This window comes from Epinephelus lanceolatus, chromosome 14 (assembly GCF_041903045.1).
Source record: "Epinephelus lanceolatus isolate andai-2023 chromosome 14, ASM4190304v1, whole genome shotgun sequence".
NCBI lineage: Eukaryota > Metazoa > Chordata > Actinopteri > Perciformes > Serranidae > Epinephelus > Epinephelus lanceolatus.
Genome location: NC_135747.1, coordinates 31,800,421 through 31,872,509, shown reverse-complemented (window position 1 = coordinate 31,872,509; position 72,089 = coordinate 31,800,421). Strand labels below are relative to the sequence as shown.

Here is a 72,089-nt window from a genome sequence, read left to right as displayed (position 1 = left end):
TTTCATTTTTTTCTGCAGATTGGGTTGCAATAACAATTAAAAATACAATTACACTTATTTTAGATCACTCTATCTCATAAATTAAATGGCTCTTTGTTCCTCACATGTGAACTTGTATAGGTAAACTGTCTTGTATATGGTATCCTGTATTATATTCACATCAAAACAAGAATGATGAGACAAACTGCTTTAGCTCAAACTCAAATTCAGTCACAAATTTTAAAGCTGTCACTTCACTGCTTTTCTCTGTGCTTTGTAATCTCCACATCTGATCTGGGACAGGCTGTTTTCTGCCTAATTAGAACAAACATCTTATGTTTGTTTTTTTCATATAAGTTCCGTTTAAAAGCCTGTTTCATGCTTGAAATGTATTTCTCAGATTTCGACTTTGACACCGCGGCTCCTTTGTAAACGTGATGAATGCAGGAAGTCATTTTCAGGCCTTTACCTCATGTACCTCATCAACTGCAGTCAATTGCCACCCCACCGATCACCGAGCACCAAGTGAGAGGCTGTACTTTGTCTTTGAGCCAGAAAATCTCATTTTCACTAAACACCTAATCAGTCCCATTCATCTGGCTATGCTTCCCTAGTTTCCCAGTTCTACACCTGGCTTTGGCGTCTTTAATTACTGGGAGACAGGCTTTGTCTGATCTGGAGCCAAGATTGGAATATGAGTGGCAAATTCGGAAGGAAATCATACAGGCTCAAACCAATTCAATTACCCACCAATCAAAGTAGAAAGGCCTGTAATTGCAGTGAAAGGGTAACAATGAGAGCCTCCACTTCAGTCTGGGCACTGAGGGTATTATTAGCAAGGAATAATGCCTACCTGCAGGGGGTGCTATGCTCAAACTATTAAATTTACTGCGGCAAGCAATCTTACAGATCACTGGAAAAGCATTTTTAATGTGATTATAGCCCTTGGTGAGACATTACCTTATAATTTCATGTTTTTAACACTGCCATTATGTCAAATTGTGCATGAATATGGTGTTTGCGAGCAAGGGAGCAGAAAATGGATATGACATTATGGAGAAGCAAAGCGTTTGTGCTGTAATGTGCATTAGGAAATACAACTGTAATGTACTAACAATGACAGAAGAAGTAGCACTGTGTCGGCAAGTCGGCCCTAAAAGAAAAAAACACATTTTCTCCTGGTTACATCCCTCTCTGTCTTGTTCTGTATTTCTACTCCAATATCATGTCATGGGAGTTTTCTGTCTGACCATAGAAGTCTTCAAAGCAAACAAACAAACAGAAACCAGCATCACATGCTACCCTCAGGTCAAGCTGAAGAAGAATGGCTTTCAGACTCCGTCACTGTGTGCTGGGACATTTTGCACGCACACAAAAGAACAACGTGCTTCCTCCTCAGCTCAATAGACATCCATACGTAGTTTCTTATCCTACTGAGATCAAAGCCTGGCCTCTAATTTCAGTCACACCTGCCTGCATCTCCCTCCCCTTCCTCTGTAAATTGTGAATGATTTTAATATATGTATTTGTCATCTGCCCCCTCCTCCCTCTGTGTCCAACCTAGTCATTTCAAACCTCGGACGCAGAGAAGTATAAAAGCCCAGACAGAGAAATGGAGCGGCGGTGACAGAGGCAGAGAAATATAGAAGTCTGCTGCCGACTGACAGAAACCCCCACTGGCTGCAGAATGGGATAGTTTGGGACAACTCAGGTACAAACTGACAACTTCAATTTTGCCTTTCCTTTTGTTTTTTTTCCTCTTTTTATTCCACTTTGTTCGACTGCATTTGAAGATTGCCAATCACGCTATCAAAAGAGAACAGCGTTGTCATATAGTTTGTTTTCCAAATGTAACCTTTTCGCCGCTCGGCAGTCACACTCCATTGTTCAGATTCCAAAAGTTCCAACTCGTGCACGCCCGCACGTACACACAGACTCACACGTGCTCAAAAAGCAAACAAACAAAATCAAACGACATCAAACGGTATCAAAGTGAAGATCAGTGTCCTTCATGGATTGTGTGATGTTACTGATTATTTTCTGCTTGGCATGGCACCGTTCTGATTTTCTTTTCTTAAGACAGTGTAGATCTGATTTCAAAATAAGATTTTGATATTTGGCATGACAACTTCACAGCAATTAATTTCACACTGGGGACAGGACTTGCCAGGATTCACCTAAGTGTCTGGTCATAAGATTATTAACATGAATCTGTAGCCTCATTTTAATCATCCAGGGAAACCTAATTATCCCCCTTTGTCTAGATTAATAGCTGCAGTCATCTCAATGTTCAGCAGTTTAACTCCTAGTAAACAAACAGGGAGGAAACCAAACAAGCAAGTCAGTAAGCGTACCATCAAATGGTTTGTTGAGCTTGACCCGATCGTTGAGGATGAAGTTACAGTACAGTCTTCACCCTGCCAGAAAAGGGGCCTCTCCAGTCTCCACACAATTCATTATTACTGATGTGGCTCTACAGGGAGTCTGTCTCTACAGGCACACACACGTGCACACACAACTACAGACAATACCAGGATTGTAGCTTTACCAGAATGTTGTGTAAAGTTTGCTAAGTTCCTGTATATAAGGCAGTGGTAAGGAATAATGGAGGCCAAAGGGATCCAGACTCACTGGAGCGCAGACGCAGGCTTTTGTTGTACCAGTCTCTGGGTGAGAGGAGGGGAAACATCCTCAAGTTTAGGCTGGATTCATCTTTGTCCCTCTGAGTGCTTACAAATAAGTGCAGCGTCTTGCCCGAGCCTCCGTTTTCTTTTGCAAGTTTGATCTTGCAAAGAGTTTATAATGAGGAGCAGTGTACGGAGCAGACAGCTGCATATGATTAGTTTTTGTTTATGTACTCAGAATGGACAAAAGAATTATAGTGATGCCAATAAAATTAGCTCCACCTCTGGGATTTATTTGTGTTTTTACGGTTTTACAACTTTGCATCACTGAAGAATTATTAAGTAGGAACAAACTCTTTAATGTCAAGTTAAAAAAAAAACAACAACAAAAAAATTCAAATTAAATTCAAATTTAAAACACAAAATAACTGATTGCACAAGTAATAATCACTGCTGGGGCCTTATTTATATATTTATTTATTTATTTTTTTAGGAAACACTTTGATTCTAGGTCAAATACACCTTCAGGAAGCTCCAGCGGCTGGTTAGACACTTTTCCAGCATACATTATAAAGACGAATGGAAACTAAACTGTGCTTCCATCACGATTTAGTCCCTATGCACTGGTAGCTGGAGAGGTGCCATTTTGCCTCCTGGGCATTGCTGAGGTGCACTTGAGCAAGGCACCAAACCCCCAGCCACTTAGGGCGCCTGTCCATGGGCAGCCCCCTCGCCCTGACATCTCTGTATTTAATGCATGTACAGGTCCTGTTTGTGTGTGTGTGTGCGTACTTGGGGCCTGTGTGTGCATGACAACAGAGTGAAAAAATTGGATTTCCCTTCTGGGATTAATAAAGTTCACGGAATTAAATTAAAAATTGAATTGAATTCAATTTTTTACACTTTTTATCTCAGGCAGACCTTGAAAAAGTCATTCATGCTTTTATCTCATCACATCTGGACTACTGTAATTCCCTGTTTTCAGGGCTCAGCCTAAAGGCCATTTCCCGTCTCCATCTTGTTCAAAACTCGGCTGCCAGACTTTTAACTAATTCCAAGAGACAAGACCATATAACTCCCACCCTTGTGATGCTACACTGGCTACCTGTTAAATACAGAATTGATTTTTAAACTTTTATCACTGTTATTACTTTTAAAGCCATAGCTACATGGCCTTGCTCCAGATTTACTTAAGCCCTATTAGCCTAGCTGCTGCCTGTGCTCCTCAGGAAGGACTCCCCTAACTGTTGCTACGGCTCGCCTTGTAACTAAAGGAAACCGGGCATTTTCTGCTAGAGCCTAACTCCTTACTTGAGGAACTTCGGTGGGCAAAATCAGTGTCTTCCTTTAAAACACTCCTTAAAAACATACTTTAACAGGAAGGTTTTTTTTACAGTAAATCTGTTGTGTGTCTAGTTTATATCCTTCTTTTATCAATTTTATTATTTTTATATTTTTCGTACACACTTTGTTTATCTGGTCGTAGCCTATGTTCAATGTTTTAATTGCTGTTTTTTTTTCTTGATGGTGTATACTATTTTATTTGTCTCATAAAGCACTTTGTAACTGTTTTGAAAAGTGCTATACAAATTAAGTTTATTAATATCATTATTATAAATAGCGGACTCAGTGCCGGAGAGAAGTTTCCCCACAGCTGCCTTCTTTTCTGACCAGGCAGTAGAGAGCAAAGTCCCTCAGCTTCCAGTGGACCACCATATTTTAAAAAAAATATGCACGGTAGTTAAAGGCAAGAGACAAATCATTTTTTGATCCTGTTTGAGTTTGATGTGTGTCAGTTTTAAAGATAATTTTCCAAGTCCAGAGTCGCAGTTTGTTGTAGAACTGCTTTAGTGTAAGACTGTGGAAATATGTAATTACGAAGACTACACACACAAAAATGGCGCAAATGAAATCACAACTTTCTTTCCCACTGAACCTACAATGCGTGTGTCATAGCTGGATGTACTCACACAAGTAACGAGTCTTGCTCTCTGTTTTGCCTCCTGGCTCATAAAAAGACCAGGGGTCTCATTTATAAACATTGCGTACACACAAAATGATGCCTGAAAGAGGCGTACGCCACTTCCCACGCAAAAGTTGTGATCTATAAAAACAGAGTTGATGGAAGAAACTTTGACCCATGCTTACATACATTTTTGAGACGTAGAAATTGTTGAATATTTTTTGGCCTTTCCATTTTTAGTATGGATGCTACACATTATTTTATAAATGAGATCCTAGGAGTTGGTGGATAAAACAGGTACGATATTGTTACATTTGTGCCAAGGTAACATTGCCACATTGGTGTCGGTGTCGTTTAGTCTGGGAGACGAGAGATGTGGTTTGCTGAGAGGTTTCCTAGAAAACTAAATACTACTATGACAAACCTACTGTACGACAGAGTGCAACTTTCTTGACTTGAAAATTATCTTTTAAATTGACAAACATCATCTGTGAACAAAAGAGAAGGGACTCTGCTTCTCTGTGACACCTTCACATGACCAAAGAGAGGAGCAACATAAAGGATTGTCTGTTAAAGAGGTGCACAACTCTTGGCAGGTGTGACATACAGCAACAGTTTTACCTCATTCTCTCCATCTGCATATTTATTTATTTGTTTATTGCTGTGTTAAGTTAGGCTTATACATTGTTGGTCATCATCTAATTATGAGGCTAAAACAGGAAATAAAGAAAATCAAAAACGGCAAAAAGTGAAACAGGCAGGAAGCACTTGTTAATCAACACGGTCAGAGTGAGGGTAGGTAAATGACTGCTACTCTCCAGCTGCAGCGGGGTAATCAGCAGTAAACATAGTCCAGTGGTTGAAAAACAGCGTTATCATTCTGCAGAGTGAGTAAGATGGGATATGGGGTTTAAATCAGTGGTTGCAGGTATATCCTTCCATCGGATAGTGTTTATATGCGTGTTTGAAATGTGTAATAGAGGTTATTGCCCTAATGTAGTACGGGATCTCGTTCCAGATCTTAGTGTAAGTGTGCCAAAATGATCTCTGACCATAATTGTTTTTGTAACGTGGCACAGGAATAAGTGCATGTGAAACTGATCTAGTGACGTGTTGCTGTCTTGTGTTGTGACCTGGAAGTAGAGCACTAGTTGCACATTTCCAGCAGTATGCACCCATGACTTTGACGTCATTTTTTTGCAGTGCAGCTGTCAGGAAAAACGTGCCGGCATGGATTTAAAGAACTATTAAACTTGGAGGAATACAGTTCCCATGGATCAGACAATTTCGAACCGGACCTTGACTCCCATCCCTATCCAAGACCAAGACACAGCCAAGTAAAAATGCGAGACGAGACCTTCAAAATGTGGTCCTGAGAGCGGTGTCAAGATGGAGACTGATCTCAAGTCCTGTGTGAATTTCCCCAGTGTGGGATCAATAAAGTTTATCTCATCTCGTCTCATCCATCTCGTCTTAGCTATACCACTGTTAGGGAGTTTGAGGATAGTTGTGTAGTGGAGGCAAATCCCAGCATTGACTCTGTGAGGAGTCTAAGACACTGTGAAAATTGACATAGATGTAGCTAAAAAGCAATATGATGTTTAATGCAAGCAACTGTCTTAAAATGAAAAATAAACAGATGATAACAAAAGAACCACAGATGTTAAAGCTGGTATGACTGATAACAGCAAAAGCTTTTTTTCAGTTAATGGAATTTCAGTTTTTTCTCTTTTTAAAAAAGAGATTTAACCACAGAATTTATTTACAAGCATCATTTACAGATTAATAAAAATCTATATCTATATCACCATAAATCCACTGTATTTTTTTTTAATCAAACCACTGCAAAATGTCAGAAACGCACTGAATGCCATCATCAATATGCCAAAGACTGTTTCCAATGTGTCAAATTTAAATCTAGTAATATGAGTAATAATTAGTCTAATTAGTTTAAAAACATTGCACTATTTACAGACAAAATGACCTAAAGTTATATGAAAATATTTTCACATTTAAGCAGAATTACACCCTGTAAAAAAATAAACACATCTTTAGTGATCTCACTTAGCTCCTCGCTACACGAGCACACTCAGAGGTTGGAGTGGACGGTCATGTCATGTTTTTCGAAACACCAATTAGTGTGTGAATCAAACTGTGATGACTGTCAGATGAAGCGCTGTGCGGTTTTTTAATGTTAAACTCTTAATAAAATAGACCTAAGGGTGTTTTATTTTCTCATCTCTAACTTTGTTTGTTGCTTATTAAGTCATGAATAAATAATGTTATAATACACAAACTAAAATACTACAAAAGTTTTTTAGGAACTTTAACAGACTTCTTAGGTATACTTTTTGTTTTCTGTGGGAATTAAACATTAAAAAAAAGTCTGGGGGGAACGGCGTGGAGAATACTTTTTATAGGCACTGTATATGACTTCTGTTGTTCATGTTCATGTTCTGCTTTCATGCTCATTGTAATATCTCTGATGTATTCCCACTGCATCTCGTTGTTGTTGTTGTTGTTATCAATGACAACTTCAGATATAATTTTAGAATAAAGATGCACTTTAAAGCCCAACCTACATACCTAGAATCAAACAACAAGCTCAGAACACAAGCAAACATTCTTATATACTGTACGTTTAATCTAGGCCAAATTCACCATCATTATAACAACGGCTTTGTTACGTGAGGAGCCAAAATGCTGCGAAGACTTTTTCGTCTGTCCTTGTCTCTTGTCCTGCAACAACAGAAGGAGCCATACCTACACAGCATGACCTCGTTTGACTGTTTCAGAGAAGGGCACGACACCTGCAACATCTATCACTCTGCATGGACTAAAGTTACGACAATAACTAACTGTGCCCTGATTTTAAGCTCCTCATTTATCCAAAGTTTTTCTTTAAGTAACACTTTAGATTATAACCTGCAATGTAGAAGGCAATGCATGTATATTTATATAGCACATGTCATACACAGAGGCAGCTAACGGTGCTAATTAAGTTTTTAAAAAGACACAAGTATAAGAAATAAATGTGTATAAATATTATTTTTACATGAAAAAGTTTAAAAAGAAAAAAGACTTAGGTAGGGAGAAAAAAGGAGTACAGAATATACAAATAAAGCATTCAAAATGATAATAATAATATAATAATAATTAAAAATATTAATGTAATAATAATAATAATATTATTAATAATAATAATTACAATTTTAGTTACGAGTTCATCATGAATGTAAAAGTCTTTACCCTGCTTTTAAAAGTAGTTACAGTGCAAATATGAGTTCCTCTGTACAGTGTATTCCCCCCTTATTTACTCTGTAAACATTTAAAGGTGTAGGTTTTGTTTTGACACTTGGGGGGACATATAAAATAGGGTGTTTAGGGGTCCTCTGCCAGAAATTTTTGACCGTCAGACACTTAATTTCCTGCATTGTGGTGAATTTTTACGCACCAATTTGTGCCTTTGTGTCTTTAATCTTGTCAAAGTAAAGGTCCTCTGCTACTTTCATGTTTCTATTGAGAGGACAAATAACACATGTTCTAAATATTAAAGGGGGGGGGGGGACGTGTCCCCTGCATCTCCTCCGAAATCCTCACCCATGCTAACAGTGTACCAATATCATTAAGAGTGATACTGCATGTATAAGTGGACAAGAAGTATTTTTTGACCACCGAGTTATTCTGTTATGTAGGAATACAATATGACCTATTATAGCTGGATGTTTGGGAGGAAATGGGGTAATTTATTTTCTTGCATTTAATAAATCTGCTGTGATTTATTTTAAAATGACGAAATACGGATGATAACAAAAAAGAGAACAGGCCGACTACATACAGTAGTCCCTTTTTCTGTAATAAATACAGGGTAAGAAACAGAGGCAAAGGGTGGAGGGTCTTGTCAGGAGCATACTGAAGGCCTGTAGTCTATTTTATATGTCAGTGTATTTTGGCTCTCATGGATGGTAATGCTCACTTAGTTAGAAATACTCACTGCAGAAGTTCTCTTTAATTTCCTCCCTAATGCCAGCTGTGTTACTGTGCCCTGTGATCACTGAGTCCCTAGACTGTTACCCCCTTATTCCTTAAGTTCACATCTTGCAGTGCTTTTTTGTTTGTGTATGTATGTGTGTCCCCTTATGATCATTATTTGTCCCCTCTCTAAATTCAGAACTTTCTGCAGGTCCCTGAACGCAGCACAGGTAGAATTCTTCATAAGTTGTACTTCTTACTCAGCTGCAGTTTGTTGAGTTTGAGTCGTGAGATGGAGAATTGAGAAACAAACTGTTTGATCATCACGCTCAAGACTTCCTCCTGATCAGTTTGTGGTCGCATCAATTAGAGCTGATCAGATCAGATCAATGGATTAGTGGACCGGCTGCTGCAGGAGCGAGTGAAAGCAAACTTTCTTTGCTGTGTAGACCCAGGCTGGACTGTGGGGTGTGTGGTTTCCAGGGAGCGCAGCCGGTTTCTTCTTAAGTAGTTTGGAAAAATGATAGACAACACTAAAACTGTATAAATTAACAAGTCATCGAGTTTCACTTTCACTGGTGCTCTGCTGCTCTGTCTATGTCCAAAGTATGCTCTGGGAGAGAGACAGAGAGAGAAACACAGCTCAAAAAAAAATCTTAATGTGGTGGCAAATGCCAGCAAACAAATGTGTTGGAAACCCTGTCTTGTACTTACATGTATGTATCAGCGCGTACTGTACTGGTGCACTATTAGCACACAAATGCACACTGTATATTGGAATGAATACGCTGTACGCTGCCGGCCATAATCTCAACTGCAAACTTCCTTCATAAATCTGTGACCTAAGCAACCGCCTCCTCTTCAACTTGACGCCAGATCGCTCCGGCATCGCGAGCAGAGAGCTGTCACAGAAGACAGAATTACCACTTTTCAGCTCACGGTTTACTTTGACGCGTACGGCTACTGTAAATGCAACACTGTGTCAGAATGATGGAATGATTGACTTCACGCTGTGTAAAAGATGAAAATAAAATGCAGCTATAAGGGTGAAAAGACTCCGTCCATGCGATGTGGCAGTTACATATGATCTCTACATAGATTGCTCTCATGTACAGTAATAGGCGACTGCGGGCTGAAGAACTCACGACTGTACCCTGAACACTAATGACTCATAAAGCCTCACTGCCACAACTTGACAAATGGCAAATGTCAGCGGCATATTCTCCTGGTAGGCATAATTTTATTAAGTGCAAATATCACTGTGCTCCTTAGGAGACACTCAAAGGTTAGACCAACAGCTGTAGCAGTTTCATGTGTATTAGCTGGGATTTTGCAGCAAGTCAGGCTCCCCTGAGCTGATGGACACAGCCAGTGAAGCATGAGGAGGGACGCTCTAACTAAATGCAATAAGGAGAAGCTCAGGCTAAAATCATGTTTATTTAAAAGCCTGGCACAATAACCTAATGGAGGTTAGTAAGGTAAGGGGGGAGGACAGAGGGAGGAAAACAGTAAAGAGAAGAGAAAAAATAAAAGACTGGTGGCATATAGAGAGGCAGATCATTTTTTCCCATTTATTGGCTGCAGTAATTTGTTGACTCACTCATCCATGCAGAGTCTTTATGTTTAATGCAGGCCTCCAGAGGGGAAAGGAGGGAAGAGAGGGGGGGTTAGGAAATGGAAAGACAGGCAATAGGGGGTTAGGGGGTACCCTGAGAGATTAGCCTCCACCTCTCAGTGTGAGAGACGGAGGTGGATGAATATCAGCCCTTAAAGTGGGCCTCAGATGCTAATGGGGACTTCATATTGGCCTGCTCAATACACCTGCCAAATAATTGATGGGGGAAAATTAATGCCTGGTTTAGCTTACAGGTGGTGTGTATGAATGAAATAAAAAATACAAGCAGGAGTACGAAATGTAACATTCTGTAAAATATCAGACTCTAATAGTTTATGAAAATGCATTTCACTGATAAGAAAGAGGAACTCTGATTCTCCTTAACTCCCAGTTCAATGTCATCCAGCTGTCAGATGCTCGTCTGGGCTTTGACGTGTGCTGTGGTCTGACACCCATCATCCTCGCCCAGCTGTTACCGGCATGCCCGCCCTGACCTGGCCCTTGAAAGGGTCGCACCCATGTGGACAAACATTGGTGGCCCACTGCTGGCAATGGCTCCCTGTGAGTCCCATTTACAGAGAGGGTTACCACTGTCTCTTCTACTTAGAGACCTGAGAACATCAACCTGTCCTTAACAACTCCTGACGAAGACTGGAACATGTCATATTTTTGTGTATTTTGGCATAGGGTCACACTGAGAGGTTTCATCGTAAATAAGTGTTAGAATAAGTGAGTTTCCTAAAACTGTGTGGCAGATGTTCAGATCTACTTATAAAATCTGTCTGTTGAAAGTAAACAGAAGCGCAAGTAAGCAGGATATCGGCATGTGATGGCCTGGACAGCAGAGTTTGGGCCTGAGGGTTGAGTATCTTTCTGTGGCAAGTTACGTGGAGACGTCTTGAGTTGGCCGAGGCTTTCACGTTGCCCAAACAGTCCTAGAAACCAAATCAAGAACAAAAGTCCTATTAGGGCATTTGCATTTGTGTTTCCACCATGTCTGAAGAACCTAAAAGACTGGGTTGAAAAGCAACAACTCCGTTTGAGATGCAACTTCTGCACGTCAGAATCAACGTGATCCCTACTGGTTATATTTTGACGCTAGAGCCGAAGCATAAAAGGCCTTTTGCATTGTATTTTGACACAGAAGGGGTCAGCGGTGAGATTAAGGCAACAAAACTACCTGGTTATGGTGATAGTGATTGAAGTTAGTTACATGAGTGGGCTCACATGACCAAAGATTTACTAACAAGTCGTCTGTAAAACGAGGTCAGTAATGACTCTTTCTATTATGAATTTTTGATTCATGGAGATTTTACATTTGTAAAATTTTCCTCAAGTTGAGAAAAGTGACATCACCGTAGTTAAAAGTCTGTGAGCTGAGCGCAAACTCATGGGCAGGGCCAGCTGGAGAAACACTACTGCTCATATCCAGTGGGCTGCATAATGCAGAAGTAAACCCAGAAACTTTATTTGGCCCAAGCGCCAAGCAAGTAATTCCACTGGACTAAATAGGCCCAATCTTGGGGTCCAGTATCTAGTTATTATCATTCATCTATCAAAAGAACTCAGCATTAACTTTTAACTTCAGACGCAACACAGGTCTCCTGGGTCAAAGTTCTGTGATTGTTGGACCCATCCACTTCCACTCTCACCGGACCTAAACAGACTTTTCTTTGTGGCGTAACATCTGAAGCTCGTTTTGCTTACATTTTCCACCATTGCATCACTACTACAAATGCAGCTGTAGCCAGTATCTCACTATCACTATCCTCATTCATGTTTTGAGAAGCTACAAATTATATTCAGCCACAAAATAAGCCAATCAGAACAGAAGTACAGAGAGTTGTTGCACAGAGATGACACACCGTCTCATCATGTTGCATTGGTGTGAACCGGCAGGTTTATAGAACATTGCAGAACAGCGCCTTGTGAGGAGTTGCCTGTTTCAACTCATCTCATCGCAAATCTTTGGTCTGAACTGGGCTTAAAGTCATAGCAATGTTAAGCAATGCAACCTGAGTTCCTCGGCAGGAAAGTACAAACTCATGAGCAAAGACTTCTTGGGGTGCTGTGACCAAAGCCAATGCTGGGTTCTGTGGCACTTTCACAAAAACAGTGCAGGTGCACTGCTCAACCATGTGTGAGACTGTTTATGCAGAAGTGTTTTAAATATTACGATTTTAGCAAAATACCTTTGTATGGCAAGTACTGAGTATACATCTGCGTAAATGAGACTTGGATTAAACTGCATCAGTTCTGTAAGAGTTTGAAAGAGATGTCTTGATATGGTTTTGTTGTTCAGTGGGGACCCCTATGCCTTCAGTTCATCAGGAATGTTTGCCCTTTGTGGATTTTTTTGTTGTATGTGGAAAAAAAAAAGTTTTCTTCCAGAATTCAACAAAACATGGGGCGAGTAATTGATATACAAATGATCATTTGGGGGATGGAGTACTCCTCTAATGCCCATAATTTACGCTGCACCTGGAATAAGCCTTCAAAAGCAGTACAAACAGTAAGCAGTTGTTTTTGTGATATCCTCAGTTAAAGCAGAATGTTACTGAATAACCTGCTTTTTTTCTGAGCCTCACTCACATCATATAAACTTTAGAACAAAGATGAGATCAACATTTAACTCTCTTTGCTTGACTTTCATCTATTTATAGGCCCCTTTACTGATTTACAGCTCCTCTGTACGTATGCCAGACATGTTACATCGCTATAATGAAGCATCTCTTGGGTATAGAATGACATAAATAAAAGCCTGGAGCTACCAGCCATAGAGACTGATGTTCATCTCATAAAGGAATCAGCGGACTGTACCGTACACCCTGCTGCCTGAAATAGCATGTCTCTGCTGCACGATGTGCACGATGTGCAAAACATCTGCGCCCCTCTATGAGCCTTCCCCAGTGTTTGCCGAATTCTGCCTCTAGAGCACGAGTACGCACACACACACACATCTAGACACCATGGCTGAGATGTACTTCCAGTATCCAGTTAACATGTATTTGAGCTCCTCAGGGTGTGTTTGAGTCTACTGTATGTGTGTGTGTGCATGTGACCGTGTGTGTGTGTGTGTGTCTGTCTGTGTGCAGGTCCCCAGCCACTTCCCAGTATCACTCCTCAGCACTCTCTCTCCACCAGCGCTGTCATAAGATAATGTGACAGGGTGTCAATCATGCCGGGGCCTGGGGTGCCATGGCGACGAGAGGGTTTTTTGGCGGAACACTTTTGTGAGCAACACCAGGGAGAGGGCAACAGCAGGGACCACAGCACAGAACAAATCAAACTAACCACTGCCAGGTCTCACACATCTCTTGTTTTTTCTACAATCCCCCTCCGGCCACTTGATTCATCCGACCGGTCTTCTGGTCTGAGTCCTGACCCCTGTAAGAAAGAACCCTGTGGGTGTCACATGTGGACAAAATGTTCTGCCATCCTCTAAAACAATCATCCCAGGCATCTAGCAAACGATCTGAGGATCCATCCCATCTCTGTGCCCAGGGGCATACGCTGTACAGTAGGCTAGCTGGGTGCTGCCACTCTTCCCCTCTGAGCTGTGATGTGTTGTGATGGCTCCGTCACTCTGGGAGGCAGGGCCATAGACACCTGTGGAGGCACTGGGTAAAGTTGATGGAACTGGACAGGATGTAATCTCTGTCTGTGTCTAGAGAGGAGTGGTGACAACTGCAGGTGCTGAGGAATTGTGGCAGTTATTGAGGCAGTTACTGAATGTCTGGAGTTCAGTTTGCTGCAGTTTTATATTTTTCATAGTTATGATAAAAAATCTTTCTGATCATTGGTGTGTCAATGGTGTGATGGCATGGGGCTAGGTATGTTTGAAAGCTCTCTATATTGGTGCTAGTACCTAAGTTACAGTACTGATGCTGATTTACTACCTTATTTTGCCAAGTAAAATCTTTCTCCTTTGCTGCTTCTGCCCAAAGTCCGCTTTCACCTCCTTAGTTCAGCTGACATTCAGAAGTAGGTTGTTGTTCTGACACTAGCACCTCCAGTTCTCTACTTTTTTACAGGTAAGCCTTTTCACTGTTATTTGTAATCAGGCCCACCACAGCTGTGTTGTCAGCAAACATGATGATGGTGTTGAAGTTAGAAGTGGCCACACATCTGTATAGCTCCGTTTCCACCGGTACAGTTCAGTTCGGTACGCTTTTTGTCTGGCGGTCAATGAGTGGATCAAGCATCTATATATATTAATTTCGACCGGGTTATGCGAACAGCATGCATTCTAATCATCAAACGCATTGTGGAGCGTTGATCCTGTGGGCTCCGGCAACACTAAACCCTTGAGCTTGCCTTAGAAGGACTGAATGTACAAACCCACTATTTTTGAACATCCCATTGAGCGAGACTTTCACTGCAGCCCGTTTTATTTTGTTCTGAAAATGTTGGCATGCAACCTCGTTCTGTTGACGATAAACAAGATGCAGACTTCCCTCTGTGTCAGCGGTAATAAGGAAATACAGTGAATGCTGGACAGAGCGGTGAGCGACAACAACCCTGCCACATTTAAGGGTACTGTTTGCAGTGGAAACTCTAAGTGGACCTAGGGTCTAGGTACCATGAAGGGTTACCTTTGGTTCCAAAGGTACTATACCGAAAGTGTTTGGTGGAAACAGGTCTTAAGTGTGCAGAGAGTACAGCAGGGGACTTAGAAGACAACCCTGGGGTGCTCCTGTGTTAAGTATGAGAATGGAAGAGGTGTGTCCACCTACTTTCACCTGGGGTCTGCCTGTCAGGAAGTCAAGGACCCACGTGTATAGAAAGCTCCTTGAGCTATGCTGTCGATTATTGCCTCAACTACTGGATTAGTTGAAAAATGGTGAAAAGTGTCAGTGGTTCCCAAAGCCCAAGATGACATCCTACAGTATCTAGTTCCGTCCAAAACTCAAAGATATTCAGTTTACTGTCATGGTGGAGTAAAGAAACCAGAAAATATTTAAATCAAAGAAGCATAGAATCAAAGAAAAATACTGAAAAATACTTCGACCAATGAATTGATTATCAAATTAGTTGAAGATTAATTGAATAGCTGACAACAATCATTGCACCTTTAGTGGACTGAAATGATAGAATCATGTTTGTAATCGCATATCAATCCACCTCCATTTCATGTTTTTTTTTTTTTACTGTCGAGACTTTATAAAAATCAATCTGGATACAATCTGAGTATGCCAAAAATGGATTTGGGCTGACAGTCTGAACAAAGCCTATGTGTCTGAGTTCTTCTGTGATGTGGACACATAAATTAATGTAGATCCAACAAACATATTCACTAAATGTGTCTTGAGACAAAGAAATGTTTTAATGACATTCATAACCTCTTAGTTTCCCATGTAGTAGACATTTTCCACCATGTAAAATTAAACAAATGGTATTAAAGTAGTGTACAGGATTAACAAACCTGTAAGCCACAAACTGTATTATATTTCTGACTGTAGCTATGGGCGGTTCATTGCTGCCAAAAGTACAGCACTCGGTGGTAGAGCCCTTCAAGAAGACAAAAGAACAGCCATGCATGCTGAAGCTTCCACACAGGTTTCATTACTCCTGCATACACACCAACCACAGTTGTTTTAAGTCCAGCACATCTTTGTAGGTAGAGCCTGATGGAGACAGCATGTGTTGTCCCCAAACAATATGGAAGTGACATCTGTGGCATGTCGACTGAGATATAGAAACACACCACACAAGTAATCTGTGTAGGAGTGCAGTCAGCACAAATGTGTGACTGTGCCATCACAGCAAAATGTAAATATGATAAGAACAGATGCCTGCCTGCCTGCAGAGGTTCTCGATGGTGACTCTGTGACGGACGCCAGTCTCCTGGGTGCTCATCTTGATTTAAAAAAAGCCCTTATCATAAAGGATCACCATTCCCACCTGGTTGTCCCCCGGCCTCATGTAGAGAACAAAAGAGTCCTTCCCCAGCAGCCATCTACAAAGTGCACAGAACCACACGCTCACACACACACAGTGGTCGAATTCAGTGTGTAGAAAGCTGAATCTGTTTTAACACAGATGTAAGGAATGACAGAGATCATCATGAATATGGGAGCTGCATGAGATATGGCTTTTATGCATATTTAGAGAGCTTCAGGCTTATGTTAGCACAGAATAGAGTGTAATCCTATCTGCTCTTATACCTCAGACCAAAAGTACCTCACACCATCGGACCCAATCTAGAATTCTGTTTTTCACCCTTTTGCTTCAAGATCAACCTTTGACTTCATAAACAAACAAACACAAACAAATGCACACAATGACTTCTCAGTGGCACTGTAAGCAGAGTAAAGTAATTAAATAAGTCATCCACATACACTCTGTTGGCAATTTTCTAGTCTCGCTCACCAGACCTTTCACAAGAAAAGAAAGGTCTGGCTGGGCCGACTCTCACTTTAAGATTGGAGGAAAAAACACCCCGGCTGCTTGTATTTCTTTCAACCAATCACAATCGTTCTGGGCAGTGCCACAGCAACGGTGCGCTTGCAAAAAAATTGCCCGGGGGGGAAACAGGTTTTGGTGTAACACGCCCACAAAAATATCGCCTACAAGACGCAAACCATGGCAGAAAAATGGCTACATCCCCGCAAGATCAAACACCGCAAAAGTTAGTAAAGGACGTGTTGAAAACGGTTGAAAACTGCTACACAACCGGAGGTGGTAGGGCGGGACTTCAGCGGGTGGCTCGTTCCACCCAATGAGAGGCTGATCTATGCAGCGAACTTCCGCCCACTCAGACTAGCAATTTTCAAAACTTTGCATTTATAATCCAAATCATACATCTGATCAGAGCTTTGACTGGGCCCAAAAACTCAGGCCCGACCCTTCATGACCCCTGCATAGTTTTTGTCCAAGTCTGTATGGGGACTGCCCATTATTTCGATGACTTATAATTCCAAAGCCCCAATAAATTGAAAATTGTACCATAGGACTGAAAGCCAAATTGTCCAACAGCCCAGTATCCCCAAAACATGCATTGTTCCGAAACTCTCACAAGCAAGTGCTCATTGCCTTCGTTGGTTGGGTTGGTTAGGTTTAGACATGGGGAGTGAGATTAGTTAGGGTTAGGGTAAGAATATCAGCTTAAGCCAATCAGAGACAGAGCAGGACTTGTCACGCCTTTGAGCACAGTGAGTTTGTTTTCAGGATACTGGGTTGTCAGGCAAATACCCTTGCACACCAGTGGGACATTTTTTCAGACCATTTAGGCTTTAGAATTTTGAGCTGTCAGAACAATGGCTGGGTACTGTCTATATAGAACCCGAACCATGGTGGCAGTTTTGGACCTGAGCTCAATTTAAAAAAAGCTGTTTTTAAAAAAACCAAACAATTATTACAAGCTAATGTCAGCTAAAGTCTGTCAGTGCGATACCAGGCATTTGTGACACGGGTTTTTAAATAGCCACTCCGAGAATTTGGACCATTCAAAGACCAGGCCGTAAACCACTGGAATATTCCAATGGTCGATTAAGAGCAACACACTCTTACTGCGGCAGCACCAAGCAGAGTAAAAATAAAACTCAGCCGTTCATTGAAGGTCCAGTGTGTAGGATTTAGTGGCATCTAGCGATGAGGTTGCAGATTGCAACCATGTGAAACTTCTCCCACGTGTCAAGCATACAGAAGAACTACAGGGGACTGATGTGAAAGCTAGAATGGCCCATCTAGAGCCAGCGTTTGGTTTTCTGTTCTGGGCTACTGTAGAAACAACATGGCAGACTCCTTGGGAGAGGACCTGCTCCATATGTAGATATAAATGGGTCATTTTGAGGCATTGAAAAAAATCTTAGTTTCAGGTGATTATAAACTAATGAAAATATAGTTATGAATATTATATTATATACCATTTCTGTGAATAGATGCCCCTAAATCCTCTATACAGGAGAAATTATGGCTTGGCCCAAACCCAGTTGGCCCAGTTGAGTTTTGGCAAATCAAAGCTCTACATCTGGTCAAATCTGTGTCATCCTCAGCATACAGCACAATAAAATTAAACAGCCATGTTTTCACATTTCATACAAAGTAAATCTGACTGACATCGAAAAAACACACAGACACTACACTCATCTTCTCCTCTATCTGAAAGGAATCAGTTTAGAATAAAAGAAACCACCCTTACCAATTTCTCTCTCCAGTCTTTGAAAAGAATGAAGTTATCTGTGACACATGGCAGCCTAATGAAGCTGCAAACTTTTGGGCAGAAAATAAAACTTCACTTTCAGTTTGCCGCACATATTCTTTAAGAACAAATTTACTTTGATTTACTGTAAGATGCTTACTTTGCACTTATGCATCATTATTATAATGTGTCATCTCATCGCTTTTTTTTCTTTAGGCAATGGATATTAGCGGCCATCTTAGCTCTTTAAGTGATAGTTTCTTTGCTCCTGCCTGCTGTGTTTCCCCTCATTAATGCAAGCTATTCTCCATCACCGTCCTCTGTGAAGGGACTCTCCTCATGCAGGCCACAGAACTCGAGACAAGGATGAAATTACTGTTAGCTTTCACACCTAATTAAAGTGTAGATGGATCACCTTCAATGGACTCGACTGTATTGATGTCATTCTTTTACAAGACAAGGCTTTGACTGTAAGTAGCCGCACTTATGGTCGCCGGATGGATCCTGTAGTACACAGTGCTTTTGAGGATGTTTCTCGGGTTGTCCTCCAGCTGCATCTGTCAGACAGAGTCCAGCTGTTTTCCACTCAGCTGTAGAGTGCATACATAGCCTAATGACTGTTTGTCCACAGAGCTGGAATTACGGCACTAATATTACTGTGACTACTCTCTGTGAAGGTTGCAATCAGATTCTGTTACATTTATTACATTATATCATCAGATGCATTTAAGAAGAAAAGTTTTTAAGAATACATTTTTGATAGCAGCACTGTTTATTACCTAAGCATCATGTTTGCCTGATACAGACTGAAAGTTGAGCCTCATGCAGGAAGTGGTACACGAACAAATTTCCTCTTATTCTTATACATATCCATAATTAATTCTTATTTTGTTAGTACCCATTGATTCCTTATATTCACCAATGTTTTCTTATAGCTTTTCTAAAATTTCAGAATAGTTGAGAGTATTCTTACCAAGATAAGAGAATAACACCTCATAGTCACAGTCCACAAATTGTTTGTCCAGCACAAGGGAAAAAATGCAGGAACATCATTTCATTACATTTATATTACTATATGCTTTACAGTGATTATAATCATTGGATCATTAAATTTGTGGGCTAAAGAAATACTTTCGGTCCATTAATGGAAATTTTTCTTCTTCTGCCGTATGTCCTTAGATCTTCAGCTCCCTTGAGGCAAGCCAGTCGTCAGTGTTTCATCGTCCAGGTCAGTTAGACCACGATCACCATTTGGATGGCCGGTGTTTGGGACAAGCTAGTTATTGTGTGTTCCACAGTTTGTAGTAGATCCCCGCATTCGCAGTGGGCACTACCCACGAGACCCCATTTTTGCATTGCTGCCCCGAAGCATCCTATGTGTGTCCTTCAGGCAGTTGAGGGTTGTCCATTGCTTTCGGGGCAGGTGGCCAGGAACATCCACGTGGTCTTTAATGTAGTGGTGGAGCCTTGATGGTTCCACTGATTTCCACTGGTCCCTCCATCTTGCCTTGACCCAGGAAGCCTTGGAGGTATCAGATGGAGGAGCAGTTCTTGGGCGGGTGTGGCAAAGGGGCGCCGGGACTTGAGACGCAAGCACTGTGACGTTGCTGTGTTGGAAATGCCTACGAAACGTAATGCACCATAATTTGTATGTATCCCATGTAATCATGAGGCAGTAATTCATGTATAACCCACAAAATCAAGAGGGCTGCTATCACGTGACCAGTGTGCTGACGGAAGTAAAGAAGGAAGCAATTGCATAAGGAGATAGACTGCAGTGGTGGATGGGCCACTTTTTCTTTTCCTTCAACACCTAACGCATGTGGTTAGGTTTAGAAAAAAAGATCAGGGTTTGGCTTTATAATCTTACGGGACACGAATACCGTACTCCTGGGTGAAAGTCAGTGTTTGTTGGACCCATCCACCACTTTCACCGACTTTACTTTCATTCTCATCCTTTATTTGCACACGAAACAAGACCTGCTCTTATGCTACATTCATGTGCTCCTTGGACGGTCCCTTTTCTCTGAGTTGGGAAGTCGTTCTCGTGACTTTGGTGTGATTATTAGGCTTTAAGTCATAATGTGGAAATAACATGGTCACTACATAGTACATGTGTTGTATTGCTCAGAGCGATTCGTTCATTCATTTTCCGCTTGTCCTGTAAGGCAAGGTGGGTGTACTGGAGCCTATCCCAGCTGACACTGGGTGAGAGACAGGGTACACCCTGGACAGGTCACCAGACTATCACAGGGCTGACACACAGAGACAGACAACCATTCACACAAACATTCACACCTACGGGCAATTTAGAGTCACCAGTTAACCTGCATGTCTTTGGACTGTGGGAGGAAGCTGGAGCACCTGGAGGAAACCCACGCTGACATAGGGAGAATATGCAAACTCCACACAGAAGGGCTCCTCCACCGTGGGGTTCAAATCCGGAACCCTCTTGCTGTGAGGCGACAATGCTAACCACTGCATCCCCGTGCCACCCAAGTGTTTAAACAACACATTGATAATAGTTTGAAGCTTTATATTACGAAGTGATTTTGCCCCAGATTTGTTGCTACACCCCCCAAAAACTACTAAAATATTGCTTTATGCTTATAATCAAGTTACCAAACTAATCAGGGTCACACTACATAGACAGCAACTTCAATCAATCAATCAATCAATCAATCAATCAATTTTATTTATAAAGCCCAATATCACAAATCACAATTTGCCTCACAGGGCTTTACAGCATACGACATCCCTCTGTCCTTATGACCCTCACAGCGGATAAGGAAAAACTCCCCAAAAAAAAACCCTTTAACGGGGAAAAAAAACAGTAGAAACCTCAGGAAGAGCAACTGAGGAGGGATCCCTCTTCCAGGACGGACAGACGTGCAATAGATGTTGTACCGAACAGATCAGCATAATAAATTAACAGTAATCCGCATGACACAATGAGACAGAGAGAGAGACAGAGAGAGAGAGAGAGACACACACAACATTATTGAAAGTAATAATATTATAATAATATTATAGTTATAGTTCTGGCTACTGTGGTACAATATGTTGAAAGTATGTATTAATATCTGGCAGTATACATGTGTGACAATAGTCATATGTGTATAATAACAGTAGAAGTATGACTAATGACTAATGATGGCAGCAGCAGCAGGAGGCATCTGGCAGGACCACGGCAGCAGCACAACCACACACGTCACGCTGTCCAGGCACCGCTGCGATATGAGTTAATCTGAGAGACAGTGGAGCACAAAGGCTCCGGAGAAGAAGCCGAGTTAGTGACCGAGTTATGGCCGAGTTAGCAAGATGCAGTAATAGAATACGAGAGAGAGAGAGAGAAGGAGAGAAGGTGCTCGGTGTATTATAGGGGGGTCCTCCGGCAGACTAGGCCTAAGTCAAGGTTACAATTTAACACCATATTTAAAAGTATGTGTGAGCAAAAAATGACATGCAATATGTGAATCGTAAAAAGTTTATTACCATCAAGCGAAAATTACCGTCATCTGCCATGTTTCTGTATATGTGACTTTAACTGGGTCCATGTCATGGGTCCGACAGCCCATTGGTTCGACATCCCATTAGTCCGACTGTCCGCGGTGCTGAACGGCTCGCGGCAGGCATATGGTGCACCGCGACCGGCTCTGGGTCAGCTGGGAAAGGCTTGAGGCGAAGCAGGCTCACAGCTTATGTGTTTGTCACTTTCTTTTTCATTTTAACTCACACCATGATCTTTTCCTGACCCTAACCAAGTGGTTTTTGTGCCTAAACCTAACCAGACCTTAACCACAGGGCATCACGATGATTTCGGAACGGACTTCGGACCAATGGATTTAATACGGTCGGAAAAATGGGATGTCGAACCAATGGGCTGTCGGACCAATGGGCAGTTTCCCTTTAACTCATGTACCAAATTTACGCAAACTTTCTGAATTGTTGTTCGAACTTCAGGGGTTGTTCACCCAGTCAAGAACTCATGTTTCCAATTATTTCAACATCACGTGTACGCAGGGTTATATAGTGTTTAGGAGGCATTACGTGAGCTAATATTACTTGCCTGGATATGGCAAGGCAACGTTTGGTGCATCTGGAGTTGTCTTCTCTTATTTTTTCTGATATTAGAAAATCAAGAGAAAATTGAAAGGAATTTCAAGAGAATGTTTCAGCATGAGGCCCATTGTATTATTAAGCTTTAGGGAGCTTGTAGCATTCAGTGCACAGACTACCTCGGGTTTTTAAAAACACAGAATTCTCTCCAAATCCCAATATCCCAATGTATGCTTAACTACACTCTGCAAACTTTCATTCGTTTAGAAGTTGTTTTTTGAAATCCTTCAGTGGGCTTGTTATATAAATGAATTTTCACTGTCTGCCAGAACATGCTGTATTTTTCCAAGCTGCTGAACAGAAGGAAATGAGAGTGAGTTGAAGAGAGACTGAGCACCCTCAGCTGAGAGATGAACACTGAAGGATATAAGAGAGGAAGGCAAGTATAAATAGGTTTCTTGCTCAACGTCGGTTTTGTGCACGCGTCTGTGTCTATGTCTTGTCTTGACATGCTTATGTGTGTGTGGGTTTTGTGTGCTGCTGCATATGTAAGTGAGTGACAAAAGGTGAGCAAATTAGCAGTTCTTACATGCAGGTTGGCAGGGGGAGCTTTAGAGGAGCCTTGAACATCAGCAGCTCCTGATGAAGAGCTTGGAAGTGCTTGAAACAGCGTTTGATTTTCCACGTGAAGTCCCCGTGGCTCAGCTCAATCGTGTAGAGATTTGGATTCAGCACCTTTGAGGTGAACATTTCAAAAGGAGACGGTTCAGCTCCACCGCATCAGTAGTCGCTTACAAGAACTTTGGAGGAGATGAAACACGTATAACGATACAATACAGTCTTTAAGGATAAGTTTGGGGATTGTGATATTAAGAAACTTTTGATCAGAAAAGGTGAGGCTTACAGCTTTATCAAAATAATGAGTGAAGAGCGCCTTTTAAGGAAGTTCAGACAGGGCGCATGACAAGCGATGACTCAGTACCTGGTTTACAGTCAATTATATCTCACTCACCTTTGTTGTAGATGTCTGTTCCACCTCTGTCACCCAGACAAAAATAGGAATGTTTTTCTGAAAACACTTTGGAGTCCAGTGACTTTAATGAGAGGGATGTTGTAGATCGTCAGAAAATGAATGGTTCTTGCTTCTTGAAAAAAAAAAGGAGACATCTAAGGTTTTATCAAGCAGAATAAGGAATAGGTTCCTAACTGGGCTGTAACAGACACACTGCAAATATGCACCTCCATCACCACTTTCAAATAAAAGAAGGACCCACTTTGAGAAACACTGACTTTGGCTGCCTTTGTTCTCCGTGTTTAAGGTCTGGCTATGTAACGACTATGTTTGATTGACCTTGTGCTTTGCTATCACAGCAATTTCCATCGCAGCAGCAGCGGCAGAGCACCGTGTCCGGGCATTGGGAAGATTGCACAAGCCTAGTTTGCCAAAGAAAGTACTCGTGGCAGAGTTTGTGTGCTGCAGGGTACGAGTTCTCTGCTTGACTCTCACCATGGCCATGATCCAACACACCACACCTGGGAAACATCATAGAACAGCTTGGTGTACAAGAGACATCATGAACAACTTCCATTAAAGGTAAAAACATGAGACTTGCAGACTTTTTGATCAGTGTATTTCCTGCACCTATACGTGAAGGATCATTTTTATGCCAAATCATTTCTTGGGATTTGTTTTTTTTAGCAATTCTCATTTTAGCAGTTCGTACTGGTCTCTGTTCTTTTTACCTTCACTTTTATATACTTTATTATCATCTACTGTCTATTTACTTTGTAATTTTGTTGTCCTTTTTGATTTTTTTTAAATGGGGTTGTGGTGGTGCAGTGGTTAGCACTGTTGCCTAATAGCAAGAGGGTTTGTGGTTCAATCCCAGGAGGGAGCCCTTCTGTGCGGAGTTTGCATGTTCTCCCTGTGTCACCATGGGTTTTCTCCAGGTACTCCAGCTTCCTCCCACAGTCCAAAGACATGCAGGTTAATTGGTGACTCTAAATTGTCCGTAGGTGTGAATGTGAGTGTGAATGGTTGTCTGTCCCTATGTGTCAGCCCTGTGATAGTCTGGTGACCTGTCCAGGGTGTACCCTGCCTCTCACCCAGTGTCAGTTGGGATAGGCTCCAGTACACCCACAGCCCCCAAGAGGATAAGTGGGTAAGAAAATGGATGGATGGATGTCTCTCGTCATGCCCCCAATTTAGAGAAGCAACAGGAGTACCGACAGGGAAGCTAAGCAATGCACTGCTGTGGACAGGGGCAGCATCAAAATGTATTTTAGCCACATAAAAAAATGTAACCGTTGACGTGTACGCTATATTTAGAATATTTTCACCTCAGGCCATTCCAATGGGGAAGTCATGAACAGCTTCACTTCTCCATCGATGCTCTCTTCAAAGCCACCAGACTCCATTGACAAAAACAGTAATTTTGGCTCGCTTAACATGGGAGCTGCAGGTCGACTGCTGCCTTGATCAGTTAGTTAGTTACTGTTATTATGTGACTTTTTGGAATCCAGACTTACCCCTTTAAACAGTCACACAAACAAACTGATCGAGTCAGCAGTAGACCAGCAGCTCCCGTATTCAACAATGTTAAATCACTGTTTTTTTTTCATTGGAGTCTGGCTTTGAAGAGAGTGATTTAATGGCTTCAGTTTCACATTGGAAAATGCTGGGGTTTTTTGGACTTCTCTTGGCTAAAATACATTTTGCTGCTGCCCCTGTCCACAGCAGTTCATTGCTTAGCTTCCGTGTCCATGTCGGACTCCAGCCTGGCTCTCTGAACTGGCGCAATGCTAACAGACATCTACTATATATAATACTTTGACTATGGATAAGTGCCCCATACGACCCTTCTTCAAAAGATCTGAACTGTTCCTTTGTTTGCTGCATTTTTATTGTGAAGCACTTCGAGCTACATCTATTGTATGAAAAGTGCTCTATAAATAAAGTTTTTAAAATATTATTATTCTTTATTATTATTAATATTTATGCCCTCTACCTCATGTTTTTTTATTGTTTGGTACATTTGAACTAACTTTTTGAAAGTTCTTCATTTATTGCAAGGCCAAGCTCCTCTGCAGCTGTCTTAAAGTTAAATATGTTGGTATTAACTTGCCAACTTGAATATTAATGTGATAATATTTAAAATGGCTAGGCTATCATGTACAAAAAAACAGCATGTTTTGTGATAGAACTGATTGTCCTAACCTCATAAACCATCAGTATTATTGTTATCAGCCTTCTGAATATGTTCTTTCAGTCCACATGTTTAATGGGTTAGACAATGAATTTTTATAATTTTGTGTATTTTTCATATTAAAAAACAATCTTCAATACCTACAACCAGTTCAAGAAAGTGAGGTTTGCATGCACACAAATGCAAATCTAAAAGTTTCCTACTCTCTGAGTTTGACTCTACTTAATAACGAGGCAGAAGTCAAATTTTAAAACAATTCATTGGCTGAAACACATAAATATTTCATGTTGAGGTCTAAAGGGGAAAAACACGCATTAGCCCAAGAGATTATTTTTCGTCCCGGGTGCAAAAGTTGTTCTAGTACATCTATTTTTGCCAGATCTGTAATCTTTAAAACATGTGAAATATTTCCCCAACAAAGCATGTTTTACAAATATAAACTTTGCTCTTCATTAGTAAACATTTTCTTTAATAAACAAGGCTTTGGAGAATTTCTGTATATCTCCCGCTGAGATCAGAGAAACGAAAACTGTTCCAACTGTGATTAACAGCTAATGATGAAAAACACATGCAGGCTTGCGTCGTTCATTTCGGGACATTGCGTGATGCTTGGCCATTTCTTCACTTTCACGCCATTTGACCCTGACCTTTCCTTTCTGCTGCGATTCTATGTCAGACTGCACACAATCAATGTCTGTCACCTTCTGCGTGATCACAAGAACAGTGGACCCTCCCTGACAGGGTCTCCGCTGGCAGCCCTGTCTCCCTGCATTTGGGCCACTTGATCTTCTATTGGTGGTACTGGGACATCCTCCCTCATTATCTCCACCACCCCGCCCCGGCCAGCCCACTGGAAGTGATGCTAATAACTTGAATACCAACTGACCGACATGGGTGAAGAACCAGGAGATGAAATCCATACTTCATGCATTTTGCATGGGGTGGTAATTAGGCAGTTCCGGGGGTACTAAATGCTTCTCCCGAAGTATCCATGTTCCTGGTGAGACACTAAGAATCCTGCTGAAAGCTTGTAATATCAAGGCCAGATGCAAAACTGAGTAAATTAAGAATTATGTGAGCACTCCGAACCAATTTGAACATTTTAAGCAGAGAACTAGCGGCACCAATCTTCAAACCTTGAAGCTTCACCAAACTGGTAGCACCCATAACAATTTCATTTGACCGTGCACATAGCGAGGGTGATGTTTTGAACATGGCCCTAATTATGTGTGCTTTCTTGCTGAATAAGTGTCTACTTCTCTAACCAACCCTGAGACCCATTTTAAAGGTCTGAGAATGTGCCCTTGACAATATTCCCCCCCTCTCGTCGCCCTGGGCCTCCGGCTCTGGCCATTAGGGAGATTCCTTGTCTTTCCGAAGCAATGACAGGTGAAGTGGAGCACAAAATCCCAAAGCCTGCCACGGGCTTCTCCACAACCTCAGCACCTCTAATTCTTACAGACAATCATCTTTTTATGAACACTTCTTTCGACCAACATATCTTACGACAGACAACAGATTACCAGTGTTTGAGGAGACAGCCGCACAGTCCATGACACAGAAATACGCCATGCTGTTATTCCATGCGCTGACAAAGGCAAGTGCTCAGAAACACTTTCACTTTTAGTTCAGGGCGCACCAGTGCAAGATGAAAGATGGCAAATGCACATAAAGGTTTTACATCCTCCGACAGTACAAGAAAAGCTTGCTTTCATTATTATGTAATTGTGCTTTAAAGTTTCTGCTTTGCCGATGAAATACACATCAAATTATGATGTCTATCATTAGTAACATAAAACTCTGTGTTGAGATCTTATCAGTGGCTTTGTAATGTCCTATTCTATTAAAATGTAGATGCAAAATGAAAGTAACTTCAGATCCAAACATAACATGGGGGTTATGTGATGCTGAACTTCTTCTGGAAACTATGACCAAACAATCTACCTTAACATGCGTCACACTTTGTCTAACAGTTACATTTCATGCTAAATGAATGCTTCTCCGACTAATTTACACTGAACAAAAATATAAACGCAACACTTTTGTTTTTGCTCACATTTTTCATGAGCTGAACTCAAAGATCTAAAACATTTTCTATACACGCAAACGACCATTTCTCACAAATATTGTTCACAAATCTGTCTAAATCTGTATTAGTGAGCACTTCTCCTTTGCTGAGATAATCCATCCCACCTCACAGGTGTGGCATATCAGGATGCTGATTAGACAGCATGAATATTGCACAGGTGTACCTTAGGCTGGCCACAATGAAAGGCCACTCTGAAATGTTCAGTTTTATCACACATCACAATGCCACAGATGTCGCAAGTTTTGAGGGAGCGTGCAGTTGGCATGCTGACTGCAGGAATGCCCATCAGAGCTGTTGCCCGTGAATTGAATGTTCATTTCTCTACCATAAGCCGTCTCCAAAGGCGTTTCAGACAATTTGGCAGTACATCCAACCGGCCTCACAACCGCAGACCACGTGTAACCACACCAGCCCAGGACCTCCACATCCAGCATGTTTACCTCTAAGATCGTCTGAGACCAGCCACCCGGACAGCTGCTGCAACAATCGGTTTGCATAACCAAAGAATTTCTGCACAAACTGTCAGAAACCTTTTCAGGGGAGCTCATCTGCATGCTCGTCGTCCTCATCGGGGTCTCGACCTGACTGCAGTTCGTCATCGTAACCGACTTGAGTGGGCAAATGCTCACATTCGATGGCATCTGGCACGTTGGAGAGGTGTTCTCTTCATGGATGAATCCCGGTTTTCACTGTTCAGGGCAGATGGCAGACAGCGTGTGTGGTGTCGTGTGGGTGAGCAGTTTGCTGATGTCAACGTTGTTGATCGAGTGGCCCATGGTGGCGATGGGGTTATGGTATGGGCAGGCGTATGTTATGGACAACGAACACAGGTGCATTTTATTGATGGCATTTTGAATGCACAGAGATACCGTGACGAGATCCTGAGGCCCATTGTTGTGCCATTCATCCACAACCATCACCTCATGTTGCAGCATGATAATGCACGGCCCCATGTTGCAGGGATCTGTACACAATTCCTGGAAGCTGAAAACATCCCAGTTCTTGCATGGCCAGCATACTCACCCGACACGTCACCCATTGAGCATGTTTGGGATGCTCTGGATCGGCGTATACGACAGTGTGTTCCAGTTCCTGCCAATATCCTGCAACTTCGCACAGCCATTGAAGAGGAGTCGACCAACATTCCACAGGCCACAATCAACAACCTGATCAACTCTATGCCAAGGAGATGTGTTGCACTGCGTGAGGCAAATGGTGGTCACACCAGATACTGACTGGTTTTCTGACCCCCCCCCCCCAATAAAGCAAAACTGCACATTTCAGAGTGGCCTTTTATTGTGGCCAGCCTAAGGCACACCTGTGCAATAATCATGCTGTCTAATCAGCATCTTGATATGCCACACCTGTGAGGTGGGGTGGATTATCTCGGCAAAGGAGAAGTGCTCACTAACACAGATTTAGACAGATTTGTGAACAATATTTGAGGGAAATGGTCTTTTGTATATATAGAAAATGTTTTAGATCTTTGAGTTCAGCTCATGAAAAATGTGAGCAAAAACAAAAGTGTTGCGTTTATATTTTTGTTCAGTGTATTAACTACTGTAACAGTTTCATGGCCAAGTGATCCCATACCTCTCAATACCACAAACAAAATGCATAATTCACTATGACTCAACATTATCAACATTACATTTCATGTTAACGCCTTTCAAGGTGGTAAAGACCAATGAATTCTCACTCTGACCTCATCACATATTGACGTGCTTGGTCATGGACTTTCCACGTCCACATACGACGTGCGTTGGTTGTTGATGTTCTGGGACACCGTGTCAAGTTCTGCCTATTACATGCATTGCCTTCTTTTAAAATACACTTTTGTTCTCACAGGTAATGCAGTCTCTTTCAAAATAAACGCACTATGTCGGAACAACACCGTGAATTGGCGTTTTTTTTCCCTTCAACAAAAACAAGTGGTTAGGTTTAGCAAAAAAGAACAGTTTTTGGCTTTAGAATCTTACGGGACGCGAGCACCGCTCTCTAGAGTGAAAGTCAGGGTTTGTTGGACCCATCCACCACCCCTCTGGCCCATCCCACTTTGACTTTCGTCCTTGTCCCTCCGTGTTTCCCCCTGATGCCGCCGACCACCATTATACTATAAAAACAACCTGCTACGTATCATGCTGATGTCAAAGGACGCCTTTTTTGTTGGTTTCTGATGCCGCAAGTCACTGCCCAAGCACCAGATTTCGACGACGACTTCAGACCAGGCTCTATATTCATGCACGCAACCCTGTTCCATTTTACGCAGCCTTGATTCAGTGTACCATGCATCTCTACGTTTTATTACAAGTGCAAAGTCTGTCACTCATCACTGCATTCTTTATGATTTGGTGGGTTGGACGGCAATGACCACTTGCAGACAACAGCACTGGTATAACTGGTCATTACCAGCTACGCTCCTCCAAGTGGTTGCTTTTTAATGTACCCTTGCGTTTAACACATCTGGGGAAAACTGCGTTCTCCTACTCTGCACCAAGAACATGGAACAATCTTCTAAAAGATCCAAAACTAGAAACATTTATATCCATCGATAAATTTAAGGCCATCATAAAGAATGTGGTGACAGAGACATGTGCTTGTTTTTCTTGAGAGGCCACTATGTTTGAATACTTGTTGTTTTATTGTGGATTTTTGTGTTATATGTTGTATTTGTTGCATTTTAAATGTGTTCTGATTGGATGCTACCTCGGCCTCTCGATTAAAAGAGAATTTCAATCTCAAAGGGACTTCTTGGTTAAACAGAGGTTAAATAAAAGTAAAATAGAAACATGTATAGACAAAACAAAGCTCTCTCCATTTTAGACAAACACTGACCAAGTTGTTACAGTAACACATCTATATAACCTTGCAATCTGGTGTGTTTACTTCCTCATATTTAAGTTGGTTAACTTTATGATGAGAGAATGGAGAAAAAAGTTACTAGAGACAGATTGTAACTCACTCACTCAGCCACCCAATAAGTGTGTATGTGTGTGTGTGTGTTCACATACTGTAGGCCAGCCTGATTGACGGTATTCTGCACTGATCTCTGATCTGACGCATCAGCAGTTCAGCAAAAGGAAAACAGGGATGGACAATCAATGACAGGATGAGAACATTATGTCAGAGGCAGAGCCAGCAATTGTACAGTAGATAGACAGAGCAGGAGAGAGTCAAAGGGACTGGAGGAAGTGATCGATTTTAAAGCAAACTGTTGCATTGCAAAAACTACAAGATTCAACCTTTACATAAATTAGGAAAAAAAGAAATCACAGTAAGAGAAAGGTAAATATAATAATCCAAAATCATGAGCTGCATTAAAGCACTGGTTCCCAACTGGTCCAGCCACAGGGTCCAGATTTCTCCTTAGTCATTAGTCCAAGGTCCACACAGTTTAATATATTCAGCGTCATACTTGTGTGTGGCCATGTTGTTGAGCTAGTTGATGTCTCTGACAAGTAGCTGTCTGTTAGTCACTCACTCTACAGCAGGAAACAGCAATTCAAAATAAAAGCTCTTTGCTGGAAATTTACTTTACTTCAAAATAGTGTGTTTTAGACAAACTTGACATGTTTGAGTCACTTGAGGTCCATTCAGAATGGACCAGCGACCCACTTTTGGACCCTGACCCACCAGCTGGGAACCACTGCATTAAAACACAAGGTCTGTTTATATACTGTAAAGCAGGGGTGTCAACTCATTTTATTACATGGGCCACATACAGCCCAATTGATTTTGGATGGGCCGGAGCACTATGACCATCTCAGCATAACATGTAACTTCCATCATCGCCAATATTTTTAAGTGCAGTTTCAATAACATGTCTCAGTTTTTCCTCATTCAGTCTACTTCTCACTGTCAGTACATGTGCATTTATTCACACATTTCCTGATACAGATTCTTTTGAACTGAAGCTACTGATTGACAATATTTTGCACAATGCTCAATATCTTTAAACATGGTCACACTAAGTATTCATTGTTGTATCCGAGACCTGTATTCTAGTCAGGGTGGAAAAGCCTCTGAAGCAGAATTTTACATGAAGTAGGCAACAAAGTGTTTAACTTGCTCCTGAAACCTGGCACCTCTTAGTCTAGTCTAGCAGAATGAGATTGATAACCTCCAGATCTTTGGAAGAAGTGAAGGAAACCGAAGAACTGAATCAACTTTTTACCTCAGCTAAAAAACCGTCAGTTTGTATTTGTTTTCTTAAACTATAAGTACAATAAAGTTCTCTAAGAGACTAAAGTACATGTGTTGCGTTGTTTAACCTGTAAGACCTTTCACAGTATGCTGTATGTGTGTATGTGAAATTAATGAAACCATGCTGTGCCCCATTTGCCATTAACTCAACTTTACCAATCTCACTGAACACTAGAAGAAGAAGAAGAAGAAGAAGAACTTAAAGAAGAGGAAAAGAAAAAGAAGAAAAACTACAAGAAGAAGAAGAAAAACTACAAGAGCAAAAGGAAGAAGAAAAAGAAGAAGGAAAACTACAAGAAGAAGAAGAAAAACTTAAAGAAGAGGACAAGAAAAAGAAAAACTACAAGAGCAAAAGGAAGAAGAAGGAAAACTACAAGAAGAAGAAGAAGAAGAAAAACTACAAGAGCAAAAGGAAGAAGAAAAAGAAGAAGGAAAACTACAAGAAGAAGAAAAACTTAAAGAAGAGGAAAAGAAAAAGAAGAAAAACTACAAGAAGAAGAAAAACTACATGAGCAAAAGGAAGAAGAAAGAAAACTACAAGAAGAAGAAGTAGAAGAAAAACTTAGAGGAAAAGACAAAAGTACAAGAAGAAGAAGAAAAACTACAAGACGGAAAGGAAGAAGAAGAAGAAGGAAAAGTACAAGAAGAAGAAGACTGCAGCTTTTCAGCTATTGGCTGAAAACGAACACGTGACCCTTACGCTAGACCGGAAGTGTTGCAACTTGAGCGTGTATATTTGTTTACAGCCGCGAGTTGTCCCTCTGCATCTCGCCGGTGGTGTCTAATGTGACTGAAAATCTTGTCAGTTTTTGGCGAAACATTTTAAATAGGTAGCGCGCGATACCGGTACAGTTTCTACCGCGCGCCTGTCATGTTTGTGCCGTGTAAATGGGAATAGCAGCCGCTAACGAGACATGCTAAAGTCATGCTTTATTAGCCTGCTAACTTCCAAGGTAACGTTACCCTTCACCGTCATAAGCGGCATGATTTAACCTCTTTGTTTCAAACTGCAAAACTAATCACAACGTTTTTGTGCAGGTGCGAGTATTGGCTCCGTCGCCAGGTTTTACGTTTGCTAGCTAGCAAATGAGCTAACATGGGAGTTACACAAGCCACGGTGACCTCTCACTGTATGTCTCTTAGAAGATAAGGTATGATTTCACCTACTTTATTAAGGCCATGCTTCTTTATTAAGCTTGTTATTAGTGTTTACAACCTGTGATTGTAGCAGGTGACACAATGTGACTGCTCTCTGCCTGCACCCATCCTCTCCCCCTCAGGGACCAGAGGATGATACAGAATGACCAAAGACCCGGTGCATCATGGCATTGTGTGAAGTCTATTGGGATCACCAGATACCCCTTCCAAAGCTCGCTCCAGTCCGGGCCAAGGTCACTGTCGCCCTGGTGGCTCTCCTGTGCTTCATCAACAGCTATGATGGGGAGTTTGTGTTTGATGATTCTGAAGCAATTGTCAACAACAAGGTATTTGTCTCTCTTACTCACATGTGTTGTTGTACATTTTACGGCACTGCCTCTGCAGCATCAGTCTAACTGTGTGTTTCTGTTTCAGGACTTAAGACCAGCAACACCTCTGAACAACATCTGGAGCAATGACTTCTGGGGGAGCAACCTGAGTAGCAACTCTAGTCACAAATCCTACCGACCTCTCACTGTCCTTACATTTCGGTAAGGGCATATATATCTGTCGTGTGAGCTCAGACACTGATGTTATACCATGGTTACAAAAAATAATTGAATTTGATCAACATGCAGGTGCTTACATTGATTAACAGGCCACCTCGACATAGTTCCTGCTAACACTTTAACCGTTAGAGTACATGTTATATCAAAGGAAAATTCTGGTGTATTTATCATAAATGTGGCTATTGTGACTCTGTACTAGTGGCTACTGTAGCGATCCGGGTGAACAAGGACTCATGCAACTGTGTGAGCCTCTTACAGCTTTCCAAATAACCACAATTTTTACATGGATCATTTGCAACACTGAAAGCAAACACAGAAAGAAATGGACTGTAATTGCCATTGTGGCTACCTGCATCAGGATCTACATCTAAGTCAGCTTTCACATCAGTATGTCTGCATTTAGAAAAGAGGTGTGTAGAGCCCCAGGCAGATGGTTGGTTAGTCTGATCTTGGGCTTATTGGTTTGGCTCCCATTTACAGTAGTCTGTGCAGCTGCTCTGGCACTTGTGTATGGTCTGGCAGCCTGGTAATATGCTGAAGCTTCTCTTTATGTCTGCAAACAAAAGTACACTTGGATGTGTCCCTCCTCATCCTCTGTGCGTAGGTATGAGACAGACTAAGGCCTGCTTGGAGACATTACGGAAAATGTGCATCTGTTGCCAGTCACTGGGCTGGTCTGAGTCTAGTGCTGCACAGCACTGTGGCAGGGGGACACCTCGCAAGGTCGCAAGTCCTCCCTCCCATTCACTCCAGAACATAGAGAGTGAAAATATTGATTGTAACCACCGTGACGTCACCCATTGGTTAATGGACTCCTGTTTTGAAGCCTCAAGTTAAGCATTATGGTTGCCACCATCTTAGTTTTTTTGGAGCCAGAAGCGACTATATTTGGATGAGAGGCTGGCACTGTGGAGGACCGAAGGGGAGGATCTGACTGAGAAGCCAAGGACACTATCAGCAGACAGCCCTGGAGGCTGCAGCTTGCTCCAGGCTCTTCCTGCCGGAGCTCATGCAGTCTTAACGAGGTGCAGGCTTCAATTAAGCACGCTGCTGCCACCTCAAGCAACAAGGTCACTTATTAGCGCTTCCATCCTAGCAGTTACTGTCCTGGGTGATAGAGCCTGCAGATACAACACATGACTAATACTTTTTGTCCTCACACACACACGTCTGTACTTTCTTACATCTGTCATGCATTTAACATAAGGTATTTTCCCCTCTTGCTGTTGCAGGCTGAACTACCTCTTGGCGGGAGGCTTGCACCCCGTTGGCTTCCATGTGCTGAACATCATCCTCCATGCTGTCATATCTGCCCTTATGATTGACTTGTTTGCTATACTGATTGGTGGACTGGCCTATGATGACAAGGGTAGCATACTGAATCACGCTCCAAAGACTTCTCTGCTTGCTGCTCTCTTCTTTGCCGCACATCCTGTCCACACAGAAAGTGTGAGTACAGTTCAAGATTTCATTTCTGTGCAGAACATCAGAATTCTTACATGCTTGGCTCTCAGAGTAGCGCTAAAGAAAACAAGTAGTACAACCAGATGCAATATATTGTTATTATACAACAGTTAGTTCTGACTGAGTAATTTGATTGGACGAGAGGCATTCCATGAGTGCTGATATAGAGTACAACATCACTGGGACATGTAACAGTAAAATCACTCCACTCACAGGTGTTATAAATATAAATACAACCGTTTATTAACCAACTGTCACACTCGCTACACTGACGTTTCATCAGCCGAACTAGACAAAGTTACACAGCTGCAGATCAATGTAAATACAAAGTAACTTGTGAGTTCCTGGCGTGTGTGCTGCATTGCCTGGCAACAGACTGGGGGAACTGTTGTTTGTTTTTTTTTTTTTCTTTGGCAGAGCTACATAACATACTTAAATCATTTATTTCATCAGCGTTTGTTAACATGTCCTTACTCAGCATTGCTGTTTAAGCTGTTGTTGAACTGTTGTATAAAAGCAATATCACACTCGAGGTCGTGACGTTGTACTGTATATCGTCACGGCTGTAATTGTCCTGCGGCCTCGTGCCTATGACCGAATCACAGCCGTGACGATATATAGTACAACGTCACTCCCTCTCGTGTGATACTGCTTAAATACACAGAACAGTAGATACAGTGCTGACAGTATACATTGTCAGTATAGCATACATGCCCTATTCATCCCATGAACTCCAAAGTGCTCAGCAGTCTAATAGCAACACATAGAGAGGAAGGCTTTGATAGTTATTTGCGCAGAGCGCACTGATTCACATTCACAACAACAGTGCCAGATTTGAGGGTGTGTGACACGTACACACATCTAAACTGTGTTCAGGTTTGCTCAATAGCAAATGCAAACTATTGTGTTGTGTTATGAAAACTTTTCAGACAACCCACAAAATGACATAATGTTGTCTAAAAAGAAAATGCTGCTAGAAAACAATAACTGCCAAATACAGCACACAGAAAAACCTTCTTTTTTAACACATTGCATTAGATCATAGGTTCTCCAAAAAACTTTGCATAGAAACAGTCTCTGTGTGTGGTTGAAGATACAACTTAGACAGATTTGGTTAGGCTTGTAAGCTCTATTGAAACCCTGTCTCACCATGCAGTACAGTACAACGTCCATAAAAAACTGTTAAAAACTCAGATAAGCCATCTATGGACTCCCTTAAGGTGTTTTTTGATGATTTATGATATGAAAAGAACAGCTGTATTTGTTGTTGTTGAAGTGTTTCACTCATACAACATATTTGAAAGCTACACTCCTCACGGTTCCAGTACTGCTGCTCATTTCAAGACACAACCACCTCAGCAGGCTCAAACCGTTACTACTCACCTATGAAGTGTTATTATAATCTTTATTATGACAGAAACTCTGCTTACACAGCTATTGGTTCATTTCTCACAAACTCCCAGTCATCCAGATGACCTAAATCCAACAAACACATTATTGCATCCATAGATATCCACAAACTGCTGTTGCATCATTTCAAACATCATATTTCTTCACACATTATCCATAATTTATTGCCCTGCATCTGTCCTGACTGTGCATCTACATGTACTGAAATGGAGCAAGAACAGCATTCAGTTTACTTTGGGTATGTGTTGGTTAGGCGTTGTAGGTGAATTTAGGTGAGTTTTACAGGACCTGCAAGAGGTATGCTGCAACAACAGTACACAACTGTTGCCCCTCACTAGATTTTACCCCCATTTACTGACATTCCTCTGTGTCAGAGTTGCATTTTCTACTCTTGGTTTTTCCATTTTTCTGACACAGTAAGTCACCAACCTGAAGTGTTAACATGTAACTTCATACAGATTATGAAATCAAAAGTGTTGTACATTTTGCATATTCATGCACTGACTTTGACAACCATCTTTTGGCATGGCAAAGGCATTTTTTGAAATAGAATTAAAGGTATATTATGCAGGATTGTCAGTAATCATTCGTAAACACGCTCACCAGTGAAAGTGAAAGTAAAAGCCAACCTTTGATTCATTTTTGTTTGGCATTTCACTCTGCTATAATTGCCTTATTTTTGGCACTGTGTCTTCTGGTTGACGGCTACTTACTGTCTGGCACCGGGTCGCTACCTTTTTGTAAAGCCCCAAACTCATCTTAGTGCTGGGGGGGTACACGCCCATTAATGTCCCGAACACAGAAAATAAGAAACAGAAAATACACTGCTGCACACTTCCAGTGGGTCATAAGTGATGATTGAGAGAATTACTTTAGTATGAGTCTATACATTGTTTTTTAGAAAAATCCTGCCTAGTTTATGCTTAATATTTACAGTGTCATGATCAGTGTTGGGCAGTAGCGCGTTATTAGTAATGTGTTACAGTAACGCTGTTACTTTTGGCAGTAACTAATACTCTAACGCGTTAGTTTTTAAATTCAGTAACTCAGTTACCGTTACCAAACGGTGCGTTACTCCGTTATTTTTGGCCAGGTTTTAAAACGGCGCGCAGCATGCAGTATTCCTTCACAAACTGAAGTTCACTTTCACTAAAACATTTTAGCCCTAAACAATAAAAGATAGTCAAGTCAGATAGAGGTATATGAACAATTCTTACCAGAGCATCTTAATGAAACACGTCTCTCACCATCTCTGAAGTCACTGTTGACCTGCTGGCCTCACCACAGTGCTGTAACGTTACATTAAGCGGTAGCGCTTCTGTAGATTTTTAGTCCCAGTAACGTTATATCCAGTGACGTGATATCCATTGTTATCCCGAGGAAGCTTTTGTTGTGGACAGACAATGTCTGCGGTGGGCAACAGACTCGACACTGTCATGTAGCTCTTCAAATGTTCTCTTTAGCTCATTTTCCATATTTGTATCCAAGTACCGTAGTTGTAAAACGTTTAGCTGCCTGGCAGCGAGTGACTCCACTGTAGAAGACATGTTGCATGTTTAGTATACCGTTCAATTGTTTTGTCAAGTTGTAGTCTAACAGTCCCTTGGTTAAACTCCATCTGCTGTCACTTAGGCGATGTAGCTATGAGGCAATACAGTCAGGAAATGTTTTGGGCTGCAGGGCTGAGTTTCCCAAAACATGAACCTTCTTAGCAACGTTGTCTTCTTTGTGGCTTAGAAAAACTACGCTGCAAAAAAGAAAAGCACCTAGCGCCCTCTAGCGTCCCCACTCAGTCATCTACAGCCAGGATGTACTCAGAGTATAGATGACACACGTGTGCTGGCGTCACGGTCATGGCGTGATCGCGAGCCAAGACGAGATCAGCTTATTTTTGCTGTATAGTCGATGCACCAGTTCCCCAATCGAACTAGCTTGCTTTAACTTTAACTTGCTTTAAACTTTAGCTGAGTCACAAACAGTTGCCGTTGTTGACCTGTGCTGCCCTTTGAGACGTAACACTGGTTGTGATTTTTGGCCTGCGAACAAACTTTTCTTCACAAAATACAGCAGCACATCACGGTATCTCGATACTAGTCCAGAGGTTTCAATACTAAACATGCAGTGGTTCCATGCCAAGAACAAAAGCCCCGTCTCAGCTGGGAGCGCAGGGCCAAGGAGCATGTGGTAGCACGGCCTGATTATTAACTGTGTTGGGATGCTTATTGACCTGCCAGCATATGTGTGTTTGCTGTAAAGCCTGGCTGGAAGGCAGCAATGCCCCCTCTCCATTCTCTTTAATCATGCAGGTCAAGGACTGGGTGAGACCTGGGGGGTGGGAGGCAGGCAGACTGTTGGCTTAGGCCTGCTGTATGTATCAAAGCAGGCAACCCCAGGATGCCAGCCATACTGTACCCACACACTGTATACAACACACACACCAACAAGCCATGCTGGTAATGAGAGATTTCTCCCTATCTCTGTTAATAAACTGGATGCCCCATGCAAAACAGACTGTGATGTGTGCACAGAATGGAATATGAAATCCAAAATGCAGTAATTCATGATGGGATGTATATTATAATGCTGTTTCTAAATGTATACTTGGTAGTAGTATCACATTTTCACTCTCTTGCGCTTTCTTATCCCTTCTCCGTGTTAATAAGGTGGCTGGTATAGTGGGCCGAGCAGATCTTTTGTGCGCTCTGTTCTTCCAGCTGTCGTTCCTCACCTACTGCAAGGCTTTCAACAGAGGTGGGTATCTTAACACAATATGATTCTTCATGTCCACTGTAATACCGCACTGCACAGATGTATATAACGCCAGCATCAAACATTGTGCAGCTGCTTGTTTTTAAAATCCATCTATGTTTGAACACCTACATTTTGAGCCTGAACTGTCCATAACCGGCTTGGTCTCGGCTTTGTGTTCCCAGGGAGTGACAGAGATGACAGGTTTTCTGTCCAGTGGGTTGTGGTCAGCCTCTTGCTGTGTGCTGCAGCGATGCTCTGTAAAGAACAAGGCATCACAGTCTTGGTACAAAGTCTTTTTTTTTTTTTTTTTTTTGAAAGGCGATTTTGTTGTGAGTTGATGCTTTCATCACATTCAGTAAGAACAATGTTAAAAGAGAGACCTCATGAGCAATAATCCTCGCCCAGTTAATACTTTATGAAGACATACCAACTGATGTGATCTCTTTTTGTTCTTCTTGCTTACATGAAAAATAATTCTCATGTTTTTCATATGTATGATGGGAGCTAAAGATCCATTTTGTTGCTGACCTATATACATTTTAAATGCCATTTCTGCTTTTTTTCCTCTATGTATTTTCCTTCAGGGTGTGAATGCAGCCTTTGATGTCCTTCTGATCTGTAATGTTAATGTGTATGAACTTAGCCAGAGGCTACTCCTTAGGAAGAATCTACTCGATGTGAGTTACAGTTTATATTCCCGCCCCCTCCCCTCCCTTCTGTCATAAATTATGCACTCTCTCGTATGATTAATGTCACATCACATACACTTTCTATGTAAAGCAATATGAATTTAAGTTCATTGTAGTCGTGAAACAGCGCTTAGCTGCAAGTAGCTAACAAACATTGATTTTTCTGTGTCAGTGACCAGTGGTGATATTTTTTTGACAGGTAAGTGAGATATTTCGAACAGGATTGCTTACACGATTGGCTCTCATGGGTCTTGGAGGACTCTCAATGCTCTATGCACGCTGGAGGATCATGGGAACAGGACCGCCGGCATTCACTGAAGTAGACAACCCTGCCTCTTTTGCAGAAAATATATTTCTTAGAGTGAGTAAGATTTTTTTTGTGGAAGTTATTCATTGTGAAAAACAACATTTAATCACACCTTAAAGGGACAGTTCACCTCTAAATCAAAAATACATATTTCTCCTCTCACCTGTAGTGCTATTCATCGATCTAGTTTTGGTGTGAGTTGCTGAGTGTTGGAGATATCAGCCTTAGGATGTCTGCCTTCTCTCTAGTATAATGTAACTACGTGACACTGAGCTTGTGCCCTCAAGCTGAGTGCTAAAGAAAAAAGATTGAAAAATCAACAGCAATGTCTCCTTCCAGAAATCATGACCCGGTTACTCAAGATAATCCAGACCTCCTTGTGTGCAGTTACATGTAGGAACTATTTTATTTCTCTTGAACTACATCCGCCAACCGCATCACAATGCAAAAGAAACCTGCATCTACAAATTGACTAAAGGTTCGTGCCAATGCAATATGTTAACATTAACGGCTATCAGTACTTAATACCATAAAGGTATCGAACGGCATAACCCAATACCAAGTATTGAAACTTCTCCAGTCAAATGAATCCCACATTCGATCCTTTTTTAGATCTAGAAAAAAAAAAGACTATTTTTCATGGTTGTTCTCGCAGCCGATCACTGTAAGTGATCTTCGATTTATTGTGACGTTTGATTGGCCCACTACTGGACCTCTGTCAGGAGCTCTTAGGATCATCTCCTGGCATTTTTTATGATAAACAAGCTCTATTTAAAGCGTTTTAATGCAATCTGGCACTGTATTTATACTACATGTACAAAAAGAATCCCAGTGTTAATTAATTTATTTTCTTTGTGAATAAGAAAATAGTCAGGGGCCATGAGGCCCACTACTGCAGCAGCTACAGCCCAGCTACAACAGTTTGTGGTGCATTTGTTGGCAGTTCAGCATGTACAATTTCATACACTTATTTTATAAATATTTTGATAAATGTAACACCTACAAAATGTATCTGTGTAAAGATAATTTGGATGAAGAAGAGTGGTGGCATTTTACGCAACAAAATACCTCTGTAAACACAATGGTTATCGAATGTAGTCGAAAAATATTGCATTGGTATACCAGGAACCTTGTAATAGCCATTTTTTAGACAATACTCGGCCTTTTAATGGCGTCCCTTTCGGCTGAGCTGTAACACTAGCTCAGTGGTGCTAATGGAGCTAGCAGTAGATGCACGCTTCCTTCTGTACAGTGATATTGTTGGCAGGCGTAGTTCGGTAGAAAGAAAATAGTTCCTACATGAAACTGCTCACAACAAGGTCTGTGGATTATCTTGAGTAACTGGGTCATGATTTCTGGAAAGTGACGTTGCTGTTGAGTTTTTTAAATGTATTTCTTTGGTGGTTGGGCACCATCAACGTAGTACCATCTAGTTCTGTTATATTGGAGAGAAGGCAGACATCTCTACAGCTGATATCTCCAACACTTGGCAACTCACAACAAAACAATCTAGACTGATAAGTAGCACTACAGGTAAGAGAACAAATATGCTTTGTTGATTTTGGGGTGATCTGTACTTTAAATAGCTAGCATCTGGATCAGGGAAACTCAGCTTGCCTTGCCTGGGGGGTCACTTTTGCAAAATGACAGGAGGCCACGGGCCAACACAGCAGTCCTACAGAGGTCAGGTGTGTGCAGGGGTATGTCTAGGAATTGAGGACTTCTCTCTTCCCTCTGTCGGGGCTCTGGCGATCATCTCATGGCTTTTTTCTGATAATCAAACTCCATTCTGATGCTTTTATTATGTCTGCTCTGGCACTGTATTTATACTAAAAGTACAAAAAAATCCCAGTGTGAATCAGTGTATTTTCATTGTGAGTTAGAAAATAGTTGGGGGCCATCAGGCACCCTGTTGAGGGCCAGATTTGGCCCACGGGCTGTAAGTTGAGTATCACTGATCTCCATCATATATAGTAATATCATGTTGTTATCAGTTTAATTGGGTGAACTGTGTGTTTGAATGTATGTTAGGATCTATGCAGCAATGAACTGACTGTAAATGAAGCGTATTTCATTCGGTCATAGTTTAGGTCTAATCAAACGTCTAATATTAGGTTTGCCCCAAGTAATCTTCATCATGAAACGCAGTGATTGACTTTGATTCTGAATTTGAAATGCTTTTCCTCCCTCATCTTCCCCTACTCTCTCCCATTCTGCCCCCCTCCCGCTCCTCTTTGATTGGCAGATAGTGAACTATAATTACTACTACTCTCTGAATGCCTGGCTGCTGCTGTGTCCCTGGTGGCTGTGTTTTGATTGGTCCATGGGCTGTGTGCCTCTCATTAAGTCAGCCACTGATTGGAGGATGGTGTGGCTGCTGCTGCTCTGGTGCGTCCTGATAGGCTTGATAAGCCAAGCCTTATGCTCGCAGGACAGCCAGAGAAGGAGGTAAGCGAGCACTGCCATCTCGCACTCGCTGCAGATGAAACGAAGTACATGTTGGCCTCTCTAGACTTTACACTTCATTATGAAAATTGTACCATATCCAGCGCAGTGTGACCGGAGCACCAAGTCTGGATTGAGTTTTAAAATTCTCTGTTGGTTTAGAGACAGACTGAGTGTGTGCTTCACAGGGAAAGTTTCCTGTGTTTATTGAGCCTACATACAGTGTCAGACCGCCATTTTAAAGTGTCACACACATGTATATAACCGTCTGGCATTTAGTGACCTCTTTCTCTCCCTGCCAGGACACTGACCTTGGGTCTGGTGCTGCTGGTGGTCCCCTTCCTGCCGGCCTGTAACATTTTTTTCAGGGTGGGCTTCGTCATTGCTGAGAGAGTGCTCTACCTGTCTTCAGCTGGCTACTGCCTACTGCTGGCCTACTCTGTGGGACACTGCTGCTGCCGCTGGTCCAAATACAGGGTAGGGCTGAATCATAACATCTAAGTAAAGCATACCACATCCTGTCGAACCCTCACTTTCCAACAACCCAGTGACCTTTCTGTTTCTATGAGCCACCACCGTCCTGGTTTCCAACTCTTTTATTTCACCATCTGTTAACGCAGCTTTAACTATTCAGTAACTCAGTGATGCAGAGCAGGGGCAGGCATGAGAAATGACTAATGACTCACCTATAAAGGGATGATGACAGCAGGTGGCGTCCACGTGTTACACAGATACATTTGCAGGCTATTAACTCTGAGTCACAGATAATTGATTTTTAAGCTTAAGGGTTATAATGATTTACAGTACGTGTTTGTTGAATGTCTTCTTTTCCAGAAGCCGCTGTTTGTGTCGGTGCTCGCGCTGTTGTGTGTGTATGTAGCTCGCTGTGCTCTGCGCAGTCACCAGTGGCGGTCAGAGCAAAGCCTCTTCACCAGTGCGCTGTCTGTCTGTCCGCTCAATGCCAAGGTAAATACAGCATGTGTCAGTAAAACATTTGTCCACATGTGGAAACAGATTGCAGCCAAGTAATTAAAAACACTCTGATGCTTGCCTCATGTGTTGACGACTGCTTCCTCAGGTCCATTATAATGTCGGAAAGAACCTGGCTGACAGAGGCAACTCTACTGCTGCTATCGCGTATTACAGAGAGGCAGTCAGGTTTGTCTCCTCACAAGCAGTGGCAATCCAATCAGCTACTTGCTAGCTGAGAGGGCTGAGTCATGTTAACTGTATTCTCTCTGTGGCTTTTAGGCTGCATCCTACGTACGTCCACGCCATGAACAACCTGGGGAATATCCTGAAGGAGAGGAACGAGCTAATCGAGGCAGAGCAGCTGCTGTCTAAAGCCGTTTCTATTCAGTACGTCGCCCAACACATAGGAACACTCTGCTCACTACAGACAGACAACCAATTTATTTTACTCACTCCAGATATCTTGAAAAAGCTCCCTACTGAATGTATTTTTTTTAATCTGTGTAGGCCGGACTTTGCTGCAGCATGGATGAATCTGGGTATAGTTCAGAACAGTCTGCAGAAGTTTGAGGAAGCAGAGCAGAGCTACTGGAACGCCATCCGCTTCCGGAAAAAATACCCAGACTGCTACTATAACCTGGGACGCTTGGTGAGACACAAGGGTGTTAAAAAATACAGCAGCTTTAACAAACAAAAATAAAGGTTATAATCAGTTCTATTCGGTGCTCCTCTACAACTCAAATCCTAAAATTTAAACCAAATTAAAAATAATAAAACTTATATTTATTGGTTGGTTTTTTATCACACATCACACATAGAGAAACAGTGTATGTCTCTTGTCATGACAGTATGCCGACCTGAACAGACATGTGGATGCTCTGAACGCGTGGAGGAACGCAACTGTGCTAAAACCTGACCACAGTCTGGCTTGGAACAACATGGTCATACTGCTGGACAACACAGGTATTAACAAAACGCACACACACGCACAAAGATACCACACATCACAGACACTGAAACCAGCTATCACTCTGATTTAGAGATCTTCTAATATACAGATTAACACAAGACAACCTCTTCATTTACAATGCTGATTAATGTGTCTTTAATATCAGAAATACTATAATTGCTGTGATATACTGTTGTCAGAAATATCCATTAATCGACGCATATCGATTTAGAATATTTGAAAAGTATTCAGTACTCATTTTTTATGATAATATAATAATACTATTTTATTTGTACAGTACTAATCTAAACAAGGCCACAAAGTGCTTCACAGAGTGCGTAAAAATATGAGAACAAAACAATGCAAAGAAAATAAAACACAAAAGTTACAAATCACAAAAGTAAAGGGGAAAACAGGGAAAGCTTTACTATGAAAATATGTTTTAAGCAATGATTTAAAAACGGAAAGCTAGCAAGCTAGCCAGCCTTTGGGCCTTGATGGCAAAAGCCCAGTCACCTTTAGTTACCAACTTCAATCTGGGGACAACTAGTGAGGGCAGGTTTGAGGATCTCAGGTCACGACTTGGAGCACACGTAGTCAGAGGCTTAGCTATATAACTCGCTAAACCATGTTGAGCTTTTAAAGTTATTTAAGCATCTTAAAATCAATTGTAATATATTTTTGTAATCTGTTTTCTGCAATACTGATTAGGGATGCTCGCAATTAGCCATCGAAACGATTAAATGTCCGCCCCCTCGCTAGTCGGCACCAGAAATATTAGTCGGTTAAACCAATTAGTGTTTTATTCTTGTACAAGGCCACTTAACTGTCATGCAGCCGCTCGCCACTAGTGGGTGCTACAGAGCCATCAGACAGCAGTCGCCCTTGCTGCGGTAATGCTCGAGTAGACTGGAGTTTTCAAACAGCACGGTGGGAAATCGGAGAGATGTCCTCTCGCAAAACCAGCGTGGTTTGGCAGTACTTTGATCTAGAAAATTAATCCAGCAGCAATTTATCTTTTTTGAGATGTTATATTATTTGTTAACTTTAAGTGAGTTGTTGTCGGATAATGTGCAGGGTTTACATTCATACTGCACGGAGCATAATGCCTCTCATTTCAGCTGGAATTTGATTATAATTTAGTTGTTTTATTAACTTTAAAGTGAATTGCTATCATTTCTGTCAGATAATCTGCAAGGTTCAATGTGCCCCACATTTCAGAGGTGATTTATTTATTTTAGATGTTATTTTAGTTGCCGTCATGTTCACGTTCATGTTCATGTTTTCCCTTTTTGAGACTAATCGACTCCTCTTAATTGAAATTTTCGTTTAGTCGACAGGGAAATTAGTCGCCAGAAACATCCCTACTACTAACCACGAAAAGAAAGCTGATTGTTATTGTGTTATTGATTGTTATATTCAGGGTTGACAGTTAGCACCAGCCAACTGCAGGTAAATCATGCAAGTGGCTGCTAGATTTGTGCCACTCACCAGTCGAAAAAGCCCAACTGTAATCTACTGAGTGGTCAGTAGATTTTGTATCGACCAGTTACAGTGACAGGTGGATAAAAAAGTTAATTTTTACCCCTGGTTATATTTATAGTGTTGAAAATGGTGTTAAATATTGATATATTTTTTGTCAGGGAAGTTAGAAATTTCAGTATCCTGACAACACTAGTGTCATACTGTGTAAATAAAATATGTAATGACATGTAATAGTAATAAATATATTAAATTAGTATGATAATAATAAGCTTTACCCATTTGTTAGATTATATTTATCTAAGAAAAGTGAAGTGCATTGTGTAAAGTGACTACTTTGAAAGAACTCTGTGTTCTGGATGCAGCTTGTTCCAGCATTAACAGCCAAGAAACACAGCGTTGTTATTTTGGAAAGGCAGGAAATCTAAATGGCCAACAAGATTAGACCGGAAGAGCAGGAATCAGCAATGCTTGAAATTTATGTATTAAAGCTTTGTGTTGTGAGTTTTGAAGGCACTCTTCCCTGCCGTGTGGAGAATGCTCTGATTTCCAAACGCTCGAGCCGTTTTGTCAGAAGCCGCTCCCGTGGGGGCGGAGTCTCCCAGGAGGGCACTGGAACCATCCAATCAGGGCCCAGTATGTTCCTGATCAAACGTGGGCAAGCACAGCCAGAACAGCGCCCCCTCAGAGTCCCCCCACCGCATTTGTTCCCCAAATCTGACAGAAATAATTCTACCCCTCTCCCCAGCTCCCCCACCAAACAAAAAAAAAAAAGAAAGGAGAGAAAAGAAGAACAATAGGTGTCATTTTCAAATAGCAAGGAATTGGGAATATTCTTTTCTCTTTGGTGTTCAAACCCCCCCTCTTTTGTTTTGATCATTACACAAACAAAAGGCAGAATCAGTGTAGATTCAGGCAGAGGCGCTCAGACACAGTCACACATGTAGGCGCATGTTGGCAAGCTGTGTCTGAAGGGCACAGGCCATGACTCAGGACGTGACTGTCATTGTCTCTCTGTCTGTCTCTCCGACTGTCTGTCTCTCTCGCGCTTTCTCCATTTTCTGGCCAGACATCAGACGGGTCTGTGACAGAGATCAATAACCCAGTGGGCCTTGTGTTCAACCTTAATTAGGAGACTAAACCGCTCCTCCATGTGTGGAGAGGGAAAAACTCTGCTTTAGACACTGCTGACAAATAAAGCAAGCAGTCAGATTCTCTCTACACCAGCTGTTATTTACAAATGTATCTCTGGATTTGTTTTGTTAACTGCGTATGAATGTTTACACACCATTTTAACAGCATATATGTTGAGTAAATTACACTTAAATACATGTGAGCAGTGGTGTGTATCACAGAAAAATCACATTTTGACATTGTTTGTACTCGTCTGTCTTCGAGGTAACTTAGGTCAAGCAGAGCTGATCGGCCGAGAGGCTCTGAGGCTCCTCCCCAACGACCACACGATCATGTTTTCATTGGCTAATGTCCTGGGGAAATTACAGAAATATAAGGTCAGTCAGAGTCGTGTAAACATTTTGACTCTGAATATTATTTTTCATGCATGTTGATGATTTTATTCCTCACAGAGTCTTTTGCTTTCAGCCAGAAGTAGTACATTTCTTTGTGTTGTAAAGGGAAAAATAATTCTGTGTGTTTTGTTGTTGGGGTTTTTGTCCTCAGGAGTCAGAGGGCTTCTTCCTTCATGCTCTCCAGATCAACCCAAATGCTGCTAGTTGCCATGGCAATCTAGGTAAGCTACTGCAACTTTGCCTGTGTCACATATTTAAGAGATTCCAGGCGATCAAACGCTTAAAAAGATAATTGTGCATGCCAGCAGAAGAAATATTGTGCAGCCTATCTGACCTGTATTAAACGCACTAAATGAATAGAATTAGACTGGTCACTGCCTCTCAGCTTGAATTGCGTTTCTGTTTTTCCCCTCAGCTGTGCTGTATCATCGCTGGGGAAAGCTGGAGCTGGCAAAGAAACACTACGAGCTGTCTCTAAAGTTGGACCCCGAGGCTCCTGGGACCAGAGACAACTATAACATGCTGCGACGCAAACTGGACCAGCTTAAACGCCCCGCGCCCTGAGGGAGCCTCACTGGAACCCCTGCCTACCGTAAAACAAATTTTTCCATTGTTCCACTTTGTATTATTTTATCTCACTAATTCTGGCTTTGTACCATTTGGAAATAAAGACCATGATCTGTGTGTCGGGCTCTAGTTTTGTTCTTTCGGGGGAACAAGAACTCTTAAACGGGAAAAAGCAATATGTTGCACAGTTGCAAGTTTGCGAGACTGTTTGTGTACCAAGTGTCTAATTTGATTTCATGGGTGTGAAATGTGTCTGGGGCAGGTGTGCTGGATGCCTATACTGGTTACATGGTCGTCCGCGCTGTGCTGCTTTTGTTGCTCCATTTGAAGGCCATGTGGAACTGATCCACGGTGAACCCCATCCTCTTTTCATCTCTTGCCCTGTGTTGTGTCAGCTGGACCGAGCACCAGGCATGTGTGAGTCCAGAGAATTTGTTGTAAAAGTTATTTGATTTGGCCCTTTCTCAGGAGTTCCAAATGTCCCTGTGCTGAAGAGCTGCTACAGCTTTGACCACGAATCTGCGAATCACAAATGCAGTCTTAATTCAAGCAGGAAAAACAGTCTGTGAGAGGCATCAGCTGGCTAGCGCTGACCACCGGTGGGCTAATGTGGTTATCATGTTTGTTTTTTAATGCCCGTCTCTTTGTTCCTGAGTGATGTGGCACTCTGAGGTTCAAAACCCCCTTTAGCTCCCTGCCTCTGCTGAAGCCTCTGTAGTTAATGGGAGAAAGGTGTTTGTGCTGGGAAGTTTTTCTGAAGTGTCCACAAGGAGACGAGGGGTCAGCCGAGACAGGAAACCCATGGCCGGTGCTGTATGAAAACAGCTCTATAGCGCAGAGCCTTCAAAGGGAGAAGGGGATGATCTCCCCGGGGACTATGCATGCACGCACACACATACACACTCGCACACAAGGAATGACGGTCTTGGAAGAATGCCGCTGAGGGAAAAGGCGACCCCAGTGTGAAACATCAGTCAACAAGTGTGCACCCGGGGTCAAAGTTCAACGCACTTCTATTTTTTCACCTGCTTCCTACAGCTCGCAGGGAACTTTTGAAGCTCTGGCGGGCTGGTATGGCTTTGCTGAGTTTGTTTACACATACAGTACAATACACCAGTTGATGCTTTGATGCTCGGGAGATGTTACTGATACGCACGTCGGGGGGTGCCACAGCACACACGACCGTCGACGTCCCCCTAAATATGCAACTAATATCACATGATGAAATTTCCTTCTTACTCAACTCTGTTTTTATTTCCGCTGCTTTGATGTAAAGAGTTTGCGATAGATAAAGCCGAAAGCACAACAAATAGCCTGTACAGTACGGCACAGTCCCAAGTATTGTTTAGTTAAAGATGAAACCTGTTTCAACAAGACTCATGTAAAGGTCAGTATGGTGAAAGGACTTCATGCTATGGAGCGAATGCAGACAGAACAAGATCAAAAAGGTTTGGATAGTGACATTCGAGACTGAAAGCTCTTCCCTCGTATTATTTTTCGTCATGCAGTGTAACACGCAGTGCCGCCGATGCACGGCCGGCTCCAAAACCATCAGCTATTCGCTTTATGTTCATATGGATCCTTTCTTTACTTTCCGTGTGATCCTTTCATTGGGTGCCTGCAGCTGACTGTCTAGCTGCACAGCTGTGCTGGCACATCAGTGGGGGAGCCCACTTTTATCATAATCATTCTTTGAATACCTTTCATTATCATAAAATATGTGAGTATTAAAGGGATGGATTCACCGACCCCGCCAACATCTTCATTATCCATTCTGACTGACAAAAACCTGCTGTCCTAGGGAGTGACATTAATAAAAGATGGGATACTACAGCCTTATGAAGTCCTCTCCTTGTTCTCCGGGTTTCCACTGTACACCTTTTACCTGCTTGGATGCTCCGTCACAATGATATAATGAAATCAGCTCTCAGGAGGGGTGCTTTATTGTGTTCTATTAATCACACTGATGAGTTTTGATCATTGTAATCAATGGATTCGGGAGAGCCACGTCTTGATTGTTCACAGCCAAAATCTGTAATAGTAAATTCAACAAACTCGTTATAAAAAACACATTGTCATCCCTTTGTTGCCGCAGCACATTCAACAGAAGAACAAGAAGCAGGGGAGCACTAATTTGAATCCAGTGAGGGTGTTTTGGAACAGCAGGTGTGCTATTTTGCATCTGATAAGCACCAACAGCCACCACCCCCCAACAAAATAAAGAAACACAGGGCTTATCCAAACTGCTACAATAAAATGTCCATTAAATGAAGCAGCAGAGGGAACAGGCGTGATGGTCGCCCCGGGATTGCGAGAACGGTAACCTTTTTTGAATTCATGATTTTAGCCGCATTGTCGAGAAAACCTCGAGATTTAATTTGACGAAGCACAGGAAGCAGGCACGGCAGCTTGAAGCACAGTCACAAACATACTGTACATGTGTACGAGTGGCTTTGACAGAGTTCTCATCAATGTGACAGGATGTGATCAAGGGCAGTCCTGTGATGTGTCCGCTGGGCCTCTGCGCGGCCCCCACTGTCCCTCCCTCCTGCCCCCCCCCCCAACCACAACAATCCTAATGGGCTCTGATGGGCACCTCCATCTTGCCTGTCTAATTGATGTAAATACTGCGCATTTGAACCCGCAGTCCTTCCCACCATCCCAGCCTGCCCCTCCCTCTGTTTCTTATAACAGTAGGGGTCAGAGGTTAGGCTGACTGAGTGATCATTAGAATGGCAGCCCTTATTAGAGGAGCAGCTTGTCTGACACCCCATCCACATCCTGGAGAGGGACCCACCCTGTCCGCTTCATCTAGATCATATTACATGACACGACCTCAGAACAGATACTACCAGTGCACTACAACACTGTAGGCCACTAGGGCACGGTGGCATTTTCGGAGGGGTCCCCTCGCCTGTCACAGCGCTTCCCTGACACCACTCTGTCCGTCTGGCTTGGATGCACTCTGTCATTTTAAGGAGGGCTACTGTCAGTGGGTATTGGGACTGTCATGTCTACATGCCCTGGCATTTTCAGTGGCGTTCGCTGTAACGGAGCATCCAGCCACCCTCTTGAGAGTCTGTGATGTCGCGGCCAATGATTAATAGTTAGAGATGGGCTATAAAACGTCCAGTGTGGCCAGATGCTAGCCAGGGCTTTGCTGAACTGATATAACAGACATGGTCTGCCAATTTGGCTCCCTTACAAAGCCTGGAAGTTCCCCAAGATTGATTCTGTTTCTATGTAGCGGTGCCCTGGGGGCTGAATGTAGAGGATGCACTCTTGTGAAAAACGTTGTGGTGTATTATCTGCAGCTGAGAAACGCACTAAATGCTCATGGATACAACAAAAAGGCTGATATACTCTGACATTTGCATGCAACAGTGGAAATTTAAGCCGATTTATGATCATTTTTATCATTTCTTGAGTCAAGCTAAGGCTCTCTGGCTGCGGATGAAAAGGGGTGGTGGGGGGTGGGCTGGGATAATTTGCAGCAGGAGCCTTCTGAGGCTGTTTTGCAAAACAAAACGAAGCAGCTAGACCCTTATTGAAAAATATAGTGCAGTGAGACGGAAATTTATTAACTGGCACCAGTTAATGTGTGCATTATTCATTTCTGGTGAGCATGAAAAATGATCTAAAGAGGTTTGAAATTGCAGACGCGCAGGCTGACTGCACAGTGGCTGGGCTCGCTGGTTCGTTTCATCCTCTTGCAGGGGTGTTTGGGCGTAGAGGTGGAGGGACAGAGGGGATGGAGGGTGGAGGGGAGGAGTGCGAGGCCCTTTTCTGGACAGTAGGGCTTTCCAGTAACAGCTGTGCTTCTCTCACGAGGGGGCGGCAGCAGCACTGGGAGAGAGGCTGCTTGGGACAGATGGACCAGCCCAGCACCACCTCCCCTCTCACCTCCCACCACCGCTTCTCTTATTAAAAATACATCTCTACCACTATTAACTTGTGTAGCTGAGTGTATGTATACATGCATCCGTGTTGTATGCAAAGGCTCATGACGTGTATTTAAAGTTTTGCCCTTGTAGGTGCTGTTGAATTTCAAGCTGCTCTTTCAGGTGGTGAGTAGTAAGTCCAGTTTTTCTCTTGTTCATTTCCCTTCCTCTTGTCCTCTCATTCTGCTGTTCTCTCTGACTTTCTTCTTCTCCTTCTTCTCTCCACCACTGCTACAGTAGGAGGTGTTGGGCAGTAGTCGGTGCCAGTGGCATATGGCTTTCCACTGTGCTAAACATTCATACAAAAGACAGGCCCATCAGTCATGGCTGTGGCCGGATGAGGGGAGAGAGCAGGCCTCTGATGAATGGTGTTTAGGACTTACCTGCTGTTAAAACATTACCTCCCAAACACCGGCTCCCCGAAGCACACACAACATTAAGAACTGTATAATATGAAATACGGCCCTCGAGTGCACACATCATGTACGCCAGGTTATAGCAAATACTAAATATGCTTCTCAAAGCCCTCGCACAGAACCCCAGGTCAGGCCTTCATAGACCAATTAATGCAGAGCATCTGCTGTATAGAGGGAGCATGCTAAAGAACTTCCGAGCCATTTTAGGCAGTTTAATAAGGAGAGCTGCTTCCTGCTTGCTCCAATAGCTCTCATTGCTAGAGTAAGCATGGAATGGGTCTCCTCGATTAGACCAAATTAATCCATTCTTCAGGGATTCTTTTTCTGGTTCTATGGTGAAAAACCGGCACGCCTTTGTTCTTCCTTGAGCCCCGGTGTTTTTTCTGCCAAATTTAACAGAAGGCTCGGAGGGTAACAGGGGTCCAACCCAGTATCACCTTCTGGAGCAGAGCAACTAGCAGAGAAAGACAATCAGCCTGAACCCTGCTGTCTCCAGCACAAAGTGAAAAGACTCTAATTGGGCTTTTTTACGCTGCATTTTCCTGCAGGATTGCTGGATCATGAAAAAGCAATTAAAGCTCAGAGCTGCAATTCATTCATTCTCATTTTTATCCTTTCATTGGAAATTTGAAATCACTTATGTGAGTCAAGACTTATGCTTTTTGTTGTTGTTTTTTCTAACTGCGGGAGAGACCAGCTGTCGGCTTAAAGGATCCTACCACGTATTTAGACGAATAAAAATACGGTCACATTACAAGAAAATTAAGGTTCTTCAGCGCCTCAACATAAATTCAAATTAGATCTTTAAATCTACAACCATTTACACAAAAACCCCTTACCTTTAAACACTAACACAAACATAGATAGGACTGTAGTTCTCCATGTTACACCTAGAGGCAGTGCTGCCCACAAAACCATGACCTCAGGACTGCAGTGGAAAAAAAACCTCTTTATAGATTATTGTTTTTATTTTGCCGTAAAGGAAAATATGTGTCAGTCAAAGAGCAGGTCGGAGGTCAAACATAAAACAGCAAAGCATGTCATGGAGATTTAAATAACATTTAGCTTTAGTTTTTGACAGTCATGGTGTGTGAGAGTGAGGAGACATTACTGCAGGTCAGTTTAGACCTGATCTAAATGTGTCACACAAGTGTTCATGATCACAGATTTATTAGTTTGGAAAACCTAAAATAAAAATCTTATAATTTAGATAATAGATTACATTTTTGTGCGGACAAATGCAATATTGCAGAGGACATTTGGACTTATAGCAAATGCAATTATACACGTGTTGACTTTTACTTTGCTTTAACATGTTTTTATTGAGACCTTTATAAAATTGAGACTTTTAAAATGTGACTTTTTATGTGCTATATGTCTAATGCAATTTATTGTGTTGTGATGTTTAGTTTGCATTTGACTTTTAATGTCTTGAACACAATTTTAATGAGACTTTTTATATATGTTTACATCTTGACCCCAGGAAGAGAAGCTGCTACCTTAGTGGCAACTAAAGGGGATCAAACTTAAGAGTAAAGGATAAAGAATTAGGAATAGTAGCATTCAATTTTACATTTTCATTTCTTCAAAAATAATAACAATTACAGTGTGATCACCCCCATTATTTGAGTAAATATCTTTTAGAACCCATAATCGAAAGAGCCTTAATTAAAGTTTAACTGGCTGTTTGTAAAACAACAAACCATAGAAATTCTGCCTGCTTTTGCATCAATTAGAAAACTCAAAATCTCGGTTAATTCACCTGGAATCTGTGGGGAAAAAAAGAAACAGAAAGATTTCAAGTAAATGAGTCCTACTCATTAAAAATAACATGTAGTGTCAGTATTAATTTAAAAACATTTAAAGTGACAAAACTCTGGGGAATAAAAATATAAAAAGTTACAAATAAATATATAAATGACAAGAGGTTAAGTATATTAAAACATCTAATTAATGTCAAATTAAATTACTTAAAATTCACCTCACTAACTTGCCGTTAATAATTTTCTTACAAATTAATTCTCAAGGCCATGTAGACATTTTCCTCACTTTAAAATCTCCACAGTAATAACTCATAATTAGACACACACACACACACACACACACACACACGATGACCACCAACCACTTGCCCCCATTTTCCATCCAAGCATTGTTAACCAAGCGCTTAACTATCTCATAACTCTGAATGTTCCAGTCGGCAGAGTCCATACATTGTAAATTAGGTCTGTTAATATACTCTACTCTGCTCCAAGACACACAGAGGGACAGTGGTGGGTGTAACCACACACACACACACACACACACACACACACACACACTTGAGCAGACTATGCACCAGGGCTGGCTTTGCATACACGTTTGTTTTTTTCCCACCGTGCACAAAGTGATCAACTATCACACCCCAGACGGTGAGATGTCAACATGAAATACCTTCATTTGCATCAGCTTTAAAAAACTGCCTGACTTCTTGTTATGCCAGCGACCCACCAGTGTCTCCATAAAATTCACTTTAGCCGTGGGGGTCCTGAGACCTTGCTAAATACTGCCCCAATACTGCTGTCAACAGTCCGTCAATCACATGACAAATCCTTGTGATTAAACAGAGCTTCACTGGCTGCTTCACAATGGACTGGATTCGACTGAATTAAGTCTGGACGTGTCTGTGGCACAGAATTATGTCATTATGCTATTTCGAAAGACATTTCCACAGAGCAGGAACATTTTATGGTATACGATTTAAAATTTAAGATCAAATATTTATAAATTACTTAAAATCTCTGCATGAATTTAAATGTGTATCATGTTTTTCAGCTTAAACTATTTGATATTTAGATATTTTAATTAAATTATTCTGAGCATAAACATCTTAACAATTAAATAAATGCATTAAACATAGGAAAATTAATTTGCTTTTTTGCATTTTTTACCAAAAACCTCGTAACTTTAAATAACTTTAAAAAAGTTGCAGATATTTAATTTTTTTTTTTAAAAAAAGAAAAACTTCTTGGTTCTTCTTCTCAGTTTTACAGTTGATTTAGTAACCATTAAAATCATTCTTTGAGGAAGCAATGGACGCATCATACAAATCAAGCTGCCTTGCTAAGAGCATCTAAGCAGCCTGCGAAAAGCCTCAGACAGACAGCTGAATAAAAGGCGGCTCAAAAAACAGGCTGTGGTAAGATAAGAGGCAACATCTAATCTGACTCGGATAGCTGATACAGCCCTGCCACGTCTAAATCCTGGAGGTTTGGTCTGAAGAGGAAGGATTTAACTTAAACCCCTTTCAACGTGCTAAATGTGTTTTTGTAATTAAACCCATACAATTAACACTGACAAGCACAGGTCAAAGAGAGCACGGCTCCTCTGTTCAAACGGACCTCCGCAAGTGAAAAGGGACGGAGGAGAGAGGACAAGAGAAAGAGAGATGAAGAGGGGGAAAGATAGAGGCAGAGAGGGCACACGCTGCCGCACCACACAAAGTTACAAAAGCAGCTGAGCGAGGGAGAAAAAGAAAGGAAAGAAAGCAGTGAATGAATGAAGGGTGAGGCAGGGAGAAGAGTGACTGAGAGGCACCTTCATTGAAGCCGTATGGATTTCAGCATTCAGGCTATATGGTGCTCTGCAAGTTAACCTCCAGACCACAGTGTTTATTCTGAAACTGTGTTCCAGATCTGGGGGGATATCCAGTTCCCTGACATCAAAGAGTCGGAGCTGTTGGAGCAAAGCTTTTAGCTGCTCCTTAAAGCTTGACATTAAGTGAATTGGAGCAGCTGTGGCAATTTGTGACAATATTTTTACTATAAATACAGCTCCACATGGCTGTGGGTAATGGATTACCAACAGCAGGAGTACTGTAACTTGAACACGACAACAATCTGCAATGGGGCAACAACAGAAACAAAATCCAGATGCAATACTTTGGAGAAAAAGAGTGTAAATGCTGTTAAATGTTAAATAATGGAGACATCCTTTTGAAATCCAAGATAAAGACTGTAAAGAAATACAGTGATGTTATATGAATTACCACCATTTTGTTGCATCTTTTAATGATTTAGGAGCCTAAAAGTATCTGAAATATGTCTGATATGAGCACTGCATTAATCACTGATTACAAGTTAAAGAAGAAAAGCAGCGATCTGTGACAACATTCATTGTTAAAGCATGTAAGGGCATTGTGGCGCTGTTAGAGTTACACTGTTTATTCAGAAAGATTTTTCAAACACATTTAACCACATTAGTGAAAGAAGATTTGAATAAAAAGCTGTGTAAGTGCATCTAAAAAATAATATTTTAAATACATTTTATATTAGAAATCAGTTACGCTTTCTATTTTCATGTAAAATCTGGATCTTTATTTATATAAACATGCCATAAAAACATTCAGTTTCACCTGTGAGAGCTCGTCTGACAGTAATTTTATTAATACCAATTTGACTCGCATCAATAAGATGTAAAAAAAAATCTTTTATCTATCTACCTATCTTTTAAAAAACAGATGTGACATTAAGTGAGTGATTTATCTCCTCTGCAATTTCTCCTTTTACCGTTCTCCATGTGTAACATAAAATAAAAAAGATTCAGGTAATCCTAAGTGAAGCTGACAGCACCTTTTAAAGAGCACACAGTTAAAACTCTGCCCAACCAGCCATGAAATCATAATGGATCTCATTCAGAGGCCACGATGATGGTCCACTCATTATTGTGGAACCATTCAAAACACTGGTACTTCTGTTGCTGCCAGCGCCACATGAAAGGATTTAATAGAGTGAAGTGAGGCCTGCAAACTGAAAATGAATGAAGGAAAATCTTTCTTCAGTCTCAGTGTTGACTGAATTATCCATCTAATTATAATTATAGCTCACTGCTGTTCTGGGTTTGAAGCCCTACATGTATTTTTTTTGTGTGTTTTGTTTTTTTAACCAATCTGTCTCACAAATAGGCGCTCCTGAACTCTCTCAGTTAAAGTCACGGATCTGTTTTCATTTACACAATCACAATCTGACAGCCAGAATATTTTTGATGAAGTACAACATACGGTATCAATTTGTATCAAATATACTTCAAACATTGTCAATAATTTAACTACATTGACAATAAAACTATAAGAGTTTGTTTTACTCTCCTGTAAATCAATGAGACAAACGGATTGTTCTCTGTTTGTATGAGGGTCATGAGGGAGCCTCTGCATATCTCCTCCCTGCACAAACAGCTAGAAGAGCTGCCATGATCTTAGTGGGTTCTTAGTGTGTGACCGATGTCACGGGCCTCACGGCCTGATGGACACAGCTGTCTTGCCGCAGGGCAAAAAGGAGGAAGGAGGGATAGTGGGAAAAGATACAGACAGGAAAAGGAGAAAAAGACAGGGAGGGCAAGATACTCTGTGTGTGTGTGTGTGTGTGTGTGTGTGTTTGGCGGCGGTGTTGATTGTCCTCTGGCACTTTCTGGGGCATGTGCCCACTCAGCGTGGCATCCCGCTTATTCAGCACCCCACACCGACCCCACCAAAAAAACCCTACACAACGGACAGCAGAGCAACACACAAAGTAAAGTCACACAAACGCTTTTGACACAGACGGAAACAGCACCTCTCATGTTGCTGACCACGTGGAGCACGCAGACAACACTCACATGAACTCTTAGCAGGTGACACCCAGGCAAACAAACACAGGTACTGGGCCTTGAAACCGCACAGCAACATGATGAAACAGAGCTGGTGAGGTTGCTGGATGCCATAAAGGAGGGCACACAAATGTCCCAGGAGACATCCTTGTACTGAACAACGGAATGAACACAAATGCCACAAGACTTATTGAGGAGGGAAACAAGGTAATGTTACTCACTATAGAGTATGAATGTTTTCTCCTTTTTAAATGAAGCAGAATTCAAATGACACTAGAAAAATGTTTTTACTGTGTTGGTGTCAGTGTCAATTTCAGAGAACTGAAGCATGGTAATAAAAATTAAGAAAAGAAGTCTGGCTGTCTTTCTTATACTTGAATATTGCATGTTAGGTTGAGTGAATGTCATACTATAGACTGTCACTGAAAAAGACCATAGATAGTCATCGAAATGTAACAAAAAAAAAGTCATAGTATATCTTCCAAATCATGAAATAAAGTCATAGTATAGTATGTCATTCAAAATCATGATAAAAAGTCATACTACAGTATCTCGTCCCAAAACATGACAGTATGTTATCCAAAATCATTTAAAAAAAAGTCATAATATAGTATGTTGTCCAAAATCATGAAAAGAAGTCATACTATAGTAGGTCGTCCAAAATCATGAAAAAAATATCATAGTGCAGTATGTCGTCCAAAATCATGAAAAGAAGTCATAGTATAGCATGTCGTCGAAAATCATGAAAAAACGTCATAGTATAGTATGTCATCCAAAATCATTTTAAAAAAGTCAAAGTATAGGACGTCGTACAAAATCATGAAAAAAAGTGCAGTATGTCGTCCAAAATCATGAAAAAAACTTATCGTATAGTATGTCATGAAAAATCATGAAAAAAAGTCATAGTATAGTATATCGTCCAAAATCATGGAAAAAAGTCACAGTATAGTATGTCGTCCAAAATCTTGAAAAAAGTCATAGTATAGCATGTCGTCCAAAATCATGGAAAAAAGTCATAGTGTAGCATGTCGTCCAAAATCATGGAAAAAAGTCATAGTATAGTATGTCGTCCAAAATCATGAAAAAAAGTCATAGTATAGCATGTCGTCCAAAATTATGGAAAAAAGTCATAGTGTAGTATGTCTTACAAAATCATTTTAAAAAAGTCATAGTATAGTATGTCGTCATAAATCATGAAAAAAAATCATAGTGTAGTATGTTGTCCAAAATCATTTTAAAAAAGTCATAGTATAGTATGTCGTCCAAAATGATTTTAAAAAAGTCATAGTATAGTATGTCGTCCTAAATCATGAAAAAAAGTCATAGTGCAGTATGTCGTCCAGAATCATTTTAAAAAAGTCACAGTACGTCGTCCTAAATCATGAAAAAAAGTCATAGTATAGTATGTCGTCCAAAATCATTTTAAAAAAGTCATAGTATAGTATGACTTCCAAAAACATGAAAAAAGGTCATAGTATAGTATGTCGTCCAAAATCATTTTAAAAAAGTCAAAGTATAGCACGTCGTACAAAATCATGAAAAAAAGTGCAGTATGTCGTCCAAAATCATGAAAAAAAGTTATTGTATAGTATGTCATGAAAAATCATGAAAAAAAGTCATAGTGTCGTATGTGGTCCAAAATCATAAAAAAGGTCATCGTATAGTATGTCGTTCGAAATCTTGAGCAAAAAAACATAATAGTATAGTATGTCTTCCAAAATCATGTTAAAAAAGTCATAGTATAATATGTCGTCCAAAATCATTTTAAAAAGTCATAGTATAGTATGTCGTCCAAAATCATTTTAAAAAAGTCATTGTATAGTATGGCTTCCAAAATCATGAAAAAAGGTCATAGTATAGTATGTCATCCAAAATCTTAAAAAAAAGTCATAGTATAGTATGGCTTCCAAAATCATGAAAAAAGGTCATAGTATAGTATGTCATCCAAAATCATTTTAAAAAAGTCAAAATATAGCACGTCGTACAAAATCATGAAAAAAAGTGCAGTACATCGTCCAAAATCATGAAAAAAAGTTATTGTATAGTATGTCATGAAAAATCATGAAAAAAAGTCTCGTATGTGGTCTCGTATGTGGTCCAAAATCATAAAAAAAGTCATCGTATAGTATGTCGTCCAAAATCTTGAACAAAAAAACGTAATAGTATAGTATGTCATTCGAAACCATGAAAAAAGTCATTATAATATGTCTTCCAAAATCATGTTAAAAAAGTCATAGTATAGTATGTCGTCCAAAACTATGAAAAAAGTCATAGTATAGTATGTCTTCCCAAATCATGTTAAAAAAGTCATAGTATAGTATGTCGTCCAAAATCATTTTAAAAAGTCATAGTATAGTATTTCGTCCAAAATCATTTTAAAAAAGTCATAGTAAAGTATGGCTTAGGAAATCATGAAAAAAGGTCATAGTATAGTATGTCGTCCAAAATCATTTTAAAAAAGTCATTGTATAGTATGGCTTCCAAAATCATGAAAAAAGGTCATAGTATAGTATGTCATCCAAAATCTTAAAAAAAAGTCATAGTATAGTATGGCTTCCAAAATCATGAAAAAACGTCATAGTATAGTATGTCATCCAAAATCATTTTAAAAAAGTCAAAATATAGCACGTCGTACAAAATCATGAAAAAAAGTGCAGTATGTCGTCCAAAATCATGAAAAAAAGTTATTGTATAGTATGTCATGAAAAATCATGAAAAAAAGTCTCGTATGTGGTCCAAAATCATAAAAAAAAGTCATCGTATAGTATGTCGTCCAAAATCTTGAACAAAAAAACGTAATAGTATAGTATGTCATCCGAAACCATGAAAAAAGTCATTATAATATGTCTTCCAAAATCATGTTAAAAAAGTCATAGTATAGTATGTCGTCCAAAACTATGAAAAAAGTCATAGTATAGTATGTCTTCCCAAATCATGTTAAAAAAGTCATAGTATAGTATGTCGTCCAAAATCATTTTAAAAAGTCATAGTATAGTATGTCGTCCAAAATCATTTTAAAAAAGTCATAGTATAGTATGGCTTCCAAAATCATGAAAAAAGGTCATAGTATAGTATGTTGTCCAAAATCATGAAAAAAAGTCAAAGTTTAGCACGCCGTACAAAATCATGAAAACAAGTGCAGTATGTCGTCCAAAATCATGAAAAAAAAGTTATCGTATAGTATGTCGTCCAAAAGCATGAAAAAAAGTGCAGTATGTCGTCCAAAATCACGAAAAAAAAAACGTAATAGTATTGTATGTCGTTTAAAATCATGAAAGAAAGTCATAGTATCGTATGTGGTCTAAAATCATGAAAAAAAGTCATAGTATAGTATGTCGTCCTAAATCATGAAAAAAAGTCATAGTATAGTATGTCGTCCAAAATCATTTTAAAAAGGTCATAGTATAGTATGGCTTCCAAAATCATGAAAAAAGGTCATAGTATAGCATGTTGTCCAAAATCATGAAAAGAAGTCAAAGTTTAGCACGCCGTACAAAATCATGAAAACAAGTGCAGTATGTCGTCCAAAATCATGAAAAAAAGTTATCGTATAGTATGTCGTCCAAAAGCATGAAAAAAAGTGCAGTATGTCGTCCAAAATCACGAAAAAAAAACGTAATAGTATCGTATGTCGTCCAAAATCATGAAAGAAAGTCATAGTATTGTATGTGGTCTAAAATCTTGAAAAAAGTCATAGTATCGTATGTCGTCCAAAACCATGAAAAAAAGTCATAGTATAGTATGTCGTCCAAAATCATTTTAAAAAAGTCATAGTATAGTATGGCTTCCAAAATCATGAAAAAAGGTCATAGTATAGCATGTTGTCCAAAATCATGAAAAGAAGTCAAAGTTTAGCACGCCGTACAAAATCATGAAAACAAGTGCAGTATGTCGTCCAAAAGCATGAAAAAAAGTGCAGTATGTCGTCCAAAATCACGAAAAAAAACGTAATAGTATCGTATGTCGTCCAAAATCATGAAAGAAAGTCATAGTATCGTATGTGGTCTAAAATCTTGAAAAAAGTCATAGTATTGTATGTCGTCCAAAATCATGGAAAAAAAGTCATAGTATAGTATGTCATCCAAAACGATGAAAAAAAGTCATATCGTCTTAAATCATTTCAATTAAAAGAGACTTATTTTTTATAGTCAAAAGAATATTTATTGACATGTGCACATAAGAATAAAAAATTTGGCAAGTGTTTGGCGTTCTAACCCCATAAAGATGTTATGATAAAAGGAGGGTCTTGAATCCATATTTGAGTAGGGAACCCCCCCACCCCCCGGGATCTAGACGCTGGTGGTGGTTGAGGTGGTGAAGATGATGGAGAGGAAGATGGAGAAGTGCTGAGGATCTGGATGAGAAGAGGAATGAGTCTTTGTTGAGCTTGTCCTGGACTCTAGATATGATGGCTGGAGGTGAACTGGGTGGAGGAGGGCGTGACAGTTCTGCCTAAAATGATGGCTGATAGCAGTTGAAGAGAGAGCAGATTTAAAAGTTTTTGTAGTGGCATCCTGATTGGCTAAGAGGGATCGTGGCAAAGTTTGATTGGATAACTGGCAGAGTGATTACAGATAGTCAGCTGATTAGAGGAAGTATGTCGTCCAAAATCATGGAAAAAAGTCATAGTATAGTATGTCGTCCAAAATCATGAAAAAAAGTCATAGTATCCACCTTATTTTCAAACACGGAAGTAAATAGTGATCAACTTCCGTTTTTTGTGAGGTGTACGCTGCTTTTCTATCTTTTTTTCCCTTTTCTTACTTTCTTTCTGTCAGCGACATACACTCCTAACACAGGACGGGTTGTTTTTATTGACTGAGTTGATCATTAAGCCATAGTGATGCGCGGATCGGCTCTGATAGCACCTGAATCAGCATGTACGCATCAACCATCCAGCCGTTACAACATGATTGAGCTAGCAAAGCAGTTTTGTGTTGCTATGTGTGGTATTTATTCAGTTTTGGGAAATCACGATGTCTAGAAAGCATCAGTGGCTGCAGCTGACAGGGACAGCTAACGTTAACACTAGCAGCAAAGCTAACATCAGGATCGTCATCTGTTAAAAGCCTCCCGTTGTCGGATACGACATGAAACTACTCCAGTTAGCTCAATCATGTTGTAACTAAGACATCCGCTGGAGAAAATATTTTTTTCACGGGCCACTTTGTGAGTTTGGTGAGTTATTACAGACACGGCTAACAGCTAACGGTTAGCCCAGATAATCTACGATAACCATGTTATTAATTACACACAGAGAAAATACTAATGTTTGTTCAGTCATTGTGTTTATAGACTTTACAAACATCAGATTAGTCTAAACGGTGATATACTGACGTGAAAATGTGATATATACATATATATAGCTAAACTCAGCAAGGTAAACAACAAGGCGATTCCCATTTACACAGTGGTAAGAGTGCTGGACCGGAAGTGTCGCACAAAAAAACGGAAGCTGGCTGCGTTCTGTTGAAAAAATGTCATAGTATAGCATGTCGTCCAAAATCATGGAAAAAAGTCATAGTATAGTATGTCGTCCAAAATCTTGAAAAAAGTCATAGTATAGTATGTTGTCCAAAATCATTTTAAAAAAGACATAGTATAGTATGTCATCCAAAATCTTGAAAAAATGTCATAGTATAGTATGTCGTCCAAAATCATTTTAAAAAAGTCATAGTGTAGTATGTTGTCCAAAATCATTTTAAAAAAGTCATAGTATAGTATGTCGTCCAAAATCTTGAAAAAAAGTCATAGTGTAGTATGTCATCCAAAATCATGAAAAAAGTCATAGTATAGTATGTCTTACAAAATCATTTTAAAAAAGTCATAGTATAGTATGTCGTCCAAAATTATGAAAAAAAGTCATAGTATAGTATGTCGTCCAAAATCATGAAAAAAAGTCATAGTGTAGTATGTCGTCCAAAATCATTTTAAAAAGGTCATAGTATAGTATGTCGTCCAAAATCATTTTAAAAAAGTCATAGTATAGTATGTCGTCCAAAATCACGGAAAAAAGTCATAGTATAGTATGTCTTACAAAATCATTTTAAAAAGGTCATAGTATAGTATGTCGTCCAAAATCATTTTAAAAAAGTCATAGTACAGTATGTTGTCCAAAATCACGGAAAAAAGTCATAGTATAGTATGTCTTACAAAATCATTTTAAAAAAGTCATAGTATAGTATGTCTTACAAAATCATTTTAAAAAAGTCATAGTACAGTATGTCGTCCAAAATCACGGAAAAAAGTCATAGTATAGTATGTCTTACAAAATCATTTTAAAAAAGTCATAATATAGTATGTCGTCCAAAATCATTTTAAAAAAGTCATAGTATAGTATGTCTTACAAAATCATTTTAAAAAAGTCATAGTCGTCCAAAATCTTGAAAAAAGTCATAGTATCCTATGTCGTCCAAAACCATGAAAAAAAGTCATAGTATAGTATGTCGTCCAAAATCTTCAAAAAAAAGTCATAGTATAGTATGTCGTCCAAAATGATGAGAAAAGAGTCAGAGAAGAAATCTCAGAGAAGGTCTTTAAACGTTTATAAAGAAATTATAGCATGGCCTGACATGAAAGGTCTGGAAAAATGCCACAGGATCGTTATCATGAAAAAGTGACAAAAAAAAAAAAATTAAAAAAAAAAATCATAGTATAGTATTTCATTAAAGGGTAATTAAAAAGTCATTGTATGGTGTGTCATAATCAGGTCATAAAAATGTTATAGTATTGTACATTATCAAAAAGTCATTAAAATGTCATAGTATAGAATGTCATTAAAACTAGATATTAAAAATGCCATAGTTTTGTATGTCATAAAAAGTCATTAAAACATCATAGTGTAATATGTCATAAAAAAAAGTCCTATAAAATGTCCTGTTGTAGTACGGGAAAAGTCATAACAAGTCCTTAAAAAAAGTCATAGTATATATACTATGTTATGAAAAAAGTTAGAAGAAAGTTAATATTAAATGTTTTAGTACTGTATATCATATGAAGTCATAAAAAATGTTGTAGTTCTGTGTCATAAAAATGTCATAAAAAATGTCATTGTCTAGAATGTTATTGACAAAACATAAAATGTATTTGTGTATGCCATGTAATAAAGCCATTAAAAGTCATACAAATTTATTGAAAATGTCAGTATAGTATGTCATTAAAAAAGTCATAAAAAAAAGTCATCAAAACTCTCATAGTATACTATGTCATGAAAGTTAAAAAGTCATTAAAAAAGTAATAAAATGCCACTGTATAGCCCGTCATAAAAATATCATAGTATGTCTTTAAATATCCATGAAGAAGTCATGGTATGGTCTGTCATGAAAAGTCATTAAAAATGCCATAGGATAGTATGCAATGAAAAAATCTTAAAATATGTCATAGTATAGTATGTCACAAAAAGTCATAGTATAATAAGTCATGAGAAAAGTTTTTTTCTTAAAAGCCATAGTATAGTTTCTTATAAAAAGTAAAAAGTAATAAAAAATTCATGAGTAAGTATGTCATAAGTAAAATCATAAAAAGTCATCATATAGGATATCATAAAAATGTCATAGCAGGTCATTAAATATTCATAAAGAAATCATGGTGTTTCATGAAAAGTAATGAAAAATGCCATAGGATAGTATATCATTAAAAAGTAATTAAAAAGGTTCTGTATAGTGTGTCAAAATCAAGTCATAAAACTGTCATCATATGGTATGTCATTACAAAGCCATTGAAAATGTCATACTATGGAATGTCATTGAAAAACATAAAAAGTCATAGCATAGTATGTTATAGAGAACTTATTGAAAATTCATTACTAAAATGGTACAGTCTGTCATAAAACAGTCATTAATAATGTCATAGTTTTGTATGTCATGAAGAAGTCTTTAAAAATGTCATAGTGTGATATGCCATGAAAAAGTCAAAAAAAAGTTGTTAAAAACGTCAAAGCACAGTATGTCATAAAAAGTTATTGAAAAATGTCAGTTTTATGTGCTAAAAAAAGTCTCTATAAAAGTCATAGTATAGAATTTTCTTGAAAAAAGCATAAAAAGTCATAGTATAGTATGTCATTAAAAAAGTCATTAAAAAGTCATAATATAGTGTGTCATAAAAAAGTCATGAAAAGTTCTTGGTCATTTAAAAAAGTCTTACAAAATATCATAGTATATTATGTCATTAAAAAGTCATAGTATAGTTGTCAACAAAGTTATTACAAAATACAAAACAAGTCACAGTATAGTGTGTCATGAAAATGCAAAAGAAAAAAAAAGTCATAGGATAGTATGTCCAAAAAATGCAAAAAAAGTCACAGTATAGTGTGTCAAAAAAGTCATAGTATTGTATGTTGTAAAAAAGTCATAGTATATTATGTCAAGAAAATGCAAAGAAAACCCCTCGTAATATAGTATGTCATTACATTGAAAAAAAAGTCATAATATAGTATGTCCAAAAAAATGCTACAATATGTCATAGTATATTATGTCAGAAAAATACAAAAAAAGTCATAGTATAGTATATCATTAAAAAGCCATTAAAAATGTCATCATATTGTATGTCATGAAAAGTCATTAAAAAAGTCATAATATAGTATGTCATAAAAAAGTCATGAAAAGTTCTTGGTATAGCAAGTCATTTTAAAAAGTCTTACAAAATGTCATAGTTTTGTTTGTCATTAAACAGTCATTAAAATGTCATAGTATAGTTATCAAAAAAAAGTTATTACAAAATGTCATAGTATAGTATGTCATTAAAAACTCATTTAAAATGTCATACTGTAGTATGTCACAAAAAAAGTCAAAAAATACATTTAAAATGTCATAGTATGTAGAATGCCAAAAAATGTCATGAAAACTTTGTGGTATAGTAATTCATTTAAAAAAGTCATTACAAAATATCATAGTTTGTTTTGCCATGAAAAAGTCACTAAAATGTCACAGTATAGTAAGTCATAAAAAATTAAAAAACTGTAATCAAGTAAATCATAGTATAATGTGTCATTTTAAAAAAACTCATAGTGTGTCTTCTTTTCCTGTGCAGCCCTCAGTCATATTATGGCTCCTTAAAGTGGTGGTCAGTCATCAAAACTTTGAGAACCCCTGAGCTAAGATTTTTTAAATATAATATTTCCCCACTACTACCCTCATGGGTTGGGTTGCAGAGGGTGTTGATTAAAAATGGTCCCCCAGTGTTAAATAGGTGATTATGGCCCTGAATATGATGCTACTGGTAGTCAAATTGTAATATTGAATTATTGCCAAGCTCTGGGTGTAGGTCTATAGAATCTAACATACTCTCCTCAGCCACAGTAAACATGCTGTTCCATGGCGAGGCCCTGTCTGTGGCGGACAGGGCCTAACAGAGCCAAGCAGGGCTGGACAGGGATGGGGAGGCACAGAGCGCATGTTAGGAACAGAGGAAAGAGCCACTCAGACGAGTGGAGAGCCGCATGTGCCAGGCCGCGGAGAGAGGCTCCGACACTGCTCACGCTGTCAACATGCTGACATATACATACGCAAACATTTGTGTGGAGGTACAGACACGCACACAGACACACACCAGTGCACATACACACTGCAGGGCCAAGCCAATTAACACCCTGCCACAGCACAGATCATTTTCGGAGCAGTGGTGGAACAGGAGGGCATATGTGGATAATCATACATGCAAATTAGACGAACAAGAAAGGCATCTAAATTCTGGCAACAACTCATGACAACACCTTAAAGTAGAGCCTTGAGACACACAAAAATGGATATTCCTTCTTAATAACACAAGCATGAACTCATAACCCCATTAAAACATTTATCAATCATAGTTGATATACAGAACATTTACACAAAACTCAAATAAAAGCAATGAAAACACTGGATTGGAAAATTGGATTGAACCAAACAAATAGTGACCAGATTGTACATTACATTTTCATATAAGAAATATAATAATGCCACTTTTAAAGCTTAATGTTGCAGCTACAGTGCTGCCAATAACGAGACACTTTTAAATACATATTAGTCACAGATATTAAAGATGGAGCATTAAAGGTCTCAAGGCAAAATTGTCATTCCCCCCTGAAGTTTGACTCCAAAACCAGAAGATGGCAACATACCTCTGGCTCAGACACTGGCCCGCCTGCCTCCCTGCTCCTTTACTTATTTATGCATTCATGTTCACCTAGTGCTTCATTTATATATTTATTTATTCATTTACTTGTGCTGCAATACAAACATTATAAGTCTTGAAGAGAGGAGCAGGTAAATATAGTGAATTATTCACTAGGTTCCTGACTTGACTACTGGTGGTTAGGCGAGATAAAAGCCAGACACACGAATCCCTAAGGTTGAGTGTGTGGTGTGTACATGTGTGTGCGCACATATGTGTGTCTTCAGACCCCGTAGGTAAAGCGAGATGGATTGCTGGATGGACGAGCTGCAGAATTAAGTGCATGTTTTAAAATTCTTTGCTTTACAGAGCAGTTTCTTTACTATTCCTTACTGATTTCACTCTTCCTCCTCCTCCTCCTCCTCCTCCTCCTCGCCTTCACTGTATGACGTTTGTTACATAAGCAAATGAACAGAGACAACAGGGCTCCAGCGTTAACACCCCAAAAGCAAAGATACCAACGTCAGTCCTGACTAATGCAGAGTGGGTGCCTCTCCAGCACAAGTGTGTGAAGAAAGTGACACAACTGAGTGAATGGCAAATGAGTCTCTTAGTTACAGTAGTAGGTCCCCACTATACGACAAGGGCTGATCCAGTTTACCCGCGACTCGCAGCAGTGACTGTCACTACAAACAGACTGGGCTAAGATGAGTCTATATGCCATAGTAAACAATTTAATATTTGATGTACAGTACAGCGAGCAACCCTCCCCTCTCCCCTGTTTGTTTGTTTGTGTATGTGTGTGTATGTGTGTGTGTGTGTGTGTGTGTGTGTGTGTGTAGTCAGAGGCTACATGAGGCAATGAGAGCATTTGAGTGCATGCATAATCTCTCAGAGAGATGACGATGAAGAAAACACACTAGCTGCTAAGTAAACACTCCGATAGTGATATAGAGATTTTAGTATGATGGCTAACACGACTTTGAGAGAAATATGCTTTTATTTTTTGCTTACATTTTAAAAATATCTCCACATACTGCGATCATGAAAGAATATTTAAAGTCACTTTAATCACACGTGCAAAACACATATCCTCAAAATGTCCTTCTGTTTAGGCATGTAGTTTCGGTTTTATTTTACCCGGATTTTCCCCACTGATTCGACTTCTATTAACAATTTATTATGTAATAATAGAAAAAGAAAAGACAAGAAAAGAAACGAAAACAACTGGAAGAAGATTTTTTAATTTACACTGTGATATCCAAAACAAAACTCTGTGAAAAAAAAAGTTTGGCAGTGCAACATATTTTATTTACAGCATCAAACACATCAGCATATCATATATTTTTTTAATTGAAACCAATTTATTCTTAATGATTCCTGATAGCTTTGACACCAGGATGAGAGTTCTGTCATCGACGGGCATTCATCTGAAACAAATTCCACATCATCATCAAACTGTACAGTTGTATTAAATCCCTGTATTTTTTTGGGGGGGGGGGGAGTGGGGGAGGGGGGTTGTTACCGCGGGTCCATGCCAAGACGGCCCATGAGGGCAATGTGGCACGACCAGGAGGAAGGAGCCAGTTGGTTGGCTGAAGTGTAAGAGCTGGGAGCAGAACAATTACAGCAGTCACTTACCATCACAGTGTCTGGTTGAGGCAATGGCACAGCAGGACGCCGCAGGGCAAGAATGAAGCTTTCATCCAGCTGGTATCACAAGATCAAGCTGGTCATGCCAGAAATGACAAAACAATATGCTGAGCCCAGTAAAAGGTTTTAAACACTTCTTTTTCTTTCTTTCGTTTATTTCTAAATAATTGAAAACTTACAAATTGGAGATATAATGGACTCACCTGTTGGTGCCAGCTACACTGCTTACCAGACTAAGAATTTAACGTCAAAATCAGATATATCACGTCTGAATTTTTAATTTTTCCACTTCTGTTCATTAACTCATTTCTTCTCAACTTGATTTTTTTTTTTTTTTTTTTGTCATTTGGCATCTGTCACAGTTTTGGAAAGGTCCAGTAGCAGACATGACAAACATTTAGAGTTAAACTCTGCCGATATTTTGTCAGCTTTCAAAATAAAATGTAACATCCCACAGCTAATGAAATACCTCAGGTCCAGATGGAGAGTGTGACTGGAGTGAAGAACTAAAAAAACAAACCTGAGTGCATGCGCCAAAATAATCACCCACAGACATGGGCATTCAAACGCATGCATTTACACAGACGCTAACATACAAACGCACACACAAGTGTACACTCTTGTGCACACACACACACACACACACACACACACACACACACACACACGCATACACAGTGCTGAGGCAGCTGACCGCATTTGCCCCTCGTCCTCAGGTTCAGTGGTGGCCAGTCCTGCAGCCTCACCTCCCCCTGTCATGTCTGATTCTCCTGGTAGGATCCATCATCTGGTTGGCAGTCTGGGTGCCAGTCAGCTGCTTCCCAGGGGACTCGCAGGAGATGGGAGCCGGGAGGCACTGGGCTGAAGCCTCCCCAGACTCGGCAGCAGCTGTGTGGGAGACAGAGAAGAGGTGCGGCACAGATGTGGGAGTCTGGAGCCAACAGAAGGTATGGCTGATTTCGACGTCGGCCATGTTTGTTATTCCACCTTTTCCTGGGAGGAAGAAGCAGGCCCTTGATCTGGCTCACAGCTAAACACTTAGCTTTTGTTCCCCGAGATGAATAACCGCAAGGAGAACGAGGCGTGAGGGAAAAGGAGAGAGAAAAGGAAAAAAGAGTTGGGGGCCAGAGGAGAAATCCGGTGACCAAGTGCCGAGTGAGGCTGGTCATTCTATACCCCGCTAAAGCTGAGCCCCTATTACAGAACAAGAGCCTCTGAGCCGTGACACACCTTTCCTTTTGCTGCAGCTCCTTGAAGTCAAACCTTTGAACATAAATCTGTTTACTTCTGTGACAACACTTAGTCGTATTTATTCTGTACGTTCACAGAAAAAAAAAGTCTACGTTTAATACTATTTTTGTATAAACAGATAATTTTCTAAACTGTAATTCTCGTTAATGACAGTTTTCCAACCCTCCTGTTCTAAGGGTGGGAAGGGATTCAGCCCACTATAAACAAACATGCTCCGCTGACTCTCAGTGGACCCATGTGATGAATAGTACCAGTCAAAATCATAGCTAACGCTCATAAGCAGATTTTCACAGGGAATTTTGCACAACTTCATTTCGTAGTAACACTATCCACCTTGTAAAAATGAACACCCTCTCCTAACAGCACAAGTGAGAAATGGGATAGTTTTCCCACTGAGTTCCCAGATGTAGGATTGCCATTGTATTCACACACCCGGTGTTAGCCCAAGACAGCACCCTCAAATACAGCTCTGTCTTGGCTTTGCAGAAAAAACAAGCCTGTGATATGGAAGAGGTGGCAGTGCGAAGCTGTCAGTAGAAAATGCTTGTTTATACTGGAATAACCCCGAAAGCGAAATTCGATTTGAAATCTGACAGCCTCTTCTCGTGTTGCATCTAAAAACCATTGTCCTAATAAATATTTGAGTTCCCATGATGTGCCTAATGCTAGAAAATGCCGTGCACGTGCGTGTGCCTGTGTGTGTGCAGTACAGCGGAGCAGAGTACATCTGCAGTGGTAAGGAAACAGGCTGTTAGCATACAGCTTTGACAACTCCATCAGGCCAGTCTCAAGGTAGCTGTCAATCACAACAAATCATCTCATCCCTCAGCGCTGCGAGGACCTCTCTCCACTACTACACACATGACAGGCCCCTACAGCTCTATTTACCCATGCACACCCTACCCGTGCCAATGGGTTTGTAATTAGAAAACAGGAGAAGAGAAAAGAGACGGGGGGAAGGTGGTAAAAGTAAGTCAGTAACAAGTTTGGATA

General features: G+C 40.4%; 1 protein-coding gene across 2 annotated transcripts; it reads left to right on the top strand.

Annotated features, from left to right (window-relative positions):
* Positions 1–32,583: 32,583 nt before the first annotated feature.
* On the top strand, positions 32,584–48,241 carry tmtc4 (transmembrane O-mannosyltransferase targeting cadherins 4). 2 transcript variants are annotated; one of them, XM_078174635.1, is made up of 19 exons: positions 32,584–32,806; positions 32,892–33,004; positions 33,134–33,337; positions 33,426–33,541; positions 34,792–35,008; positions 39,097–39,184; positions 39,367–39,467; positions 39,769–39,861; positions 40,073–40,234; positions 42,426–42,628; positions 42,928–43,102; positions 43,460–43,591; positions 43,704–43,783; positions 43,877–43,984; positions 44,105–44,246; positions 44,446–44,560; positions 47,436–47,539; positions 47,709–47,778; positions 47,973–48,241. In XM_078174635.1, exons 3-19 carry the CDS (start codon positions 33,176–33,178, stop codon positions 48,119–48,121), a joined length of 2,217 nt encoding a protein of 738 aa, XP_078030761.1. In that variant the 5' UTR covers positions 32,584–32,806; positions 32,892–33,004; positions 33,134–33,175; the 3' UTR covers positions 48,122–48,241. The 2 variants fall into 2 exon arrangements, with proteins under 2 accessions (XP_078030761.1, XP_033474125.2); XM_033618234.2 differs by having other exon boundaries at positions 47,427–47,539.
* Positions 48,242–72,089: the final 23,848 nt, after the last annotated feature.

Bases quoted from the DNA above. Each gene is read 5' to 3' on its own strand.
- tmtc4 (XM_033618234.2), top strand. From the start codon at position 33,176: ATGGCATTGTGTGAAGTCTATTGGGATCACCAGATACCCCTTCCAAAG. The intron at 33,338-33,425 runs GTATTTGTCTCT...TTTCTGTTTCAG, and splicing joins AAGCAATTGTCAACAACAAG to GACTTAAGACCAGCAACACC. The intron at 39,862-40,072 runs GTGAGTTACAGT...TTTTTTTGACAG, and splicing joins TTAGGAAGAATCTACTCGAT to GTAAGTGAGATATTTCGAAC.